Source organism: Miscanthus floridulus, chromosome 9, assembly GCF_019320115.1.
Source record: "Miscanthus floridulus cultivar M001 chromosome 9, ASM1932011v1, whole genome shotgun sequence".
NCBI classification, from domain to species: domain Eukaryota; kingdom Viridiplantae; phylum Streptophyta; class Magnoliopsida; order Poales; family Poaceae; genus Miscanthus; species Miscanthus floridulus.
The window spans coordinates 121,762,441-121,834,529 of record NC_089588.1 but is presented as its reverse complement, the minus strand read 5'-3'; the positions used below and the strand labels follow the sequence as shown (position 1 = coordinate 121,834,529).

The window sequence follows — 72,089 nt, the reverse complement described above, 5'->3', positions numbered from 1 at the left end:
TTCCTACAATCCATGTTGATGACACTATTTATGTCAAGATTATAATGCCTCCAGTGATCCTCTGATAGAATCTCATTATCCCAAGGTAGCTCCGAGTCACACCTGCATCCTTGGGTAGGTTCTAATTCAACCCTCACTAACTTTCTGAGCTTCTTCTCCATAATTCTAACACTAGAGATATCTGAACCGAGAAAATAACTTCCTTCAACCAAAGCTCACTTTCTAACTTGGTAAACATTTCTAAGTCTCCGATTGTAGATGTCCAATATCTCCTTTCTATGTCATCCATGCCAACTTGTCTTGGGTATGTTGAAGGTTGAACTCCCAATAGATGATAGTTCAAATCGAAGACCAATCTCGACGAGCACTTGAGTTCCTTGTAGATAATCCAACAAATTATCAATCTGCGCTTGATGGTGATCTCTCAACCATACAGATAGCTGATGCTTCCGAGTGAAGAACTAGAACGCGTGAAACCTTCGTCTTGCAATTCCTTAACTTGGCTACCCCCTTAAGAAAATATCAACTAGGGGACACCAATGAATAGCTTGCATCTTCTTCTGAGTGAGTTAACTAACATAAAGGCGTTCTAACATCCCAATGAAACTCATGTGCAAAGGTATGAATAAGAAATCTGAAATTCCTCACGAGCCGAAAAACAGTCGCACAGTAAAACAGTTGTACTCGAGTTCTGTTATCCCAATGAAGTTGTAGCTTATACCGTTGGAAAGCTGATGAAATCCTCTACAACTTTCATGTAGAACACTTTTCCAGATTCTGAAGTTAATTTGGTCCAAAACAGTGCACAAGCAAAACTGTTCCAGGTTTTGGACAGCACAGTTGTATCGCATTGAGATTTTCATATCTCCCAAACTAAAATAGCTATCAAGGTGATTCTTACGGTAAAAGAAAGATCCTGAAGTCTACTTTCACCCAGAATTTTCTTATAATTTTTGCTTGTTCAGAGGTTGAGAACATAAGCCGTAGGAAGTAGACTGCTCCAGGGGACAGAGAGCAGGGAACAAGAGAGAACCCAAACTATTTATTCCATTGATCCTTATACCTTAGGCCTAAAACTAAATGAAATTGTGGATATACCCCACAAAATCATTGTGCTCATTACAAAGACCCAACTCAACCAGAACATAAGGACAAACCATCCAAACACGAAATACAAGCTCGTTACTAATCATTCCTTCTAGCTACTTGGTATGCATTCTTAGGGGAAAACTTCTTAACAGGGCTTTGGTAATTTAAATAGAGGTGAGACTAGAAAGTTTTGCAAAAGAACAAGAACAACCACTCAAGGAGATAAGAAAGTATAGCTTGAAGGGAGCTATCAAGGAGAGGAGACAATAGGACAAGGATTGGAAATATTCAATTCAATGCGTCAAGGAGGTGGAAAAATAGTTTTATAGCAAAATAGGTTTTCAGAAATGACCAGTGCTAACTAGACTTGCGTCCTACAGTCAACACTGCTCTGATACCATTTTGTAGCACCAGTTTTAAGAACAAAACCAAATACACACTATATGTGAGCCCAAGAAGTCAAATCTCACATATAGCTACAAATGAAGGTAATATCAAGAGACAATACTTAATACATAACGTACTTAGTATAAAGATATAACCTTAGATACAAGTAGCAGATACTCCACAGGGACAACGGACTGGTTGATCACAAGCCTAACTCCTCCAGACTCTAACAATCTGGTACCCATCCAGGATTTTTATCCAAGTAATGAAAATAAAGCAAGCGTAAGTACATGTCGTACTCACCAAGATAACATGGGGTTATGAAGCTCAAAAGGTTGACACTGGTTTACTGCGATTTGCATTTTTAGTGAGTCATGGTTTTATCATTTAATAGCCTCAGGTTATGCTTAAGCCCCATATAAACCACATAATCAATTAATGAGAGCAATATTAACATCATATTATCGTCATAGGGTGAATACATATTCCGTCAGTTTTCTAGGCCGCTCATAACCGCGAGCACGGCTGTTATAATAGTTTTACACTCTACAGAGGTTGTACATCTTTACCCGTGAGTCATGATTTGCCCTTTCGCCCGAGGTAGCTAGCCTCTTAACCCACTTCCAAGGAAGGTCGGTATGGTTCACTATGAAGTCTTTCAAAGGTTTGTCTAACAAGTTAGGGCCGCTAGGTTTCCTCGGCAAGCAGATGTAGAGCTCCCCTTCCGAGAGGCACAATGATGTGCAGCCTATACACTAACGGACAGAGGCTGCACTATACCCATCTCGGAAGCCCCTCTTGCACCATAAAGGTAACCTCTAACAAGTTAGAAAATGTCCTCCTACTGAACTAAAGCTAGAGCCATGTAGCCCTCACGGTTGTACTATAAGTCCTAGCTTTTGCCAACAGATAAGTCCTTAGGGAGGGCCAAGAGCATCAAGTATAAAAGCAAGGAGCTCCTTCGCCCTATATCCAAGTTGCTAAAAAACAAATTTTAACCATTGTTGCATAAGCCATTAGTCATCATTCAGATCATGTTTAGTTAATTTGAGCACTAGCAAACTACCCATACGCAATTGTTCCTGCGGTGACAAGGTATAAATATAACAAAGTGCTAGTTAAATCCTTAGGGTCACAATTTTAGACACATGCTATACTTCTTCTTAAACTCAGATCCTTCTTCTATTAATTCATAGCCTCCAAAGAACTCCTTCTTGATCACCACGTATCGCTCACCGACTGGACATAATCATATAGCACCACACAAGCATCCGAATAGACATGCATATACAAACAAAACTATGTTAGAATAGTACAGCTATCAATGAAACATAAGTTGAAGAGCTGGAAACACGATTCTACGCATCACTACGATCACACATACGCGAAAAGCACGCTAATCAGAACTAAAACGGAGAAGTTACAAATTAAATAAGATTTTATGTAGAAAACTTAAGATTTGAATGCCAAATAATAGATCAAGATTTTCAAAGGTGATAAACATGATTAACAAGTGTATTAACATGTAGATTACTTCACTACAAATCTAACACAACTCGAATGGATCGAATCGGAGTTAGAACGGAGAAGATATGTTGAAAACAGTGTTGGTGGCAGTTTTGTAAATATTCAGAACTTATTTTTGATTTAAAATAAAAACAAAATCGTATTTTAAATCGAACCAGGGATGGTGGGTTCTAAAACAAAAAAGATCAGGGGGGCTTTTGCAAAAGAGGAGCTGCTGACCGAAATTGACCGGTTGACCTCGGTCATCTCCCGATCTGAACCGTTCATCTCGAGATCGACGGCCGGAAACAGAAGGGAGGGGAAAAGGGTCACCAGCACAGTGCTCCTGGTGGCGAACGCCATGGCTGGGGTGTCGGCTCCTCGCTAGAACGGCGACTCCAGGATCGGTTGCTCCAACGGAGGACATGGGGAGGTAGAGGAGAAGACGGCGAGCTCACCTAGGTGTTTATCACGGACGAAGAAGGCTTGGCAACGTTGTGGGGCTCGGACGACGGCTTCCGCAGAATGAAGCTCGACAGCGTGCTCGGGTCGACGGAGAAGCAACAGGCGGCCATGACGGCTTCGGTCTCCCCACGTCAATACTGAGCTCGTCAGCAAGTTGAGGATGATAGAGAGGTGGCAGGTGGCTACTGCGGCTTCGGCGGCGTCCTTGCTTTCTTGATGAGATCCAAAGTCAAGCAGAAGGCGATGCTAGGGCGGCTCCTGGCAGCGTAGATGCAAAATACAGACGTGGCCAGGGCTTCGGCTCTTATAGGGGCGACTAGGCGTGCGCTCCACGCAGACAATCCCGTGGATTCCAGGATTCGGCGCCGGTGTTTCACTCGGGCAAGAGTCTGGCTGGGTGACGGGAGGTAGGAGAATGGAGGGGAGAGGCTGACCTATGGGGTCCATGAGTCAAAGAGAGGGCGCGGGGCCAGTTTGTCATACACAGAGAGACAGGAGGCGCTCACGCGGGCCTCGGCTCGGTACTGGGCCTCGGCCTTTGTCAAGTCGAGGTTGGCTGCGGAAGAGGGAGAGAGTGGGAGCGGGCCTTGGGGAAGGAGTGGGCCTTCGGGCCAGATAGGGAGAGGGAGGGTTTTCTTTTCTTTTCTTTTTTTTCAAAGCCATTTTCAAATCCTTTTCAAACACGAATTTAAATCCTTTTGAGTTTTGAGTTAAAAACACTCAGAGCTAAAATATAAATGCACCAGCATGTATGCACAATAATATTGCTACCTTAAGATAAATTTTAATTTAATGAAAAATTTAGTTTTCCTATGTTTCATGAGCACAAAAATACATAATTCAATTATTTTAACTCTATTTCAAAAAGAGGCAAATTTTAGGGTGTTACAATTGCCCGTGCTAACGTTACGGTGACGTCTAGAAAAAATAAGTCATAAAACTAAAAAATAAATTAACCAATGAAAGAAACACATATTCGCAAACAAATGACATTGACATTGTGGTATATATAACAAGATCATTGACAGATATTTCATTTCCACCAATAGGTTCAGTTCTCCTATGCATTTGGCATATGGATGTAACTTAATCCTGTGCAGCTACACATTCAGTTGAACATACATGAGATTGAAACACCAATTATGGGACTCCGATTAACCTTTTATATGTGCGTTTAAGGTCAGAGCTTTCGCTTTACTATTGTCACATTTTACTACTACGACAGATTCTCTTTTGGTTACATGTGTCCTCGAAGACTGAACAGTGCAAATAGTCCCATTTTACTTTGCTTCAAGATCAGGAGGTACCAGCAAGAAGAACCTCCCCATGTGAACAACTGAACACCACCATGCGTGCTGCTTGCCAGCTTGCCGCATGAGGTTCCATCTATAACTTGCAATTCCAAGCAGTAAGGATTTGACTCTTAACAACTATCTGCAGTGAGAACAAATTCAATTCTGAGTATGAGACTAAAATGCAAATAATAAATCTGCATCAGTTTATCATAGGTATCAATAAGATACATGCAACTCCCTCCCTCCCAAAATAGAAGTCGTTCTCACTTCCCAAGAAATCAACTTTTATTAACTTTGATTAATTATATATAAAAGAATATTGATATTTATAATACATAATTAGTATCGTTGAATATATTTTCATAATAAACTTATTTGGAGATATAAATGTTGTATGTATTTTCTATAAACTTAGTCAAAGTTGAGAAAGTTTAACCTGCACGTATCTCATAGCGTCCTCTATTTTGGGACAGAGGGGGTACTTTGCTATATCCAATTTAGCAAAAGCCATTACACAGGCGTATTTCAGAAAGATTAGAATGGTAAGATTACTCAAGGCACCTTCTAGCCATGACATAACTACAAAATGCGAGATTAAACGTGTGGTCAAAGTCGTATATTGGCGACAGTCAAAGCAAAATGGATACATGTGTTCTGGATCAAAGGCGGGAGACAAAAAAAAATTATATAATTAAAGAACTTATAGAACCCCTAGTTGACCACACAGTATGCAGAAAAAATACTCCTATTTGTACCGTATATGGGAAAAAAACAAACATACCTCTTGTGAAATTCATCTTCAAATTCCGTGCCCCGATTGATTGCCCACCAGTGCCATCCCCCAAAGGATCTCCAGTCTGAATCTTGAATCCTTTAATCACACGGTGAAATATAAGATTGTCATATAACCGTTCCGGCAATGGGTAGTGAAGTTTTCCACAGTTTTTGGACAGTCTTCTGGATATAGTCTCAAGTGAGTCACCCATAGAAGTATGTAGCACCTGAAATACGATGATGGATTTGTTAATAAATTTCAGCACCTGAAGTGGACGGCACATGAAATGAGCATGTACTGGACTGCCAGGGCAAAACTTCAGGATGCCAAAAAATATCCAATTATGCCAGTGGCGTTTTCATCTAAAGTAACTTACTATACCACCTAGAAAGGCAATAACCATTATCAGAATATAAACTAACATGAGAAAATTTGGTCATGACTTTCAATGAGCAATTTAGTACACGAACATCGCTTGAGCTTATCAGCCAGAATAAGCTCTACTTTTCAGCTATGGAACAATATTTTTCTCTCACAATAAATCAGCTGCAGCTGCTGCCATGAATAGGTCCTGCCAAACAGAGCCTCAGTTAGTACGGGAGCATGTTGATACACTGAATATTGGAGTACAAGAACGAAAGCAAGCTCTAAACATGAGTAAGAGACAGATTACTAAAGCTACTGCAAATAAAGTGCGGGTGTACCCCCTGCTTCTTCTTGAACTCCTCCCAGGTGACGGTGTGCGTCTTGTTAAGGCTGGCCAGGCGCGCCGCATGCCACTCTGGAGGACTAAAAAATCCTGAACTCAAAGAAATGGGGAAAAGAAAAGGGAAGCAAAGGGAGCAGAGAGCGTACGGCCTGTTCGGAGATGATGCAGAGCTCTCCACGGGAGTACTCACCACGGCGGACAAACTCGAGCGCGGCGTGGCCGCACAGGCCACCCGAACCGCCGGGGCCGGAGCACCACCGGGGGCCGAAGCAGGGAGGAGAGAGCGCCGCCGCCGTGAGGGCCGCGCTCGTCTGCTCGGTTGCCGGCCACGGGGAAGACAGAGATGCCATCCGCGGGGAAGACGGAGATGGCATCGCGATACCAGCCGCGACGTCCTCAACTGTGAACATTTTCCCCATCATGAGACGGACGCAGCAAACCCTACTGGTCATCTGCTGCTTGCGTCTAGAACAAGAGAACAAACCTGTAGCCTGCTGAGGCGACGGCGGCGGTGAAGGATTCAGGTCTCCCCGGGATCCGTGCACTCCACCGCTCCCCTATTGCAGCGTGGCATGGCAGAGGCGGTAGGCGCGGCCGGCGTGACGTCCGTGTGGCCAGAGGCGGTTTCGCCGTGTCGCTCTAGTATTGCACGAAGAAGAAAAGTTTTTGGAAGGAAACTTTTTTGTTTTTTTGGGTGAATTTGGGATTCGATCCTGGGTCTCGTGAGGTGCGTCGATGTGTAGGCGGTGTGCAGGCCGTGCGGGGCCGTGCGTTGAAGCCCACAGGCCTGGGAGATGGGAACGATGAGGAGGTTGACACATGCGATATTAACCGTTAGATTTGAGTAAGGAGGGAGAAAGCTTACAAGTAAATCTAGACGGTTCATTTTAAATGTGTTGTTTTTCTGGGTACAATTTTTTATGTGGATGGATGAGGGACTTCTCAGTGGGGGTCGTTTTTTGTGTGGGTTTAGCAATGAAAAGGATGGTGAATTAGTAGAGTAGATACATTCCTTGGTCTTTGAACCAGAGGTGGTTACGCCTGTAGGGGACCATGACGCCTAAGAGGGGGGGGTGAATTAGGCAACTTAACATTCTGACTCTAAACTATGGCCTCTTTTTCTACCCTTAGCAAAACCTATGCAAAAGATAAACTATCTAAATATACAACTACGGTTTTGCTAGTGTGTTGCTATCTCTACTGCAAATGGAGTAATACAAGCAATGTAAATGCGGAAGCTAAAGAGTAAGGTAGAGATATGCAAACTCCCGTCGACGACTCTGGTATTTTTACCGAGGTATCAAGAAGCGTGCAAGCTTCCCGCTAGTCCTCGTTGGAGCCCCTCACAAGGAATCCCTCGGAAGAGCCAAGCTCACGGTCGGGTAACTTCGTGGATAGCTCCGGGCCTTCCCCACGCGCAAGCGGGTCTCCAGTTAAGCCACTCGTGGCAATGCCTCTCCCGGACCACTTCCCGCCGTCTTCACTATCAAGCTTCCAGCCGAAACGCCGCGGGCCTTTTTCCCTTCGGTACACAGTGGCGGCCACACCACAAATGCGGTTGGTGTGATCTCGCAAGACTACAAGCCCCTCCGATGTACAACAATGGTGCATACAAGCACCGAGTCATAAGAGGTATGCAAACCTCACTAGACACTAGGTCTAAACCTATAGCAAGCGCATAAGCGGTGGTCTAATCAACCTAAGCACTTCGCAAAGCACCTACGCTAATCACCTAATGAATCACTAAGCACTATGCATATGGAGATAACTCAAATGGTGTATCAACACCCGAGATATGTTTCCTCAGCTCCACTGCAGTCAAATGGCCGGCTGGGGGTCTATTTATAAGCCCCGTTGAGAAAGTAGCCGTTGGGGATAAAATCCCGCTTTTCTGCTACTGACCGGATGCTACTTTTGTGTTGACCGGACGTGTCCGGTCGTCCCGACCGTTAGAGTGCGATCAACTGATCGGACACTGATGGCGTCCGGTCACATGCCACCAGACGTGTCCGGTCGCAATTTCACCGCTTTGGAACCTCTCTGTACTTGATCGGACGCTGCAGTCCCTGCGTCCGGTCGATTAGCCGCCAGCATCCGGTCAATGCTGAGTGTGTTGCCGGGATGGTGAACAGGGCCACCGGTGCGTCCGGTCACTTTCAGTACTCAGCGTTCGGTCGCTGCTGCAGACACCTACTATTGCCGAGCTCTTGATCAGACGCGTCCGGTCGATTCTGACCATTGTCTGGTCACCTCTGTGAGCATGTTTCTTCGCGATCTTGTGTTCGGCTTGGTTCCTATCTTCATACTTGGACTTTGCTTGATATCTTGGGTCTTCTCTTGTGCTCCTAGGGTCTTGCTTATGGTGTTGATCATCGGATCATCACGTCGCCTTCGTCCAAGTCACGTCTTGCACCCTATTGAACTACAAAACAATCACTTGCAAATTCATTAGTCCAATTTGGTTGTGTTGGTCATCAAACACCAAAATCCAAAATAAATGGGCCTACGGTCCATTTTCCGTACAATCTTCCCCTTTTTGGTGATTGATGACAACACGACCAAAGCAAGCAAATAATAAAAACTTTGGAATTTAAAAACTATCTACCTGCTAGGATGCAATGCAAAGGGCAAGGTTATATGATGCTAAAAGATACCAATTGAAGATACCACTTGTAAAGCTAAACTTATCTTGCCCTTGGAAATGTCCCCATGTGGCATTATGGATTTAAGCCTCGCTTTTGGTCAAATTCTCCCCATTACATAGACTAATCCATAATCCACTATCCCCCTTTCTCGGACCATTACCACTTGTAAATTATTATGATCGGGCTTGCTTTTGGTCCTACAAATTCCCCCCCTTTGGAATCAAATACCGAAAAAGGAAGACATTAGTAGCATAAAGGAGGGTCAAACTTTGTGATTCTTTGTATGTGGAGTGGAATAGGTCACAAAATTTGACTCTCATATTACATAGACTAAGCTCCCCCTAAATATATGCATACATATGATGGAGAATGAAGTTTATGCATAATAGGCAAATTGATGCTCAAAGGAGTTTAATCTATATAATGCAAGGAGAAAGCATATAAATATCAAAGTAAAATCAACATGATGATATCAGATTAGAAATACCACATGTGGAAACCAATTTGACTTATACCACTTGCAATAGGTGGTGGATATTTGAAGTATGAAGCTTAACTCTGGGGACTCCATTTTCCTTGCAATGAGACTACTACACACATGATAAGCTTGAAAGGGTGTTAGTCTCGAAGCATCCAACTTATAGAGTAACCTCCCCCTAAGTTTGTGCACACAAGTATGGAATACTTGTAGGTGATATGCACATTGATTTTAGAATAAAAAATACCACTTGAAAGATGACATCACATGAATGTGAGAATCATTTTCGACAATGATATTCAGGAGAAATTATGTACAATTTAGACTTTGGCACATATTAGATGAACAATTGAAAGACAAGCTATGTGTCGTGCTCCTAAACAATTTAAACCATGTAGGTTTGCTCCAAGGGTTAAGAATGAAACCGAGCAAGCCTACCATATGATTTACCTAGTGTATGCATGAGAAATGATATAAGCATGCAAATGCAAACCTAGGCATGAAAGGAACTAGATCCTAATTTGAGATTGCAAGAATTTAAATCTTAACACCACTTGCAAGAAATACCAATTAAAAGAATTTATATCTAGTTACCTAACATGGGAAGGAGAATTTGGGTCCATAGTATTCACTAACCCACTTGACAATAGACATGATCCAATATGACGCACCCCATGAAATGCACCCAAAACTTTGCCAAGTCTCCAAGTTCCCGAAGTCCATCGGACTTCTCACTTCCCTTTCAGGATCCAAACCTTCTTGGTGCTCTTCATATTTGAAATGATTTCCTTTGGCACCCAAAAGCGTTTGACCCCATTGTTGGCTTGCTTGTTCATCTTGATGGCCACCACCTTGTCATTTTTCTTCTTCTTTAACAAGTATGGTGTGGAGGCCTTCTTGTCCACCTTGTTGGTGTAGGTGTTGGAGAGCTTGCTTGTTTGCTTTTTCTCTTTCTTCTTTGCTCCTCCCCAATTCTTCACCCTGCACTCATAGGACTTGTGGCCTTCCTTGTGGCACATGTAACAAACCATGGTTTGTCCTTCATCAAGCTTCTTCACTCTCTTGATGGTGTTATCTTGATGAAGTTGGGCTTGCTTCGTCTTGCCATTCACTTGAGTCAAGTCCTTGGTGAGGCGAGCCACTTCTTGCTTGAGTTGCTCATTCTCCATTGCAACCTCTTGTGTGCATGTATCTACAATAATTTTCTCAACACAAACTTGGGTGCACAAGGGTGAGTCTAAACATAAATCATTGCAAGAAGTAGAGGCATCCTTTTTAGGCATGTCAAAAATTGAGCCTTTCTTTCTAGATGCCTTGGTGAGGGTTGTATTGACGACTTCAAGATTAGCAACTTTATTAGTTAGCTCATCATAATGTTTGCACATGGTTTCCATTTTAGCAAGCAAACTTTTATAAGCATCTTGTGAGCTAGCTAACTTTTCTTTTAATTTTTCATATTTCTTTACAAGTTGCTCATCATTGATTGTGCATGCATTTGTTGTTGCACTAGCCTCACGTTGCTCAATTTTAGTAGATAGTTCAATATTGAGATTAGCAAATGTCTCATATTATTCAAGCAAGGTTTTATATGCTTCTTGTGAACTATTTAGCTTTTCTTGCAACATTTTTAGCTTCTTTTGTTGGCTAGTGCAAGCCTTAGCATATTTAAGATTTTCTTGCACAAGTACATCGAGAGAAGGCATTTCATCATCACTGTCACTCTCACTAGAGGATGAGCTTTCGTTACCTCGTGCCATAAGGCACACACGAGAAGACCTTGATGACGAGTGCTTGTGACCTCGCCTCTTGTGATGGTTTTCTTCTTCACTTGAAGAATCATCTCATGACCTTATTGATGTGAGGGCTTTGTTCTTGCATGCCTTCTTCTTTGTCTTGGGTGTGGGCTTATTTGGACAAACTTCCACAAAGTGCCCCAACTCGCCACATCCATAGCATCCTTTCTTCCTTTGCTCATTTCTTTGATTGGTGAAAATGAGATCTTGAATTTGGATGGGCACACCCTTGACATTGAGCCTTTTGATCATCTTCTCCACCTTGTTGCTAAGTTTGATTGATTCTTCATCAAGGTCAGAGGTGGAGGAGGAAGATTGATCATCATCACTTGAATCATCATCATCATCATCGTCATCATCCTCATCCTCATCTTCTTCTTCACCTTCACTTGAGGAGCTTGAGCTTAAGCTTGTCTCAACTTTCTTGCCCTTCATCTTCTTTTTCTCACTACATGCGAGAGCTTTGCCTTTGCTTGATGAAGAGGCTTCTTCTTGACCTATCTTGCATGACATTTCAAATGCCACTATCTTGCCAATGACTATGGCCGGGGTCATGGTGCTCAAGTCCTCCATGTTGTGAGATGGTGATGATGCTTGCATATTTCTTTTGTGGTAGCATGGAGATGATCTTCCTCACGATGTATGCATCATCTAGCTTTGTTAATCCTATTGAATGGAGCTCATTGATAATTAGATTCAAACGAGAATACATATCATGAACAAGCTCATCATTATTCATTTCAAAGGAATCATAATTTTGCTTAGCTAGACAATGTTTTTGCTCACGGACATTAGTTGTGCCATCATGTAGCTCTTGGAGTTTTAACCAAATTTCATGTGCCGTATTTAAAGTGAACACTTGGTTAAACACATCCAGGCCAAAAGATTCAAACAAGCAATTTTTAGCTCTAGCATTGAAATGAATTTCTTTTTCTTCACTCTTTGTGGGTTTGTCGGGATTCTTAATGGGTTTCATCCCGTCACGAGTGACTCTCCAAACACCCAAATCAACCACCTCAAGATGACAAGCCATTCTAGCTTTATAGTAGGGGAAGTTAGTGCCGTCAAAGTGTGGAGGCCTAGAGGTATCCATCCCAACCACTCTAAATAGCCTCGGCTCAACGGCGGTTAAGCCAAAGACCCAAATTGAGCCAACCGGCTCTGATACCACTTGTAGGGGACCATGACGCCTAAGAGGGGGGTGAATTAGGCAACTTAAAATTCTGACTCTAAACTATGGCCTCTTTTTCTACCCTTAGCAAAACCTATGCAAAAGATAAACTATCTAAATGTGCAACTACGGTTTTGCTAGTGTGTTGCTATCTCTACCGCAAAAGGAGTAATACAAGCAATGTAAATGCGGAAGCTAAAGAGTAAGGTAGAGATATGCAAACTCCCATCGATGACTCTGGTATTTTTACCGAGGTATCGAGAAGCGCGCAAGCTTCCCCCTAGTGCTCGTTGGAGCCCCTCACAAGGAATCCCTCGCAAGGGCCAAGCTCCTGGTCGGGTAACTCCGTGGATAGCTCTGGGCCTTCCCCACGAGCAAGCGGGTCTCCGGTCAAGCCACTCGTGGCAAAGCCTCTGCCGGACCGCTTCCCGCCGTCTTCACTATCAAGCTTCTGGCCAAAACACCACGGGCCTTGTTCCCTTTGGTACACGGTGGTGGGCACAAACCCGGTTGGTGTGATCTCGCAAGACTACAAGCCCCTCCGATGTACAACAATGGTGCGCGTAAGCACCGAGTGGTAAGAGTTATGCAAACCTCACTAAACACTAGGCCTAAACCTAAAGCAAGCGCTTAAGCGGTGGTCTAATCAACCTAAGCACTTTGCAAAGCACCTACACTAATCACCTAATGAATCACTAAGCACTATGGATGTGGAGATCACTCAAATGGTGAATCAACACCCTAGATATGTTTCCTCAGCTCCACTACAATCAAATGGCCGGTTGGGGGGTCTATTTATAAGCCCCGCTGAGAAAGTAGCCGGTGGGGACAAAATCCTGCTTTCCTGCTACTGACCGGATGCTGCTTTCATCCTGACCGGACGCGTCTAGTCGTCCCGACCGTTAGAGCATGATCAACTGATCGGACGCTGATGGCATCCGGTCACATGCCACCAGATGCGTCCAGTCACAATTTCGCCACTCTGGAACCTCTCTGTACTCGATCGGACGCTATAGTCCCTGTGTCCGGTCGATTAGCTGCCAGCGTCCGGTCAGTGTTGAGTGTGTTGCCGGGATGGTGAACAGTGCTACCAGTGCGTCCGGTCACTTTCAGTACTCAGCGTCCAGTCGCTGCTGCAGACGCCTACTGTTGCCGAGCTCTTAATCGGACGCGTCTGGTCAATTTTGACCAGCGTTCGGTCACCTCTGTGAGCACGTTTCTTTCGCGATCTTGCGTCCGGCTTTGTTCCTATCTTCGTGCTTGGACTTTGCTTGATATCTTGGGTCCTCTCTTGTGGTCCTAGGGTCTTGCTTATGGTGTTGATCATCGGATCATCACGTCGCCTTCGTCCAAGTCACATCTTGCACCCTATTGAACTACAAACAATCACTTGCAAATTCATTAGTCCAATTTGGTTGTGTTGGTCATCAAACACCAAAATCCAAAGTAAATGGGCCTAGGGTCCATTTTCCTTACAACGCCTTATATACTGAGATGGAGGGCGTATATATGAAAACAAGAGTTGAGTTACAGCGAAACTAGGAAGTAAAGAAGACCAAGTAAATTACAATTGAGTCTCTATCCATTGACTAATATGCAATAAGTATTGGCTCTTGGTCGAGGGATAACCAAAGCGATTTCTTTCTGAAAGATCATCCTATTACAATCCTCAGAAAAGAGGTCGTCATTTCTGAACATCCAAATGCCCCAACCCATAAGCCTGGATTGACGCTGATATCTAATGACACACACGTTTATGAAGATATCTAAAACAGATTAATATTCTAGGATTATATAGTGTCCCATATCTTATATGATATTTATCAAGGAAGTAGTAGTTAGAATAAACAAATGATGATACATCACAGATCAAACTAGCCATCTTTTTTATTTGAAAAGGCAACAAAGAAAATGAACAACTACAAACACTCTTGCCATATAAGGTTTTGAAGACCGTAAAAGGTACTTGTTTCTAGCAATAAGATATAGCTCCAATTGAAGGAACATCCGGTAGGCAAAACCCCAAAGAATCCTTTAGTGCCAAAACAGAGATTCGAATAAACCAGTGAAATCCTTAAAAGAAAAAGAAATTGATAAACAAATAAATAAAGTGAATAAGAAAACATGTGTAATTAAAGATGTTAACCGGGTTCTTTTAGGGTGAGATGTTAGTTGGGTGGAGGCGAATACCTGGACTGGGCCTACAAGATGATGGCTTGTATCGTAGGCAGAAGGAAAAAGTCCACATTACCTCCCTCAACTTTTGCGAAAGTCCACTTTTCCTCTCTGAACTTGTAACACCCTAAAATTTGCAACATTTTAAAATAGGTGAACCTGATTTAATTATGCATTTTGTGAGCATTTGAATTTAGAAAAATAATCATTTTTAATAAAGCTAAAAGTCAAATATAAAATCAACCATGAATGTGCATACATGCCACTGCATACTATTTTGAATTGCTTGGTTTGAAGTCGGATTTTGAATTGAGTTGAAGTTGCATTTTGAATTTGTTTTGAAGAAAAATCCGAAAAAGAAAAGAAAAACTTTCTTCTCCTTCTTTTCGGCCCGAAGGCCTGCTGCCGTGGCCCATTCCATTTCTTTCCGTGCGGCCCATTTTCTTTCCAGGTCGCTGCTTTCTTTTCTCCCTGGCGAAGCGCGCGGCCCAGCGCTGCTGCCGCCGGCCCACGCATCGCTCGGCCCAGCCGCTCCCGCTGACCGCGCAAGCGCCTTTCCCCGCCGCTGACCAGCCGGGCCCGCTGGTCAGGCTCTTCTTCCTCGCGTCGTAGCTGTGCCGGACACCATCTCCGTCGATGCCGTCGTGTCCGACCCTGCCATGCCTCGGTGCCGTGATTCTCAAGTCATCCCGCGCCCCCATAAATAGCGGCCGTGCCCCTCCTCTCTCCCCAATCTCATCTAGCGTCCGTTTTCTTCACCAAACAGCCGCACCCGAGCTCCGATCCAGTGCCGCCACCGACCTCTGCTGTCAACTCGCGCCGGACCGCCTCAACTGCCCCTCGCTCTCGGCGCTCGGGTCCGGTGAGTTCGCCGTTCCTTCCTCTCTCCCTCCGTCTTTTTCTTTTGACGTGGAGTGCGCTGCAAGCCATGTACCGTGAGCTCCAGCATGCCGGCCATGGCGCAGCCATGGTCAAGCCGCCGGCGTACTGTGCCGGCTGGGGTTTTTTTTTTTTATTTCCGCTGGATCGATTCTCATCCGTCGGTTTCTAATCTGACGGCTCATAAAAGAAGATACCCCTTTGCTGCCTATCTTTCAAATACGCCCTTATAAATATTCCAGATTCAACCCGTGGTCCTTTGCGCGTTTCACAGGTTACGTTTTTTTCTTTCGAAAGCGTATTTTCGTTCGGTTTTATTGAAATATGTTTTCAGTTATTCATAGTTTTGCCATTCAACTTGTTTTAGCCGTAAAATCTTCGTTTTAACTCCGATTAGATCCGTTCAAGTTGCGTTGGATTCGTAATTACGTAATCTACACGCTTATGCTACTGTAAAGTAGGTTTCTAACTTTTATAATACAAGCTTAGATCTAATCTATTATTTGTCTATAGGAAATCTTGTTTAAACCATAACTTTTTCGTTTTAGATCCGATTTTTGTGATCTTCGCGTCTGTGTGTTCATGGCGAGACGTAGATTCGTTTTCCAAACTTTTCATCTTGATTCTTTGCTGTTGGTGTACTGTTCTAATCTGTAGTCTTGTTTGCTTTGCATGATTGCTCCTGGATGCTTGTATGTTGCTGTGGTTATCGAGTATAGACGGTGAGCAGTTCTCGGAGGATCAAGGGTACGACTTTGACGAGCAGGACCAGCAGGTGTACATTGCTCAAGGCAAGTATAGCATGGGATCATCCTTGTTTCCTATTCACTTTAAATCATTAAATTCATATTGCATGTGTCTTCTTGTCAGGAATTTCCTAGAATTGGACTATTGCCTTGTCACCTATGGGTTATGCATATGGGTAGCTTTGCTAGAGCTCAGTTAAACCATGATCTTGTAACTTGACTAATGGTATATGCAATAAACATAAAATGTGACTTTTTAGCAACATGGAAATAAGGGGCTGGAGTGTTTAGCTACTTTCTAAATGCTTCAGATTCCTCTCCCTAAGGACTTATCTGTAAGTGATCATCCGGGACTTACAGTACCGCTGTGAGAGCTACATGGCTCTGGCTTTAGCTCAGTATAAGGACCTTTTCTAGCTTGTTAGTGGTTACCTTCATTGGCGTAAGAATGGCTTGCCAAATCGGTTATAGAGCGGCCTCTGGCCTTATGTGTATAGGCTGCGTGTCAATGTGCCATCGGGAAGGGGGGCTCTATATCTGTTTGCTGAGTGAATCTAATGGCCTAACTTGTTAGACGAACCTTTGAAAGGCTTCATAGTGACCCCTGCCTGCTCACCTTGGAAGTGTTTTGGGAGTTATAAACCCGGGCATATGGGAATCACGACTCATAGTGAAAGTGTACAACCTCTGCAGAGTGTAAAACTGGTATATCAGCCGTGCTCACGATCACGAGCGGCCTTGGAACATTTATGGAATAGATGATCGCTAAGTAATATCTGTTTATGCTATTCATTACTCATGTTTACATTTGATCATGTGTTCTACTTTGGGGACTGAAACACCTTGATGCTACTCATAAGCTAAAATTGTGACAACTAAAAGCTGACCGCTGTTAAGCCTGTGTCTAGCCTTTTGAGCCTCATGAACCCCGTGTTACACTTGTTGAGTACGACATGTACTTACGCTTGTTTATTTTCACTATTTGGATAAAAATCCCAGATGGGTAACAGATGACCCTGAGAATGATGATTTCCCTGAGGACTACTAGACTTGTGGTCAACCAGTCGACGTCCCTGTGAATTGGAGCTTCCGCGATAGATCTTTTTATTATTTGTGCTATACTTATGTAATAATTCTGTCTTATTCGTGATGTAATAAACATTGGAGATGATACTATTCATAATTTGTCGGCTTATGTGTGTGACTGATCTCTGGGCGCACATAAGGTTATGCACCCCATTTGTCCTTAAAATTGGGTGTGACAGATTAGTATCAGAGCCATGTTGACTGTAGGACTCAAGCCTAGTTAGCAATGGTTGTTTTAGCTTCTTTTGCTTCACTCATTTCATGCTTTCTATCTCACCCTTGTTATTTGCTAAAGTTTTATGCTTCTTTTGCCTTATTCTATTATGAAAATTACTGCTTCTAAGCTAACCTAACTAAATCTAATTCTGTAGATGCCTCATGCCCACAAGACTGCCCGCATGAGCACTGGAGGGTATTACCCGCCACAAGGTTTGTCCGTGGATCCTGAGGAGGAAGAACCTCAGGAGCAGGAATTGGATTCGCCAACACCGCCAACGCCTGAGTCCACACCTGAGACAGCCCAGGATGACCCTCAAGAAGTTGAGATCGTTGACTTGTCCAAAAACGAAGATGAAGACATTGTTGAAGAGGATGAGCCGATCCCGCCATTGGGGTGGACAATAAAGGTGTGGTATAAGCCGGGATGTGAATACTCTGTTTCACATCACCGACTCTTGAGCCTGCTGCAGACATACTACAGTGACTGGGATGCAGCTGTAGAATACGCTTGCGAAGAGCATGCACACCCTCTTAAAGACACCTACTGGAAGGTTAGGATGTGCATCACCATCAAGGATGTGCAGAAAAGTGCGTATCAGCTGGATTCAAACTATGCACACCATGGTCACCGCGCTACCATGGAGGACGGCATAGAAGATGCAGCCGCTGAAGCTTGCATAGGCCTCCGTGGTCGCCGATTCGAGGTCATGAAGGATGATCAATATCGATTCCTTCCTCATCAACACCCAGAATTGGGTTGGGCGATGATGGACCCGTAGGGCATGGATCCAACCACGGAAGCGATGGTACACTTTGGTTACGAGTCTGTGTCAAGGATTCGCCGATTGGAGGATCAATTGAAGGCTCAGCAGAAAGCAATCAAGAGGCACCAGCAAGTGATAGACGAACAAAGGGTGTGCCTCAATTTGCCCAAGATGTATGAGGAGCTTACTCATAAGTATCGCCCCTAGATGTTGGAGTCCCTCTTTATGTAATAGCACGATAGTAGAACGAGTGAGTCGAGTTGGGTCAAGTTTTTAGTGCGGTGTGGACATTGCGTGTTTAGTTGATTTGTTCTTATGTTTATGTATGAGTTGGATCTTTGTAATGTGTGCTGGAACTTTGTGGGCATGTCCGCAAGTTTCATATTTAAGAATATTAAAGTTTGGGTCAATAAATAAATAGTTGGGTTTGTTACATCTCGCTCTTTCGGAGTCTGTTTTCGGAGCAGTCTGCCTTTATCTTAATGCCGAATAAAATATACACGACCAAAAATTATGAAATTGTTGTGGGAATAACTAGACTTAATTACCTTTCCAATGCCTCTGGAATCACCCCCATATCTGATCTGGTTCGTGAGATATCTCTGTTTCAAGTTAAAGTTACTGCACAGTCTGGAATCTGGGAACAGTTTCGGTTGTATCCTGTTTTTGAGTAATCTAACGACAGAATTTGGGAAAGTGGTCTGAATAAAAGTTGTAGAAATTTTCGTAAGCTTTCCAACCATATAAAGTACACTCTATTTGGATTTTGGGAACTCGAGATATGACGGTTTTACAGAGCTGCTGTTGTCGAGACTCGTCCAGAAAATTTTCAGAATGTATTCTAACTTGGGGATTTCTGAATTTTGAATATTTGATAAGCAGATGTCTGGAAGAGGAAGAGGCCGAGGTCGTGGAGGTGTTCCCCCACATCCACCACCACCATCACCGACTATTGAACAACTCTTGGCAATACAGACGCAACTCATGCAAACGTTGGTGCAGAATCAGCAGAATCAACAGGGTGGTGGAGCTCCACGTGATAAGCATGGTGAATTCTTGAAGGGCCGTCCCCCGGTGTTCTCTCGTGCCACTGATCCACTGGAAGCAGATGATTGGCTTCGTGCAGTAGAGAGGCAGCTCAACATAGCTCAATGTGATAATCAGCAGAAGGTGTTGTACGCTTCAGGACAACTTCAGGGAGAAGCTCAGGACTGGTGGGAGTCATTCGAGTATGGATGTCCTGCCAACGCTCCTCCTGTTACCTGGCAGGAGTTCAAGGAGAATTTCATATCTTATCACATACCAGAGGGACTGATAGAGCTCAAACAAGAGGAATTTAGAGCTTTGAAGCAGGGATCCATGTCTATCGCTGAGTACCGTGACAAGTTTGCTCAGTTGTCACGTTATGCTCCTAATGAAGTGGCTGATGATGCTGATAAGCAACGCCGCTTTCTCAAAGGTCTGTATGATGGTCTGCAGCTCCAGCTTATGTCAAACACCTACCCCAACTTTCAGACGCTAGTGAATCGCGCTATAGTTATTGACAACAAGCGCAAGGAGATGGAGGCCAAGAAGAGGAGGCTTCAGGGACAAGCCTCTGGGAGTAATACTCGTCCATGTGCCAATTCTCAACAAGGCTTCCAGCAGAGGTTTCAGGGACCACCCAGTCAATGGAATCGTGGTCAGTATCCTCAGAACAACCAGAACCAGCAGCAGAATGCCAATCAACGTCCTCAGCAACAGAGTGGTCAGCAGACACCACGACAGGGAGCGCCCAACAACACTCATATGAAGACTAGTGCCCCTAGCACCCCTAGTAAGTGTTTCCGTTGTGGCAAAGAAGGTCACCTCTCTTACAATTGCCCTGAGAAGCCCAATCAGCAAACCCCTCAAAGGCAGAACAACTATCAGAAGCCAGCACCCAACACGGGAAAGGTGAATCATGTGTCTACCGAGACGGCGCTTGCTGAACCGGAAGTCATGCTCGGTACATTCAATGTCAACTCAACCCCCGCTTCTGTTCTTTTCGATTTTGGAGCTTTGCATTCATTCATATCACAAGCATTTGTTAGAAACCATAGCATACCATTATGTGCCATGCAAAATCCCATGTTAGTAAACTCATCGGGTGGAAGTATGCAAGCTGCATATCGTTGTCTTCCGACTAGTCTATCCTTAAGTGGGGTAGAGTTTAAAGTGAGCCCCATTGTGTTGAGAGCATCTGGTATAGATGTGATTTTGGGTATGGACTGGATGAAGCAACAACAAGCAGTAATCCAGTGTAAAGAAAAGGTAGTTGTTGTGACCGCACCTAGTGGAGAAAGAATCAGTGTTGATGTTGTAATACAAGCACAGCCAACCGCCACAGTGAACCAGCTGGATGATAGCGGCAACAAGGAGGACCCAGTGGTGGATGAATTTCCAGATGTTTTCCCTGATGATTTGCCAGGTATGCCGCCTGACCGTGATATTGAGTTTATTATTGAATTATTACCTGGAACTGTACCTATAGCTAAGCGTCCATATAGAATGGGGGTTAAAGAATTAGAAGAACTTAAGAAACAAATTACGGAGTTACAGGAGAAAGGTTTTATTCGTCCTAGTTCGTCACCTTGGGGAGCACCAGTTATATTTGTTGACAAGAAGGATGGTACTCAGAGGATGTGTGTTGATTATCGATCACTCAATGAGGTTACTATCAAGAACAAGTATCCATTGCCTAGAATTGATGATTTGTTTGATCAGTTGAGAGGTGCCTGTGTTTTCTCTAAGATTGATCTTCGTTCTGGCTACCATCAATTAAGGATTCGTGCAACAGATGTACCCAAGACAGCTGTTACTATGAGGTATGGTTTATATGAGTACACTGTTATGTCATTTGGTTTGACCAATGCACCTACCTACTTTATGTACATGATGAACAAGGTGTTCATGGAGTTTTTGGATAAGTTTGTGGTGGTGTTCATCGATGATATATTGATATTCTCCAAAACAGAAGAAGAGCACGCTGAACATCTGAGGTTGGTGCTGCAGAAGCTCAGAGAACACAAGTTGTATGCCAAGCGAAGCAAGTGTGAATTTTGGTTGAAGGAAGTTTCTTTTCTGGGTCATGTTGTCTCCAACGGTGGAATTGCAGTAGATCCCGGTAAGGTGAAGGATGTGCTGAATTGGAAGCCACCAACAGATGTGGGACAGATACGTAGTTTCTTGGGGTTAGCCGGATACTACAGAAGGTTCATTGAAGGTTTCTCTAAGCTTGCTAAGCCAATGACAGCCTTATTGGAGAAAATGCTAAGTTCGTGTGGTCCGAGAAGTGCCAGGCTAACTTCGAAGAGTTGAAGAAGAGGTTGACTACAGCTCCAGTGTTAACTTTGCCAGACCTGAATAAAAGCTTTTCGATCTATTGTGATGCATCTCGTCAGGGACTTGGATGTGTTCTTATGCAAGAAGGCAGAGTAGTGGCTTATGCATCTCGGCAGTTGAGAAAGCATGAGTTAAATTATCCTACTCATGATTTGGAGTTAGCAGCAGTGGTTCATGCTTTGAAGATATGGAGGCATTATCTCGTTGGACATAAGAGTGACATCTATACTGATCACAAAAGTCTGAAGTACATTTTTCACTCAGACAGATCTGAATATGAGACAGCGTCGATGGTTAGAGTTGATCAAAGATTATGATTTGGAGATACACTATCATCCTGGGAAGGCGAACGTTGTTGCCGATGCTCTTAGTAGGAAGAGTTATGTCAATGAGGTGCAGGTGACATCGATGTCAAGTGAGTTGTGTGCTGAATTTGAGCGACTGAATTTAGGCTTTGTTACCAATGCAGTGGAGTTGGTGTTGGAGCCTAAGTTGGAGCAAGAAATACGTAAGGGACAGTTACAGGATGCGAAGTTGAAGGAGATAGCAGAAAACATAGTGATTGGTAAGGCACCAGGTTTTAGTATGGATGACAATGGAACTCTGTGGTTTGGGAAAAGGTTGTGTGTGCCTGAGGATAAGGCTGTACGAGAGGCAATTATTCGTGAGGCCCATGAGTCTGCTTATTCTATTCATCCTGGAAGTACCAAGATGTATTTGGATTTAAAAGAGAAGTATTGGTGGTATGGACTCAAAAGAGATGTTGCTAAATATGTTGCTTTGTGTGATACCTGTCAGAGAGTCAAGGCTGAACATCAAAGACCTGCAGGATTGTTACAACCAATGAAGATACCTGAGTGGAAGTTGGAAGAAGTTGGTATGGATTTTATAGTTGGGTTACCACGTACTCAGAGAGGTTATGATTCAATCTGGGTAATAGTAGATCGGTTAACTAAGGTTGCCCACTTCTTACCGGTTAAGACCACCTATACTGGACCCCAATTGGCTGCGCTATATATGGAGAGAATAGTTTGTCTACATGGGGTTCCCAAGAAAATTGTGTCTGATCGAGGTACCCAATTTACATCTCATTTTTGGCAGCAAGTACATAGTTCATTGGGAACCAAGTTGAATTTTAGTATAGCATATCATCCTCAGACAGATGGGCAAACTGAGAGAATTAATCAGATATTAGAGGATATGTTAAGGGCTTGTGCGTTGCAGTATGGAACAAGTTGGGACAAGAGTTTGCCTTATGCAGAGTTCTCGTACAACAACAGTTATCAGAAAAGTCTCAATATGGCACCTTTCGAAGCTTTGTATGGACGAAAGTGTAGGACCCTGTTGTTTTGGAATCAAACGGGAGAAACTCAAGTGTTTGGACCAGATGTTTTGAGAGACGCAGAAGAGCAAGTAAGGATGATCAGGGATAACTTGAGAGTGGCCCAGTCTCGACAAAAGAGCTATGCCGACACTAGAAGAAGAGAATTGGTTTTTGAAGTAGGTGATTATGTGTACTTAAAGGTGTCACCTATGAGAAGTGTGAGAAGGTTTAACATGAAGGGAAAGTTAGCACCAAGGTATATTGGACCTTTCAAGGTTTTAGAGAGACGTGGAGAGGTAGCTTATCAGTTAGAATTGCCTGAGAGTTTGTCGGGTGTACACGATGTGTTCCATGTATCTCAGTTAAAGAAGTGTTTGCGTGTACCTGAGGAATAGATACCGTTAGAAGAGCTTACAGTTAAGGAAGATCTCACTTATGAGGAGTTTACAGTAAAGATTTTAGAGACAGCAGAAAGAGTTACAAGGAGCCAAGTTATAAAGATGTGCAAGGTTCAGTGGAATCGGTATACCGTGGATGAGGCTACTTGGGAAAGAGAAGATAATCTAAGGAACACATACCCACAGTTATTTGTGTAAGCATCGTCCGAATCTCGGGGACGAGATTCATTTTAAGGGGGGTAGAATTGTAACACCCTAAAATTTGCAACATTTTAAAATAGGTGAACATGATTTAATTATGCATTTTGTGAGCATTTGAATTTAGAAAAATAATCATTTTTAATAAAGCTAAAAGTCAAATATAAAATCAACCATGAATGTGCATACATGCCACTGCATACTATTTTGAATTGCTTGGTTTGAAGTCGGATTTTGAATTGAGTTGAAGTTGCATTTTGAATTTGTTTTGAAGAAAAATCCAAAAAAGAAAAGTAAAACTTTCTTCTCCTTTTTGGCCCGAAGGCCTGCTGCCACGGCCCATTCCATTTCTTTCCGCGCGGCCCATTTTCTTTCCAGGTCGCTGCTTTCTTTTCTCCCTGGCGAAGCGCGCAGCCCAGCGCTGCTGCCGCCGGCCCACGCATCGCTCGGCCCAGCTGCTCCCGCTGACCGCGCAAGCGCCTTTCCCCGCCGCTGACCAGCCGGGCCCGCTGGTCAGGCTCTTCTTCCTCGCGTCGTAGCAGTGCCGGACACCATCTCCATCGATGCCGTCGTGTCCGACCCTGCCACGCCTCGGTGCCGTGATTCTCAAGTCATCCCGCGCCCCCATAAATAGCAGCCGTGCCCCTCCTCTCTCCCCAATCTCATCTAGCGTTCGTTTTCTTCGCCAAACAGCCGCAGCCGAGCTCCGATCCAGTGCCGCCGCCGACCTCCGCTGTCAACTCGCGCCGGACCGCCTCAACTGCCCCTCGCTCTCGACGCTCGGGTCCGGTGAGTTCGCCGTTCCTTCCTCTCTCCCTCCGTCTTTTTCTTTCGACGTGGAGTGCGCTGCAAGCCATGTACCGCGAGCTCTAGCATGCCGGCCATGGTGCAGCCGTGGTCAAGCCGCCGGCATACTGTGCCGGCTGGGGTTTTTTTTATTTATTTCCGCTGGATCGATTCTCATCCGTCGGTTTCTAATCCAACGGCTCATAAAAGAAGATACCCCTTCGCTGCCTATCTTTCAAATACGCCCTTATAAATATTCCAGATTCAACCCGCGGTCCTTTGCGCGTTTCACAGGTTACGTTTTTTTTCTTTCGAAAGCGTATTTTCGTTCGGTTTTATTGAAATACGTTTTCAGTTATTCACAGTTTTGCCATTCAACTTGTTTTAGCCGTAAAATCTTCGTTTTAACTCCGATTAGATCCGTTCAAGTTGCGTTGGATTCGTAATTACGTAATCTACACGCTTATGCTACTGTAAAGTAGGTTTCTAACTTTTATAATACGAGCTTAGATCTAATCTATTATTTGTCTATAGGAAATCTTGTTTAAACCATAACTTTTTCGTTTTAGATCCGATTTTTGTGATCTTCGCGTCTGTGTGTTCATGTCGAGACGTAGATTCGTTTTCCAAACTTTTCATCTTGATTCTTTGCTGTTGGTGTACTGTTCTAATCTGTAGTCTTGTTTGCTTTGCATGATTGCTCCTGGATGCTTGTACGTTGCTATGGTTATCGAGTATAGACGGTGAGCAGTTCTCGGAGTATCAAGGGTACGACTTTGACGAGCAGGACCAGCAGGTGTACATTGCTCAAGGCAAGTATAGCATGGGATCATCCTTGTTTCCTATTCACTTTAAATCATTAAATTCATATTGCATGTGTCTTTTGTCAGGAATTTCCTAGAATTGGACTATTGCCTTGTCACCTATGGGTTATGCATATGGGTAGCTTTGCTAGAGCTCAGTTAAACCATGATCTTGTAACTTGACTAATGGTATATGCAATAAACATAAAATGTGACTTTTTAGCAACATGGAAACAGGGGGCTGGAGTGTTTAGCTACTTTCTAAATGCTTCAGATTCCTCTCCCTAAGGACTTATCTGTAAGTGATCATCCGGGACTTACAGTACAGCTGTGAGAGCTACATGGCTCTGGCTTTAGCTTAGTATAAGGACATTTTCTAGCTTGTTAGTGGTTACCTTCATTGGCGTAAGAATGGCTTGCCGAATCGGGTATAGAGCGGCCTCTGGCCTTATGTGTATAGGCTGCGTGTCAATGTGCCATCGGGAAGGGGGGCTCTATATCTGTTTGTCGAGTGAATCTAATGGCCCTAACTTATTAGACGAACCTTTGAAAGGCTTCATAGTGACCCCTGTCTGCTCACCTTGGAAGTGTTTTGGGAGTTATAAACCCGGGCATATGGGAATCACGACTCATAGTGAAAGTGTACAACCTCTGCAGAGTGTAAAACTGGTATATCAGCCGTGCTCACAGTCACGAGCGGCCTTGGAACATTTATGGAATAGATGATCACTAAGTAATATCTGTTTATGCTATTCATTACTCATGTTTACATTTGATCATGTGTTCTACTTTGGGGACTGAAACACCTTGATGCTACTCATAAGCTAAAATTGTGACAACTAAAAGCTGACCGCTGTTAAGCCTGTGTCTAGCCTTTTGAGCCTCATGAACCCCTTGTTACACTTGTTGAGTACGACATGTACTTACGCTTGTTTATTTTCACTATTTGGATAAAAATCCCAGATGGGTAACAGATGACCCTGAGAATGATAATTTCCCTGAGGACTACTAGACTTGTGGTCAACCAGTCGACGTCCCTGTGAATTGGAGCTTCCGCGATAGATCTTTTTATTATTTGTGCTATACTTATGTAATAATTCTGTCTTATTCGTGATGTAATAAACATTGGAGATGATACTATTCATAATTTGTCGGCTTATGTGTGTGACTGATCTCTGGGCGCACATAAGGTTATGCACCCCATTTTGTCCTTAAAATTGGGTGTGACAGAAATCTAAAACCGGGTAAACTACCTCCCTGAACTTTTAAAACCGTTCATTTCACCTCCCTGGCCGGTTACAAGCGGTTTTCAAAGACGGTTTTGTCTTTTTCTTTTTTATTTATTTCGGCTAAATCTTTGAAAAATCATAGTAAATCACAAAAAAAATCATAAAATTTAAAATCCAATTTTGTTGGACTCCACGTGAGTAGATCTACACAGTGAACATATAATATGGTATGATTTAGTACAAAGTTTTTACTGTAGATTTAGATCTATGCTTTTCTGTAATTAATTCATAGCTGCAGTTTCTATGGTAAAATTTTTATGGTGGGCTAATTATTTTGGATCATGTCATATGCTCGTGGCAGCCTAGCCCGTTGTGCAGAAGGTGCCTGGGCCAGTCCCCTTGCATGATTACAAGTTGGCCAATTAAGCCCGCTGACTAATAATAATAATAATAATAATAATAGAACTGTGGATGTCATGCACATACTATCGTCGGAAACTGGATGTCATGCACATACTATCGTTGCATGATTACAAGTTGGCCAATAAATCCAAAGGTTTTGGCAACTGCAAACCTTTGGATTTACTAGCACAAGCAAGAACCAGCAAATCCTGCAGATTCATCATGATGGGATATACTTGTAGTACAATGTACGTATGGGCCCCCACCCAAGAAGCACTCAGCAGAGTTCAGTCTCTCAATTTGCATTGCATGCCCCTGTTCAGTTATGTTGCGTGCAAAACTTTCCTTCCTTCCTGAGTTGGTCATTTGACTTTGGGCCACGGTGATGTCCTCCTCTGAAACTCACAGACAGTGATTGATGAAGCATATAAGACATTGTGCAAAGCAAGCAATACAATTGCTTTGGCCGGTTTAATTTGTCAACCAACCCAAAATGTGAAGGAAATCTTTGGAGTCGGTATCAGTCAGTTATCTAATTAATTACTACTATATATCTCTGATTGACCACTCATGGTCATGGGGAACGCTAGCTGCAGGAGGAGTCAAATGTCCCTGTCCATTTTTCTATCTATTCTATGTACGCGTGCTGATATCTTTGTTAGACTTCTCTGAACTTAGATTACACAAGACACATTGCAAAGTCAAAGAAGAGTAGGTGGATGATGACATATGGCATTTCTCACTTCAAAAATAAAAATTAGAGTTTCACTTTCACTTCAGCCCCCTTTTTTTGTCAAAAAAAAAAAGAGATTTGATTGCTTGTGTTACCAGTACGTTCAGGTACTGTACTCATCAGAGGCTAAACTGAAAATATATATATTTTTTTATCTCAATCTCAATGCCAGGTTAGTGAAGATAGGGGCTCTCGATGTGCCTAAGGTTGTCCATGGCCGCCTAAGGATGGCGTCTGATCACCTGCATGTGGCTCCATGCTGGAGTTGTTCATCTGCTCATCAACATGCTCTGCCTCGTAATCATCGGCATACGCCTCAAGCAAGAATTCGGGTTTGGTAAGTGATCGTACATACTATCCCTTTGGATTCTTCATTCCAACTTTGCTGAAAGCCTGAAACTAACACATCGGATGCATGCCTTTCAGTCACACTTGAAACTCCCTTATGGCCTTATCCATGATGCTGATAGATTGATTAGTTGCTTTAGTACAAAATCTGGAAGAGTTTCGTTTCTGTTCTGCAAAGGAAAAAAAAGAGAACAGATTTTCATCTCATCCGAGTACTTATGCCTATATATATGATGCAATGCAATATGCAGTGAGGATCAGTCTGGTCTACCTCATCTCTGGATTCGGCGGGAGCCTGATGTCTGCTCTCTTCATACAGTCCAATGTCTCCGTCGGCGCCTCGGGTGCTCTGTTCGGCCTCATTGGATCCATGCTCTCTGAACTCATAACAAACTGGTCACTCTACGCAAACAAGGTACACATGTACATGCATTATATTTCCCTGCTATCCTATCCTTCAACCTTCATCAGCAGATTAATCTTCGTCCTCTGTTCCAAAAGATTTGTGCAATTACATTCATAAATAAACAGTGCAGTCATTATGCTACGATTCTTGGTTCAGGTGGCGGCGCTGCTAACGCTGGTGCTGGTGATCGTGGTGAACCTAGCGCTGGGGCTCCTCCGCCGGGTGGACAACTTCGCCCACATCGGCGGCCTCATCTCGGGCTTCGTCTTCTTCATCCGCCCGCAGTTCGCCTGGCTCACCCAGCAGGGACAGGTATCAGCAGTTGCCGCGCAGCCTGGCGGGCTCCTCCGGTACCGGTTCCGGTGAAGCGCAAGCACAAGACGTACCAGTACGTGCTGTGGCTGGCCGCCGCCGTGCTGCTCGTCGTCGGGTTCACGGTGGCCACCGTGCTGCTGTTCAGAGGGTACAATGCGAACGAGCACTGCCCGTGGTGCCACTACCTCAGCTGCGTGCCGACCAAGAGGTGGAGGTGCGACGCGTCGCCGACCACGTGCACGGGTATGCAGCAGGAGAACACGCTGACCGTTGTCTGCGCCGGCGGCAAGAACCAGACGTACGTCGTCGCGTCGTCCGCGGACGCCACGCAGGACAGGATCAACGACCTCTGCAACCAGCTCTGCACCTAGCTAGTCAACTGGATGCCTCTCGTTCCCTATTCTTTTGTACACGAAGGAAGGAATAGATAGATCATAGATGCTCCATTTTTACTCAGTGTCAGAGTCAGAGTGAGATGATGAACAACGTACACTTCCAAAACAGATTGTTGAGATTATTTTACTGCCGTAGAGCATCATCTACAGTCGCACGGAAGTAGTCTAGCCACGTAATCCAACCAAAGGGATGGATCCGTTTATGGTACGTAAAAAGCAACGTGGGTCCCTGTTATGGCAAGTAGCGCATGAACATGTTAGAATAGATTGTTTGGTTTGTTAGGAAAGTGATATGTGGTTTGGTTTGTTAGGAAAGATATATGTTAGATTGATTCGGTTAGGATATTTTCATAGGGGTCAAGTCAGTCATCTCAATAAAAGAGAACCATGTATCAGTTATAGTCAAGCAAGAAGCAATAATTAAGTTGCTGGCTTCCCTTAGGAGCCAGCTGTCCCTGCCCTCTCTCCCTCGCATGAACAGTACCCCCCGCGGGTACTGTAGCCCCGTCGCCGCCTCTCCCTCTCAATCCTAGCAGCCACATAACAATCTGGTATTAGAGATCTCTGGTTCGATCATGTCCACTCGCTGCCACCAGCGTCTTCCTCGCCGCTGCTGCCACATATCAGCGCGCCGGCATTGGGCGCGCTGGCGTCCTCAGGGGCGATCGCGCCCTCTGCCCCGGCGCCGTCGTCTCCCGCCGCCCTCGTCCTCACCCCAGAGCAGATGACGGCTGCAATCCTAGAATTACGGCAGGCCGTGGTGGGCATCAGGGCCTTCCTCGCCGCGACCACGGCGCCGGTCATCTCGTACCAGTATGGGATGCCCTACGATGGGACTGCGACGACCTCGTTCCCAGCCGTGCCACCGCCGTCCCAGGGCATTCCCATCCGGCAGATCAAGTTCCCGCCGTCGCCGTCACTGCTTCCGGCTTGGATCGCTGGTTTGTCGAAACCCATCTACACGGCGCCCGGTACCTAGCCGCACCTACCGCCGCTCCCGGCCACTGGGGCTGTCTTGGCGCCTGGCGGCGCCCCGGCTCCGGGTGTCTTCTACGGCGGGGTGGATGCCCCCCTATTCCACGGCGGCAGCCTGATGCCGACGCTCTCCGCCGCGTCGCCCTCGATGGACAGCACGGGCGCGCCGCCCTCGGCCGCCGCACAGGCCCCGTTGGAGTTCGCCACATCCAGCACACCCCTGCTCGGCTGCACCCATAGCGGGGGTGCCTGCTCGTAGAGGGCACCATCGACTCCACGTGCCGGCGCTCCATGGATTCGATCCGGGCAGATTCGATTCCACGCATATCAGATAGAGCAGCCAAGTTTGGCACCTTGAGGAGGAAGCAGGTCTGCCATGGCGATCTTCTCTGGACCGCAAGGTCTTCCGCTCCAGCAATCGCCACAGCTCGAGGACGAGCTGTCTTGGAGGGGCGGAGTAGTGTTATGGCAAGTAGAGCCGGCCTAGGGGCCCATGTGGTACTATAGCGACGTGGTACTGTAGCGCGTGAACATATTAGATTAGATTGTTTGGTTTGTTAGGAAAGAGATATGTGGTTTGGTTTGTTAGAAAAGATATATGTTAGATTGATTCGGTTAGGATATTTCCTTAGAGGTCAAGTCAGTCATCTCTATAAAAAAGAACCATGTATCAGTTATAGATGCCTTATCTTGAGAGGCAGCCGTCCCTGCCCTCCCTCCCTCACGTGAACAGTACCCGTGGGTACTGTAGCTCCATCGCCGCCCCTCGCTCTCGAACCTAGCAGCCACGTAACAGTCCCACATGAAAAATAAAATAAAAAACAGATCACGCACTGAAGCCCTCCCAGCAGCTCCTTTTCTGCCTCTTTCGTGACCGTGAGGCTGCCGCGCATCCCCGGCCGAGCGGAGATTCCCCGCGCCGCCGCCTCCAACAGCGCCACCTCGGCCACAGAGCTCCGCGCCGCCCCAGCCCGGCCTCGCCCATGGGCCATGGCTGCCACCGCCACATCCACGGCCATCACCACCTCGGCCACCGAGCTCCATGGCACCGCCGGGCGCCAGCACCTCCACGGCCTACTTCGTGGCCTCCACACCAAGCCGGTGATCGGAGATCTGCCTCGTTGCGCCGCGCCCCGGAGGTCGGAGATCTGCCTCCGCCTTCGAAGAGGAGCAACCAGCAGGTGCAAATCCATTTTTTAATGCACCAGGAGTCGACTCCAAGTCTTGCATCGGTTCTTCCCTTTCTTTCCTCAATGCATTGCCTCCTGCCCTGCAGTGGTTGATTCGACTCATTCTTGTGATGCATCGGTTTCAATTCTCAACGGGAACAGATAAAGGTTCTTTGAGTGGGCATGAAGGAAGGAACAGATGCATTGCTTTTGCTTTTTGCTTTCTTTCTGTATGTACATAAGGGAAAGCATACTGGAGCTTTCCAACTGTCAGGGTGAGATGGAGAAACATACAGCTCGAAATGAAAACAGGATGCGAGCTATTATTATTTATGCAGCACCACCGTTTCAGTCTTCACTCTTCAGGGGTGCCTTCCTTGTACAACTGATGTCGACCAAATCCCCACCTGGTATATTTATTTGATTTCCATGAGACAGAAAGAGAGATAGAAAGACAAAGAATTTATTCGATTTTCAGCCTCAGCCTTCATGAGAGGGAAATATAAAGACATGCTGAGACAGGGAAAGAATTCATTCGTTTTCCAGCCGTAATGGTACCGTATTAGTTAGTAATATGCGTTATTTTATTAGATAGAATGCAGCAACCAAAGATGCCCTGCTGTGCTGACGGGCAAAGCTAGGAAGTCGATGCCCCAGCCCCACTCTGTTTCCCTCCAAGGCCACCATCACTCTGTTTTCCTCCAAAGCCACCATTCTCTTCTGTCTTCTCCACGCCGCCACGCCATTGTGTTCCCATCCCCTGCGCGCGCTCTCCTCTCTCTGAGCGCGCGTTCTCGATCCAGAGCTCTGCTGAGTGCTCCAATGGCTGAACTAGCGGCCAGCCTGGTGGTTGGGCCGCTGGTGTCCCTGCTGAAGGACAAGGTGTCCAGCTACCTCCTGGACCAGTACAACGTGATGGAGGGCATGGAGAAGCAGTGCAAGATCCTCGAGCGCAACCTGCCTGCCATCCTCGACGTCATTGCCGATGCCGAGAAGCAGGCGTCTCGCCGACGAGGAGTAAAGGCATGGCTTGAGGCGCTCAAGAAGGTGGCATATGAGGCGAACGACGTCTTCGACGAGTTCGAGTATGAGGCACTCTGCCGTCGAGCCAAGAAGGATGGGCACATCACCAAGCTCGGCATGGCTGGAGTAAAACTCTTCCTTACTCACAACCGGGTTGCGTTCCGTTGCAGGATGGGAAACAAGCTTAGTGGCATTGTTGAGGCCATCAAGGACCTTGTGGAGGAAATGAACGTTTTTGGATTCGACAAGTTTCAGCTCGAGGCACCAGCATGGAACAGGTGGCGTGAGATGGATTCCGTTATCGTTGATCCTGAAAACATTGTTAGTAGATCTAGAGAAAAGGAGAGGAAGAAAATTATTGAGATATTGCTCAGCCATCAAGCTAGCAGTGGTGATCTCTTAGTTCTTCCCATCGTTGGAATGGGAGGATTGGGCAAGACCACCCTCGCTCAACTCATCTACAACGACCCTCAGGTCAAGGAGCATTTCCAGCTACTAAATTGGGTATGTGTCTCAGATGATTTCGATGTCCGTAATCTTGCCATCAAGATATGTGATTGTGATCCTTCGAAGACAACCCTTGAGACGGCACTCAACAAGCTTCAGGAACATCTTAGGGGAAAGAGGTATTATTGCTAGAGCTTATTATTGCTAACTCAACTCTCACCTTCTATCATGCTTTTATGTTTTATTTATTCTTGCTGAACACTCAGTACGTCATGTCATGTATTGTGTACCCCTATGTAATATTTAGATAACATAAGTTTGTGCGTGGGTTGTAAAATAAAGTAGACAGGTCTAATTATCTCAGTCATGTTTTTTTTTTTTGCATAGTCACATGTAAGAAATATTTACTACTGTGTTATACCATTATGCAATCCCATAAAAGTACAGCATGGTTCCAAAATGGAAGCTTGAATTATTGACCAAGAACATTATATAGCCACCCCACCCCACGCACATCCAAACATGGCATTAGCTCTAACTAATCTTTTTCTAGAGGTCTGCAGTCTATATAACAACTTCCATTGCAACATAGGCTCTATGCTTGATTTAGGGTCATGCACAAAGAAAGGTACTAACAGAAAAAATGTTCCTAATAGGTATCTTCTTGTATTGGATGACGTATGGAATAAGGATATTGATAAATGGAGAAAGTTGAAGGCATGTCTTAATCAAGGCGGTGTCGGTAGTGCCATATTGACGACGACTCGTGATAAAGAAATAGCTGAATTCATGGGTACAGTAGCTAACAACTCATCATGGAAAAATAAATACCATGATGTGGCAATTTTGGACATAGAATTCATACATGAAATTATTGAAACAAGAGCTTTCGGTTTGCGGAAGACTAAGCCAGAGGAGCTAGTTAAGTTGGTTGGCCCGATTGCAGAGAGATGTGTTGGATCTCCATTGGCAGCCAAAGCATTGGGGTATGTATTGTGTAACAAGACCACTAAGGAAGAATGGGAGGACATATTACATCGAAGCAGGATATGCGATGATGAGACCGGGGTTTTACCTATACTCAAGCTCAGCTATAATGACTTGCCAACTGACATGAAGCAATGCTTTGCCTTTTGTGCTATGTATCCAAAGGATTATCAAATTGATGTTGAAGAGCTTATCCAACTATGGATGGCCAATGGTTATATCTCAGATCAAAACAAGGTACCTGCTGAAACCACTGGTAAACGGATTGTCAATGAGATGGTTTCAAGGTCATTCTTCCAGTATGAGGAGCAAAGAAGGATTGGGTATAGTTCTACAACTTTTGTGAGGATCCATGACCTCATGCACGATGTTGCATTGTCTGCTTCAGAAAAGGAGTGTGTTTGTATAACTGAGGAATTCTGTCGAAGTGGTGACTTGCTTCCTGGTGCTGCCCGCCATATACTTTTTCAAACAAGCCTGGACAAAAAGAGATTAAATTTTTTATTTGATACTACGAAGGAAAAGTTTGCACCTATACAAACAATGATGTCTGATACATTTTGTCACCGTGAAGATCTGCTGCATCATTTATCTAAATATAGTTCTCTCCGAGCACTTTCTATGGCAGGACCAGGGGCTCATTTGTCAATAAAGCACTTGTGCCACCTTAGGTACCTTGATCTCTCATATAATTATGGCATCGAAGCACTTCCAGATGATATAAGTATCCTATATAGTCTCCAGACACTAAAACTTTCTAACTGCAGCAGTCTCAAAAGACTTCCTGAGCAAATGAAGCACATGAGTAGCCTTCGTCACCTCTACACAGATGGGTGCACGAAGCTGAAGTGCATGCCTCCAGAGCTTGGACGAATCACCTCGCTTCGAACGATTACATGGTTTGTAGTGGGAAGTGGCTTGAATTGTAGCAGTCTTGGAGAGCTAAAGGATTTAAATATTGGTGGTTCATTAATGCTAAAGCAGCTCGAAAATGTGACAGTGAGAAGAAATTCAAAAGCAGCCAACCTTGAGAATAAGAAGGATCTGAGACAACTATCACTAGAGTGGACAAATGGTAAGGAGAATGAACAACAATGTCATGAGGTGCTACAGAGTCTCGAAGCTCATGATGGACTGCTGGCTCTTAAAATATATTCCTACCAAGGCACCTGTTTCCCATCGTGGATGGGTATGTTGAAAAACATGGTTGAGCTTCGGTTATCTAATTGTAGTAAAGCGGATCAGCTTCCTGAATTGGAACAGCTAGCAGAACTACAAGTCCTTCATTTGGAAGGATTGGGAAAATTGCAATTCCTGTGTAGCAGCTGTACATCCTCCACATTTGGAAAGCTTAAGGATCTTAAGCTAGTTAATCTTCAGGTTTTTGATAGATTTTGGGAGGCAACACATGGAGGCACCGTAGCATTTCCTCAGCTTGAGATATTGCACATTGAAGGCTGTAAAAATTTGGCAGCTTTGCCAGAAGCATCGGTGCTCAGAGAACAGCATGGTGGTGGAGATTATACAGTGGCCCGGTCCGCCTTTCCAGAATTGAAGAATATCAAATTGAAAGATTTAAATAGCTTTGAGAGATGGGAGTCTGCCCTTGAAATTGAAGAAGAACATGCACTGTTCCCTTTGCTTGAGATTGTTGGTATCGAGAAATGCCCAAAGTTAACAACTCTGCCTAGGGCACCAAAGGTCAAAGAACTAGTTTTGAGGGAAGCAAATCAACAGATTTCTCTAGGAGGAATCAGAAATATGACGTCACTGTCCAGCTTGTTATTGCAGGGCATCAAGCTGGATGGCATGGAGGAATGGGACCATCCGTCGTCTGTGGTAGATATGAAACTATACAGCTGCAGTTTATTCTTCCAACCACGTGCACTAGCACTGTGGGTTTGCTATGTGCAGCTGCCGGATCTGACAATTGATAGATGCGATGAGCTTGTGTACTGGCCGGAGAAAGTATTCCAAAGCTTGATTTCCTTGCGGAGGCTACGGATTCAGAACTGCGATAATCTAATTGGATACGCAGCGGCAAATGCTCCTGACCAGGAAACATCAGGAAGGAGCCGACTTTTGCCCCATCTTGAGTCTCTGCAAATATATGACTGTGGAAGTCTGGTAGAGGTCTTCAACTCCCCTGCTCTCAAGACGATGGAAGTTAGATACTGTTGTAAGCTTGAGTCCCTATACGGCAGGCAACAATTGAATCCACACCTGTTGAGGAGAAGCTGTCACCATTGGCGGACCCGGATAAGCTCCTTCCATCATCTTTAGAATCTCTAACAATATGGAGCTGTGACGGGTTGTTAGAGGTTGTCAATCTTCCCTCGTCCCTCAGGGAAATATGTATTTATGGTTGCTCCAAACTACGGTTCATATCAGGCCAGCTGGATGCACTCAAAGAGCTGCTAATTTACAAGTGCCCGGAGTTGCGGTCACTAGAATCATTATGCACCATAGATCTCTCAGCACTGGAAGTCCTCGATCTGTGGGGTTGCAAAAGCCTGGCATCCTTGCCCAGTGGGCCAGAACCACTAGAATACTCATCTCTTCGTCGGCTTACAATTAGTGAGTGCCCAGGTATAAAATCACTCCCTTCGGCTCTGCAGCAGCGACTGGACAGTGGCCTCATGGAAGCTACACATCTAGATTCTCGTCTTGAAGGTACGCACCAATCTTTCCCGTATATGGTGCATGCATAAATCCTGTGTTTGCATGCCAGCCCTGTCCATTTTTTGTTTGGTGGACACGCCGTCATATATAAATGTTTGCCCTATCATTTCAAATCTCAGCGCTTACTATGTCTATGTGCTAATTTTGACCGAAGCAGCAGATATATGTATTTTTGAAATCTTATTGGATTTCGACGATTCTTTGACATCTATATATCACTCTTGTGTTTGTTAGATTTAGAGTTCTTAGGTATGTTCATCGGATCGGGATACTTAGCACAGTAATAGAGCATTCGGTTTTCACAGAGAGATTGAGAGATGGGTGATAGGTGGCAAACTGTCAAATGCCGTAGTTGTAGAAGCTCCGGCCGGGGTTTCGTTGACGGACGCCATCTGCGCGCCGGCAGCGACGGTCGGTGGAGAGGGAGTCGGCGCTGTGGCGTCCTCGGCGGCGGCGTGAGCGTCGGGTGGCGTTGCCGGCGTCGGTGGTACTTCCCGTCACTGGCAGCGCCCCTACTTTCGATCGGGTCTAGGGTTTAGGATGTCGGTGGGGTGACTGGCGGCGCGGTGAACCTCGTGTCGCGAGCCCCAGCCCCCACCTTCCTTTATAGCGCTGTGCGACGGGGGCCCACCAACCATGTAGTATTGGGCGCCCCCGATCAGGGCGCGAGGACAAGGCCCAGTTAGGCCGTTGGGCCTAACTGGTGGGAGATCAATACTAACATTCTCCCCCTTGATCTCTCATCTATTCTTCGTTCTTTAATTTCATGCTCAAAACTTTCAATTCATAATTTTCTTGCTTCCATCATATTTCATCACAGATTAGTGCATAGAACTGTCCCATCGTCACAGCAATTAGTGCCGTTAGACTAACAGCCATAATACAATTCTCCGTTTTGAAATGTAAACTTTCTTTGGGCCCTTCGTATGTTCGGGTATCATAGGCTTTCCCTTAAACCCATGCCGGCTACGTGTTCTCTGAACACGTTAGGTGGTAAGCCCTTTGTGAGCGGATCCGCGAGCATTTTCTCTGTACTTATATGCTCAAGATTTATTATATGATCCCGAACTTTATCTTTCACAACATAGTACTTTATGTCAATGTGTTTGGCAGCACCACTTGACCTATTGTTGTGAGCGTACTGTACCGCTGGATTGTTATCACAATACAATCGTAGTGGTTCATTTATATCATCAATCACTTTCAATCCGGGTATGAATTTCTTCAGCCAGTTCACCTGCCCCGTTGCCTCATAGCATGCTACAAACTCGGCATACATTGTCGAGGATGTAGTTACGGTTTGTTTGGAGCTTTTCCACGATATAGCCTCTCCTGCGAGAGTAAATACATATCCTGACATGGATTTTCTTTCGTCTCCCGCATAATCAGAATCTGAATACCCCTCTATCTGCAGGGAATCAGATCTTCTATACGTAAGCATGAGGCCTTTCGTACCCTGCAAATAACGCAGGACTTTCTTCACTAATTTCCAATGTTCAATTCCTGGATTCTTTTGATATCTGCCAAGTAACCCGGTAACAAAAGCTAAGTCAGGGCGTGTACACACTTGAGCATATTGTAAACTTCCAACAGCTGAAGCATACGGTACCGCTTTCATTCGGTCAATTTCATATTGGTTCTTGGGACACTGATGTTCCCCAAATCTATCGCCCTTGACTATAGGAGCAGGTGAAGGACTGCACGCATGCATACTAAATTTCTTTAGGACCTTTTCTATGTATGCCTTTTGCGATAATCCTAGAACCCCTTTTCTCCTGTCTCGGTGAATCTCTATTCCTAAAACGAACGAGGCCTCACCGAGATCTTTCATATCAAAGTTCGAGGACAAGAATTTCTTCGTTTCCATTAGTAGATTGATATCACTGCTAGCAAGCAAGATATCATCCACATACAAAATTAGGAATATGTATTTTCCATTCCTGAACTTTGCATAAACGCAATTGTCCTCAATATTTTCTTCAAACCCAAAAACTTTTATCGTTCTATCAAACTTCAAATGCCACTGTCTCGAAGCTTGCTTCAATCCGTAGATTGATTTCTTTAGGCGGCATCCCATATTTTCCTTTCCTTTTACGACAAAACCTTTCGGTTGTGCCATATAAACATTTTCTTCCAAATCCCCATTTAGGAAAGCCGTCTTTACATCCATTTGATGTAACTCCAAGTCATAGTGGGCTACAAGTGCCATTATAATTCTGAAGGAATCTTTACATGAGACTGGAGAAAACGTCTTATTGTAATCAATCCCTTCTCTTTGCGTGAAGCCTTTCGCCACGAGTCGCGCTTTAAATCTTTCTATATTCCCTTGGGAGTCATATTTCGTTTTGTAGACCCATTTACAGCCTACTGTTTTGGCTCCTTTAGGAATATTTTCTAAGTCCCAAACTTTATTAGTACTCATTGATTTCAATTCATCTTCCATGGCCTTAAGCCACTTTGATGAGTGGTCGCTTCTCATGGCTTCTTCAAATGAGGTGGGATCGTCCCCCATCTGACATTCTTCAGTTTCATAAACTTCATAGTCATCAGTAATAGCTGATCTTCTTATTCTTTGAGACCTTCTAGGTGCCTCCGGCACTTGTTCCACATTGCGCTGTTGTAGTTCTTCCTCATGTGCAACATTTGGTTCTATAGTTTCCTCAAGGATAGGTTCCTCAAGGACAGGTTCCTCATGTTCATTCATTGTCACCACGGGAGAACTTGCAACAGGTGTTGGCACTACAGTGTCCTGCACTGTCGGTGCAACAGCAGCAGGTAGCGTGAAGAATGGTTCTTCAACCATCGGAGTGGGTACATGTACCCGCTTCTCCTGTAGGCTGATTTCTCGTGCTACCACGCTCCCCCTGATCATGTTATCCTCCAAGAACACAACGTGTCTTGTTTCTACAATCTTCGTATGTCTGTCAGGACAATAGAAGCGATATCCTTTCGATCTTTCTGGATAGCCAATAAAATGGCAGCTGACTGTCTTGGAGTCTAACTTTCCTATGTTCGGGTTAAACACTTTTGCCTCAGCTGGACAGCCCCACACACGCAAATGGTTAAGTGAGGGTTCCCTTCCTGTCCATAATTCATACGGTGTTTTAGGCACCGATTTACTTGGTACTCGATTAAGTATGTGAATGGCGGTTTTCAGTGCCTCCATCCATAAACTAATCGGTAATGTGGAGTAACTCATCATGCTTCTTACCATATCCATTAAGGTACGGTTACGTCTTTCAGCCACTCCATTCTGCTGAGGTTCCCCCGGTGTGGAGTACTGAGCAACTATGCCATTTTCCTGTAGGAATCTTGCAAAAGGTCCAGGAATTTGGCCATATGGGGTATATCGCCCATAGTACTCTCCACCTCGGTCTGATCGTACTATCTTGATTTTCTTGTTGTGCTGATTTTCAACTTCAGCTTTAAATATTTTGAATTTATCCAATGCTTCCGATCTTTCTTTAATTGGATAAATATTGCCATAACGAGAGTGATCGTCTGTGAATGTTATAAACGAGTCATAACCATCCACACTTTTCACAGGAAAAAGACCACATATGTCTGTGTGGATTATTTCTAAAATTCCAGTGCTTCGTTTGGTATCTTTCTTAATTTTCTTGACATACTTTCCTTTAATGCAATCAATACATTGTTCTAAATCTGAAAATTCTAAGTGCGGGAGAATTGATTCCTTAACCAATCGTTCCATTCTCCCCCTCGAAATATGGCCCAAGCGACAATGCCATAATTTCGAAGAGACAGTATCAATTCTCTTCTTCTTCTTAGTTACATCCGCAGATGGGGAATCATTCACATTCTCATCACATACATTGTTCGCATTCTCAGCAAGAGATAATAAATAAAGCTTGTCTTGTCGGAAGGCAAGACCAACACATTTATTATTAACCAGTATCTTACACTTGCCATCACCAAAATGGCAATCAATTCCATCATCATCAAGTTTCGAAACACTTATCAAATTTCTACGCAAAGAGGGAACATAAAGTACTTCTTTAAGTCTAAGTACAAAACCATTATTCAATTCTAAAGAAAAATCTCCAATGGCTTCAACATTGGCTTGCAGTCCATTTGCAACTTTAATCGTTCTTTCTCCTCTTTGCAAGGTTCTCGTCCCACTTAACCCCTGTAAAGAATTTGCAACATGAGTAGTTGCTCCTGAATCAACCCACCAAGTGGATTTATCATAACATAAATACAGAGATTCATCTACAAATGTAATAAATTCATCACCTTTCTTTAGTAGAGATTTCAGGAAGTCTGGACAATCCCTCTTGTAGTGTCCCTTCTTGAAGCAGTGCTTGCACTGATCTTTTTCTGCTCCACCATACTGCTGATTCTCAGAATCCTGGGGTTTCTTTCCCTGTGAACTGGAGGAAGAGGACTTATCCCACTTAGGTTTTCCTTGTGGTTTAGGATTCTTGCCATTAAAGTTCTTTCTTTTGTTGTCCTTCACAAAATGAGCAGATTCACTTTGTGAGGACTTTATCCTCTCCTCTTCTTGAGCACACATTGAGATGAGTCTTTCTATGCCCCATCTTTCAGGCTGCATATTATAGTTCACAATGAAGGTGTCATATTCTTTCGGCAAAGAAGCAAAAATCAAATGAATTAGGAAATCCTCCTCCTTCAAATTCATTTCTTTTAGCTTAGATGCCGTAGTGTTCATCTTCAAAATGTGCTCTCTTATGCTACCACCAGTGAATTTCTCATTCACAAGTTTCTTAATCAGTGAACTTGCTGTGGCCTTGGTAGACCCAGTAAACTGACTCTTGATTTTCTCAAGATATTCTTTAGCAGTAGCACATTCAGGGATTGAGCCTCTTATCTGTTCTTCTATGGTGGCTTTGGCTACCAACAGGCACTTGCGGTTGGAGAGAGTCCATTGCCTATGTTCAAGGTCATATTTCATTCTTATTTCAGCATGATCACGCTTTCGAGAAGCGAAATCAGCGTTAGATTCATTGTCACCTCTCACCGGGTCCTCTGGCTCAGTAGGACACGGTGAGGTGATGGCAAAATCGACCTCTCCCAACGCAAGTTCCAATTCATATTTCTCCCGCCACACACGGTGATTGGTTCCGTTGAGTGTCGGGATGTTGGCAATGTTCACAATGCATTTGCCTCCTGAAATCACACCAGAGTAAGTAAGAAACATTTATACATAAAATTCATGCTTTTAACTCAACGTTGGTCAAATTAAAACTTATAATTCATCCATGCAAAATATTTTACATCACCGTTGGGCAGAAGTAAAATTAATGCACAATTTCTCATGGATCAAAAATTATAATATTTGTTATTAACAACGTTGGTCAGAAAATAACAATATCATAATTGCATCAAAATTATCAGAAATTCATTTCTCTTAAAAATTAAATTATCCCGTTGGTTCAAATTTAATCAAAGAGAACAATAATTATCATGCACAGCGGAAACATTAATAATCTTTTCATGTTATTATTTTCCAGAAGCACTAAAAAATTCATTGTTTTCTGGGCAAAATATCGTTGGATAAAATTTGCACAGAAAATTGTGTCAAAAACATTCAAATTCATCAAAATATGTATTTAAAATTATTTCTGGAAAATAATAAGAAAATTTTTCTTGTTCTTCTTTTCATTTTTCAGCCCAGCGCGGCCCAAGACGCGCTGAACCGGCTCGGCCCGGCTTGCCTCGCGCGCACAGGCCGCACCCAGGCCGCAACCTGGGCCTGGGCCGGCAAAGCGCCGCGCGCGCCTCCTCCCGCCTGGGCCGGCGAGTTGGCCCAGCGTATCGCGGCCGTTCGTGTCGATCCGACGGCCGAGCGGCTGTTTCGCGCTGATCAAAACGCCGCCGCGGCCGACGCCCTAGAAACCCTAGGCATTCGGCTCTTCCCCTCTCTCTCTCCTCGCTGCTTGCCTCTTCTCAGCCGCAGCGGAGACGGTCACCGCCGAGCAGCCGCGAGCGAGGAAAACCGGAGCGAGCTTTGGCGCCGTCGCTGGCCCCCTCGTCGGCGCGCGTGCTTCCCAACGGGTGAGCACGCCGCCGTCGAGCGGCCTAGCCGCGGCGCTTTCTTGGCCGAGCCCGGGCGCATCGGCTCGGTTTCTTCTCCCGCGCCGGCGAAAAAGCCGGTGCGCTTCTTCTTCTTCCGCGCCGGTGGTAGTTTATCCCCGACGAACGGCGTGTTCTTTCTTTTCTCGTTCTTCCCCATCCCCTTTCTTCCCCATTCCGACGCACGGGAATTAGGGTTAGGGTTTGGGAATGGGGTTTTTTACTGTGTTCTTTTGGCTTGTTCATCCGAATGGGATTAGGGTTAGGGTTTCAGTGTGCCGCCTCTTGTTCTTTTCCCCTTCCCCTTTCGGATTTGATTTCTTTCTTCTTTCTTTTCTTCTCACTCGTTCACCCGAAAAGGGGATCTAGGGTTAGGGTTCGGTTGAACCCGATTTCCCCGATCCGTGTTTACCTTTTGTGTGATTCGAGATCTAGATGGTAGGGTTCCTTTTCTTTCTTCTCGGATTGAACCGATTAGTGATGGGATTCTTTCTAGGGTTAGGTCTTAGAGTTCGGTTTTTCTGTTTTCTTTCCCGATCCGCATCATATTGGTTTGATTTCTTGTCGAACCTTGGCTCCGATGCCATTGTTAGATTTAGAGTTCTTAGGTATGTTCATCGGATCGGGATACTTAGCACAGTAATAGAGCATTCGGTTTTCACAGAGAGATTGAGAGATGGGTGATAGGTGGCAAACCGTCAAATGCCGTAGTTGTAGAAGCTCCGGTCGGGGTTTCGTTGACGGACGCCATCTGCGCGCCGGCAGCGACAGTCGGTGGAGAGGGAGTCGGCGCTGTGGCGTCCTCGGCGGCGGCGTGAGCGTCGGGTGGCGTTGCCGGCGTCGGTGGTACTTCCCGTCGCTGGTAGCGCCCCTACTTTCGATCGGGTCTAGGGTTTAGGATGTCGGTGGGGTGACTGGCGGCGCGGTGAACCTCGTGTCGCGAGCCCCGGCCCCCACCTTCCTTTATAGCGCTGTGCGACGGGGGCCCACCAACCATGTAGGGTTGGGCGCCCCCGATCAGGGCGCGAGGACAAGGCCCAGTTCGGCCGTTGGGCCTAACTGGTGGGAGATCAATACTAACAGTGTTCTCCTTGGCTGCATGGGCATCTCTACCTCTCTGCTGCTCGCTTTATCCTTCGAGCATTTTTTTCCCAGAGTTTTCATATACGCATGGATTCTCTGTTCTCACTTCCCACACCATGAGTTGAATTGTGTGTTTAGAATTGGACCAAATGTATACATGCTGTTGACAACAGAAAAGCAGAGTCTGACCGGATTATTAGCATATTATATATATATATACACACACACTCCTATTTGAAGTTTTATTGGGCGAGCTTTGATGATTTATTTATATATATAATTAATTAACAGGTCGCTTTCCACGGCTGCTTGGGCGTCTCTGCTCCTCGCTCTTAGGCCACTGACTGACATCCAGTGGAGGAGGAGCAACAGCAGCAACTTCGTCACCGGCGATCCAGCAGCAGGACACGCACACGCTGAAGCTGAACCTTCCTCATCTGCAAGGCCAAAAGCAAGAACGAGAAGCGACGCAGGACAAGAATATGTTGTGTATCATATCATACATGCATAGATTATTCGTTGGCTATTCTTTGTGTGTGTCAAGGAATTATTACTATTACTATTACTATTATATCGATAGATGTCGTCTTTTTTACTATCAGAGTGAGAGTGAGAGTGAGAGTGAGATCGAGAGAACATAGAGTTCCAAAACAGGAGAGATTTATTTATGTAGCGTCATTGCCTTATTGGCAATATATCAGGTGCAAACCAACCAACCTATGCAAACTTAGAAACTACCGATCAGGACCACTAGATGCTGATCCAATGGATGGGGTGAGGGGGCTTAAGCACAAAAAAAAAGGCCGTCGGGTGGGGGGTTTAAGCGCAAAAAAATCCCACATCTCACCTCATCCATTGGATCAGCATCTAGTGGTCCTGATCGATAGTTTTCAAGTTTGCACAGGTTGGTTGGTTTGCACCTGATACGTTGCCTTATTTATAATCAGATTTATTGGTGCCTTATTATTGCTTATATAAATAATCTGCATGAAAACAGCATTTCCGATTCTATTGTTTTGATGCACTTGTTGCAAAATCTAAAATATATCATAGGATAACTTCTGGCAGAACACGTGGAGTAAGCCTAGTAGTACCTTTACCTCTTCCTGCTACTGGAAACCGGATTTTTCTTCTCGGTGATTCGTTTCCTGTGTTGGATATATTTTAACTTTGGGAAATGCTTGTTTTCGATCGCTCTGGCATTGAAGCTTCGGCACGCACACCTGGATGGCCGTCCGATTCTCCCAAACGACCGTTCGATTTGCTCCCGGCTGCCGCACAGACGCTCTCTTCTCCCTCGCCTGTGCCCGCGCGCGCCGCACCATCTCACAGGAGAAGAAGCGCCGCACCAACTCTCTAGAGAAGAAGCGCCGCCGCCGGAGGCCGCGCTGCCCACACACGCACCACGCCACGCGCCCATCCGTGCCTTCTCCAACTCCGGCGGCGCCTAGGGTTCTGGCGAGCTGCGCCGCCCCTTCTTCTCCAACTCCGGTGGGTATGGCTAGCAGGCGGTTTTAGGGGAGCTGGCGGCGGCAGCGGCGGCCGAGCCAAGTCAGGGCGGGGGCGCCATGGCCGGACTTCCGTGGAGCTCGCCGGAGTTTGCCATAGCCGCATGCGGGAGGGCGGGGGAGGGGGAGGGGAACAAGGCGGTCGCCGCGGGCACGCTAGGGCTTCGTCGGAGCTCCCCAGCCGAGGCCGCAGCTGCTGAGCTCGGGCGAAGCCCTAGCGTGCCACGGCTGTGGGAGGCGGGCCGCGCAGCGGTGGGAGGTGGGGGAGGCGGAGGCGTCGTCACCGAATCTGGAGTCAGAACCCTCACGCGGCCGGCGGCAGGGAAGGAGGCACTGGGGAGGGAGAAGAAGGTGGGGGGGGGGGGCGGCGGGGGGGGGGGGGGGGGAAAGAAGAAGAATAGGCGTGCGGGTGCAGCCGTGCGGGCGGTTCAGTCTCCGCGTGTGCACGCTTCGTTTAGTGAAGTCCTTTAACTTTATATGTTGGTGCTTTCTTCTAATTTGAATTACTCTATTCTAGTTATTCCCAGGACTGTTGTATTACTTTGGTTTATGTAAATAAATACTATCATGCGCCGGCGCAGACACCCTCCTCGCCACAGCCGATTTGGCGACATCTTATCTTCACACAAATCAACTTGTGACTATGAACTTTTATAACAAAATGAAACTTCAAGTAAAGCAAATTAAATAGTATTCACTAATGGGCTCTTACTTCACGAGAGCACCCTACCACTGTATTATTTGTTACGTATCTGTGTGTTGAAAATTTCAGTGTCTAAACGGTACGATTTCGAATGAAACTAGCTTGAACTACAAAGCTTCCGATGTCGTTAAGCACTGTAACTTTGATATAAGGCCGGTGTCCATCCAAGCTCGTTCTGAAAAAAAATCAAAAATTTGAATTAATCTAAGAATTCAAAATAACGAATACTTGGGACCCTGTCTAAACTATTTTGAATAAAAAGGTCATAAACTACAAAGCAACGTAGATCTCTTGAGTTGTACAACTTTGATGCATGTAAAATTCGTCTTCATCCAACTTCATTTGAACATATTATGATTATTTGTTTTGCATCTATTTTTGGAGACAGATCACATTACCAATCACCTCTAGAAATTTAATTTAGGTCCCGTTGTTTCATGCTCCATAAAATAGTCGGCAATTTGCAAAGCTGCTAGTTCAGGTCAGGCCACAGCGTCAGGTGAGTCGAGCTGCTAAGTGCTCCGCCATAGTCCGCCAGTGGCCGGCCCCGGCGTCCACCAGCCCAGCTCGCTGGCGCCACTCCGGTGCCGGCCTCCCGCCTCCTCCGCTACCGCCTAACCGTCTCCACTAACCTCCGCTCGCCATATATGGAGCCTGGTTCGCCCTCCCATCGCTCCAGGTCCGCCTCGCCGTCGCAGCTTCCGCCGCTCGCTGCTGCTGCACAGGAGGAGTTTGCCGTCCTCCTAATGCTTCTATTCCATATGATATATGAAAGCAAGAGTTGAGTTACAAAGCGGAACCAGAAAGCAAAGAAAACCAAATAATTAAATTACAACTGAGTCTCTATTTCATTGACTAATATGCAATAAAGTATTTGCTCTTTGGTCGATGGATAACCAAAGCGAATTCTTTCTGAAAGATCATCCTAGTACAATCCTCGGAAAACAGGTCGTCATTTCTGAACATCCAAATGCTCTCCAACCCATAAGCCGGGATTGACGCTGATATCTAAAGACGCACATGGGAAGATATCTTAAAAAGACTAATATTCTAGGATCATATAGTGTCTCATATCTGTTATGATATTTATCGAGGATGGAAGTAGTAGTTAGAATAAATTGTTCTCCGAGGATATCTAAAGACGCACATGGGAAGCTAACCAACTACATATATAAATTGTTCTTTATGTATCTAGTTCTAAAAAAGAAAAAACTGTTCTTTATGTACAGCGTACCTTATTGTTTTTTTTAAATATAATGTACAGCGTAACTTATTTCTCCTTGCAGGTCCCTATACAGGTCATCTACTATATGGACATCGATTTGCAGAGTAAGCTCGAGTTGGCAGGTGGCCCTTTCCATTTTTTTATTCACTTTTATTAATTAACTCATTTCCTTGAGTATGGTTTCTTGTAAATAAATAAATGTATATACACACTACCTGGGCAATCACGCGTTGCAGCAGCTGTATATTTTTGGAATACAATAGAGGAGTATAACAAGGAAGCAGTTAATCACGGGATTGAAGAAGCAGTAAACCCACCGGAGTACGTTGTCAAGGCCTCAAACTCTCAAGGAAGGAAGGAAGGAAGGAAAGCTGCTTCTCCTTTGTGGCTCGTGCAGCCTGTCTAGCTCACCTGCCCAGCTCTGCTTCCTCTGCTACACGCCTTCCTTCCTTCCTTCCTTCCTAGAGGCTACAGGCTACAGATCCATCGGAGTGATTCGTCTCCTTCCTCCTCACGCTCTCCCGGCCGCCCCTTTTCTCTTTTCCAACGCCGGCCGGCCGGCCAATTCCCATCCCATCGATCAATCATCTTGTTCTTGTCTTCTCTAACAAATAATCATCAATCCCACACGACAAACACATCCACCATACATCAATCATATCCGCAGAACTCACAACAAACGCATCCATCCACCAACGCCGGTCGGCCTGCCTGCCTGCCGGTGCCGCCGGCCCATCCATCCAACACCCATGAAGCGCGCGGGCGGCGGCGATGAGGAGGCCGTGCAGGTGCTGGTGGAGCGGCCGTCCTCCTTCTCCCACGACGACCACCAGCAGCAGCAGCAGGGCGCCTCCTCCTCCTTGCCTACCAGTAACACCAGCGCCGCCGCCGCCAGGCCCCCCGCGCACTACTACCGCCACCGCCACCAACAGCAGCAGGTGATCAGGGCGCGGCCCTACTACCGGCGCTGGTCGCCGTGGCTCGTCTCGGCCGCCACCGTGGCCTGCGTCGCCATCTTCCTCGTCACCATGTACGTCAACGACTGCCCCAGCCACAACTCCAACTGCCCCGCCGGGTTCCTCGGCCGCTTCGCCTTCCAGCCGCTCCGCGAGAACCCGCTCCTCGGTCCCTCCTCCGCCACGTACGTACAGTCCATCACCATTCCTTCCTTCTTTCCTTCCAATGGGGAAAAATGGTTGCTTTGCTTGCACCATTAATATTCACCTCTTCTAGAAATGTCAAAGATGACAACTTTACTCTACTACTACAATGCCGCCCCTGTAAACTAAAATATAGATGTATCTGTAAATTTAAAAAAATACTTTTCCTTGGTGCTGGCCGGCTGCAACTACCATGCCGCCCGCCCCTGTTAATTAATTTTCCAAAAGGAGTTTTGGCAACTGCAAACCATTTGATTTACTAGCAGAAGCATCAACCAGCAAATCCTACAGATTCATCGTGATGATATATACTTGTAGACTTGTAGTACAATGTACATGTTGAGTTGTGATCCAAATTCAGTTATGTACAAGATAAATGCTAACTTTTGACGAAGCGAAGTGAGGCTCGTCGCCAGGAGGCTTGGGCCGAAGCGAAGCGAAGCGAAAATCTCATCTCCCTCAGCATACTTGATGCCGAGGGGTATAAACACTCCGGTTCAGGTGGAGTGTGTAAGGTATCAAAAGGCTCTCTCATTCATATGATAGGTGATATGAATTCTGCAAAGTTATATGTTCTTAGAGGAAGTATTTTACATGGTTCCGCCACTGCTGCTACTGTTTCTAATAATGAACCACTAATCTCTAGCATATGCGTCTTGAGCATATGAGTGAACTTGGTATGGCAGAATTGATCAAGAGAGACCTACTGGATGGCTGCATTGTGGGTAAGATGAAGTTCTGTGAGCACTGTGTTTTTGGTAAGCACAAGAGGGTAAAATTCAATGCATCTATTCATACCACCAAAGATACACTTGATTATATACATGCTGATTTGTGGGGGCCGTCTCGTAAGCCCTCTTATGGTGGTGCTCGCTACATGCTTACCATTATTGATGATTACTTTAGAAAAGTGTGGCCTTACTTTCTAAAAAATAAAGATGATACTTTTGTTGCTTTTAAAGAGTGGAAAGTTATGATAGAAAGGCAAACTGAAAAGAAGGTAAAATTGCTTCGTACTGACAATGGCGGTGAATTCTGTTCGGATGCTTTTAATGATTACTACAGGGAAGAAGGCATTGTCAGGCACTACACCATCCCTTATACTCTTCAGCAAAATGGTGTGGCTGAGCGCATGAATCGAACCATCATCTCGAGGGCTCGTTGCATGCTGTTTAATGCTCGTATGAACAGGCGTTTTTTGGCTGAGGCTGCTAACACCGCCTATTACTTGATCAACCGGTCACCTTCTATCCTACTTAATAAGAAAACTCCCATTGAGGCTAACTTCTGACGGACCGAAGCGAAGCGGAGTCTGAAGCTAGCCCATCATATTTCCCTACTGCACCCAGGGATGCCGGGGGGGGGGGGGGGGGCTCCGCCCCCCACGGTACGGATCATCGCCTATTAGGGTTTTCCATCTCTATATATACTTCTTGTAAGCCGTCGTCTTGGGATAAGAAAAGTTGTAAATCCCCGACGTTTGTAACCTTACCTGATATAGTGAAGATTTGCTGGCTGGTGCCCGTGGTTTTTCCCTTCTTCCTTGGAAGGGTTTTCCACGTTAAAAATCTCGTGTCCCCTGTGTTTGATCTGCTGTTCTTCGTCGTTTATATTGCCTATCGTTTCTAACCGTACATGTACGTATGGGCCCACACCCAAGAAGCACTCAGCAGAGTTAGTTCAGTCTGTCAAATTGCATTGCATGCCCCTGTTCGGTTGTGTTGTGTGCAAAGCCTTCCTTACTGAGTTGGTCATTTGACTTTGGGCCACGGTGATGTCCTCCTCTCAAACTGACAGACAGTTACTGATGAAGCATAAGACATTGCGCAAAGCAAGCAATGCAATTGCTCTGGCTGGCTTGATTTGTCAACCAACCCAAAATGTGAAATGTATGGCGTGTCTAGCTCCCTCTCTCTCTGACCACAAAATCTTTGGAGTCGGTATCAGTTCAATTGTCTAACTAATTACTACTACAGTTTAGTCTTTGATTGACAACGTGCTCATGGGCTGCCTGATTTGGTCCATTCTACGCACCCTGCCACTCCCTCCCTCGTGCCATGCGGCTGGGAGTTGGTGAACGCTACCTAACTGCAGGAGGATTCAAATGTGCCTGTCCATTTTTCTATTCTATGTACGCGTGCTGATATCTTTGTTAGACTTCTTTGAACTTAGATTATACTAGACATATTGCAAAGTCAAAGAAGAGTAGGTGGATGATGACATATGGCATTTCTCATCTCACTTCTCCAAATAAAAATTACAGTTTCACTTTCACTTCATCCCCCTTTTTTCTTGGAAAAAATATTTCATTGCTTGTGTTATACCACCTGTATGTTGAGGTACAGTACTCACCAGAGGCTAAACTGAAAACAGTGTGTGTGTCTATATATATATATATATATATATATATATATATATATATATATATATATATATATATATATATATATATATATATATATATATCCCTATATAGGGAGAGGCTATTCAGTAGCCGGCTACAAAATAAGTTATTCTGTAGCCACCTCCATTTACTATAATTTTATATACTAATTTACCATAATATAAATACATATTTACGATAGTTGGGTTACTATAACACATGGGGATATTTACCATAACGTTATATTAAACCACTTAGTAATGAGTTACTATAATCTCGTAAAATAACATAGTAATTATCGTAACTCAAAGTGGCTACAGAATAAGTTATTCTGTAGCCAGCTACAGGATAGTAGTTCTATATATATATATATATATATATATATATATATATATATATATATATATATATAGGGAGAGGCTATTCAGTAGCCAGCTATAAAATAAGTTATTTTGTAGCCACCTCCATTTACTATAATTTTATATACTAATTTACTATAATGTCAATACATATTTACGATAGTTGAGTTACTATAACACATGGGGATATTTACCATAACGTTATATTAAACCACTTAGTAAGGAGTTACTATAATTTCGTAAATTAACATAGTAATTATCATAACTCAAAGTGGCTACAGAATAAGTTATTCTGTAGCCAGCTACAGGATAGTAGTTCTATATATATATATATATATATATATATATATATATATATATATATATATATATATATATATATATATATATATATATATATATATAAAATCTCAATCTCAATGCCAGGTTAGTGAAGATGGGGGCTCTCGACGTGCCTAAGGTCGTCCATGGCCGCCAAGGATGGCGTCTGATCACCTGCATGTGGCTCCACGCCGGAGTTGTTCATCTGCTCATCAACATGCTCTGCCTCGTCATCATCGGCATACGCCTCGAGCAAGAATTCGGGTTTGGTAAGTGATCACACCATACATACTGTCTTTGGATTAATTACTCCATTCTTCATCCCAGCTTTGCTGAAACTAATTAACACATCAGATGCGTGCCATTCAGTCACACTTGGAACTCCCTTATCCATCGTCCATCCATGATGCTGATAAATTGATAACTTTTAGAAGAAAATCAGGAAGAGTTTCGTGTCTGTTCTGCAAAGGAGAAAAAAAAAGTAAACAGATTTTCATTTCGTCCGAGTACTTACGCCTATGATGCAAATGCAATGTGCAGTGAGGATCGGTCTGGTCTACCTCATCTCTGGATTCGGCGGGAGCCTGATGTCTGCTCCTTCATACAGTCCAATGTCTCCGTCGGCGCCTCGGGTGCTCTGTTCGGCCTCATTGGATCCATGCTCTCTGAACTCATAACAAACTGGTCACTCTACGCAAACAAGGTACACATGTACATGCATTATATTTCCCTGCTATCCTATCCTTCAACCTTCATCAGCAGATTAATCTTCGTCCTCTGTTCCAAAAGATTTGTGCAATTACATTCATAAATAAACAGTGCAGTCATTGTGCTACGATTCTTGGTTCAGGTGGCGGCGCTGCTAACGCTGCTGCTGGTGATCGTGGTGAACCTGGCGCTGGGGCTCCTCCCCCGGGTGGACAACTTCGCCCACATCGGCGGCCTCATCTCGGGCTTCCTCCTCGGCTTCGTCTTCTTCATCCGCCTGCAGTTCGCCTGGCTCACCGAGCAGGGACGGGTATCAGCAGTTGCCGCGCAGCCTGGCGGGCAACCAACGGCGGCTGCAGCTCCTCCGGTACCGGTTCCGGTGAAGCGCAAGCACAAGACGTACCAGTACGTTCTGTGACTGGCCGCCGCCGTGCTGCTCGTCGTCGGGTTCACGGTGGCCACCGTGCTGCTGTTCAGAGGGTACAATGCGAACGAGCACTGCCCGTGGTGCCACTACCTCAGCTGCGTGCCGACCAAGAGGTGGAGGTGCGACGCGTCGCCGACCACGTGCACGGGGACGCTGCAGGAGAACACGCTCACCGTCGTCTGCGCCGGCGGCAGGAACCAGACGTACATCGTCGCGTCGGCCGCGGACGCGTCGCAGGACAGGATCAACGACCTCTGCAACCAGCTCTGCACCTAGCTAGTCAACTGGATGCCTCTCGTTCCCTATTCTTTTGTACACAAAGGAAGGAATAGATAGATCATAGATGCTCCATTTTTACTCACTGTCAGAGTCAGAGTGAGATGATGAACAACGTACACTTCCAAAACAGATTGTTGAGATTATTTTATTGCCGTTGAGATTTTTTTTTTGTTAGAGCATCATCTATAGTCGCACGGAAGTAGATTAGCCACGTAATCCAACCAAAGGGATGGATCCGTTTATGGTACGTAAAAAGCAATGTGGGTCCCACATGAAAAATAAAAAAACCAGGTCACGCACTGAAGCTGCCGCGCATCCCCGGCCGAGTGGAGATTCCCCGCGCCGCCGCCTCCAACGGCGCCACCTCGGCCACAGAGCTCCGCGCCGCCCCAGCCCCGGCCACGCCCATGGGCCATGGCTGCCACCGCCACATCCACGGCCATCACCACCTCGGCCACCGAGCTCCATGGCACCGCCGGCAACTCCACGGCCTACTTCGTGGCCACCACACCAAGCCGGTGATCGGAGATCTGCCTCGTTGGGCCGCGCCCCGGAGGTCGGAGATCTGCCTCCGCCTTCGAAGAGCAGCAACCAGCAGGTGCAAATCCATTTTTTAATGCACCAGGAGTCGACTCCAAGTCTTGCATCGGTTCTTCCCTTTCTTTCCTCAATGCATCGCCTCCTGTCCTGCAGTGGTTGATTCGACTCATTCTTGTGATGCATCGGTTTCAATTCTCAACGGGAAGAGATAAAGGTTCTTTGAGTGGGCATGAAGGAAGGAACATTGCTTTTGCTTTTTGCTTTGTTTCTGTATGTACATAAGGGAAGCATACTGGAGCTTTTATTATTTATGCAGCACCACCGTTTCAGTCTTCACTCTTCAGGGGTGCCTTCCTTGTACAACTGATGTCGACCAAATCCCCAGCTGGTATACTTATTTGATTTCCATGAGACAGAAAGAGAGATAGAAAGACAAAGAATTTATTCGATTTTCGGCCTCAGCCTTCATGAGAGGGAAATATAAAGACATACTGAGACAGGGAAAGAATTCATTCGATTTCCAGCCGTAATGGTACCGTATTAGTTAGTGCTGACGGGCAAAGCTAGGAAGTCGATGCCCCAGTCCCACTCTGTTTCCCTCGAAAGCCACCATCACTCTGTTTTCCTCCAAAGCCACCATTCTCTTCTGTCTTCTCCACGCCGCCACGCCATTGTGTTCCCATCCCCTGCGCGCGCTCTCCTCTCCCTCTGAGCGCGCGTTCTCGATCCAGAGCTCTGCTGAGTGCTCCAATGGCTGAACTAGCGGCCAGCCTGGTGGTTGGGCCGCTGGTGTCCCTGCTGAAGGACAATGTGTCCAGCTCTCTCCTGGACCGGTACAACGTGATGGAGGGCATGGAGAAGCAGCGCAAGATCCTTGAGCGCAACCTGCCTGCCATCCTCGACGTCATTGCCAATGCCGAGAAGCAGGCGTCTCGCCGACGAGGAGTAAAGCCATGGCTTGAGGCGCTCAAGACGGTGGTGTACGAGGCGAACGACGTCCTTGATGAGTTCGAGTACGAGGCCCTCCGCCGTCGAGCCAAGAAGAATGGGCACATCACCAAGCTCGGCATGGCTGGAGTAAAACTCTTCCCTACTCACAACCGTGTCGCATTCTGTTGCAGGATGGGAAACAAGCTTAGCGGCATTGTTGAGGCCATCAAGGTCCTTGTGGAGGAAATGAAAGATTTTGGATTCGACAAGCTTCAGCCCGAGGCACCAGCATGGAAGGAGTGGCGTCAGACAGATTCCATTATCGCCGACCCTGAAAATATTGTTAGCAGATCTAGAGATAAGGAGAGGGAGAAAATTATTGAGGTATTGCTCAGCCATCAAGCTAGCAGTGGTGATCTCTTAGTTCTTCCCATCGTTGGAATGGGAGGATTGGGCAAGACCACCCTCGCTCAACTCATCTACAACGACCCTCAGGTCAAGGAGCATTTCCAGCTACTAAAGTGGGTGTGTGTCTCAGATGATTTCAATGTCTGTAATCTTGCCAACAAGATATGTAATGAGTCAGAGACAATCCTCGAGGAGGCACTCAACAAGCTTAAGGAACATCTTAGAGGAAAGAGGTATTCTTGCTAGAGCTTATTGCTAACTCAATTCTTTCGCTTTCTATCATGCTTTTATGTTTTATTTATTCTTGCTGAACACTCAGTACGTCATGTCATGTATTGTGTACCCCCATGTAATATTTAGATAACATAGTAAGTTTGTGCGTGGGTTGTAAATATTTACTACTGTGTTCTATAACTATGCAATCCCATAAAAGTACAGCATGGTTCCAAAATGGAAGCTTGAATTATTGACCAAGAACATTATATGGCCACCCCACCCCACGCACATCCAAACATGGCATTAGCTCTAACTAATTTTTTTCTAGAGGTCTGCAGTCTATATAACAACTTCCATTGCAACATAGGCTCTATGCTTGATCTAGAGCCATGCACAAAGAAAGGTACTAACAAAAAAAATGTTCCTAATAGGTATCTTCTTGTATTGGATGATGTATGGAATAAGGATGTTGACAAATGGGGAAAGTTGAACGCATGTCTTAATCAAGCGGTGTCGGTAGTGCCATACTGACGACGACTCGTGATAAAGAAATAGCTGAATTCATGGGTACAGTAGCTAAAAGCTCATCATGGAAAAATAAATACCATGATGTGGCAATTTTGGACAGAAAATTCATACATGAAATTATTGAAACAAGAGCTTTAGGTTTGCAGAAGACTAAGCCAGAGGAGCTAGTTAAGTTGGTTGGCCCGATTGCAGAGAGATGTGTTGGATCTCCATTGGCAGCCAAAGTATCGGGGTCTGTATTGTGTAACAAGACCACTAAGGAAGAATGGGAGGAAATATTACATCGAAGCAGGATATGCGATGATGAGACCGGGATTTTACCTATACTCAAGCTCAGCTATAATGACTTGCAAACTGACATGAAGCAATGCTTTGCCTTTTGTGCTATGTATCCAAAGGATTATCAAATTGATGTTGAAGAGCTTATCCAACTATGGATGGCCAATGGTTATATCTCAGATCAAAACAATGTACCTGCTAAAACCATGGGTAAACGGATTGTCAATGAGATGGTTTCAAGGTCATTCTTCCAGTATGAGGAGCAAAGAAGTATTGGGTATAGTTCTACAACTTTTGTGAAGATCCATGACCTCATGCATGATGTTGCACTATCTGCTTCAGAGAAGGAGTGTGTTTGTATAACTTCCTGGTGCTGCCCGCCATGTACTTTTTGAAACAAACCTGGACAAAAAGAGATTAAATTTTTTATTTGGTACTACGAAGGAGAAGTTTCCACCTATACAAACAACGATGTTTGATAGATCTGGTTATTACGATCAAGATGTGCCACATTCATCAAAATATAGTTCTGTCAGGGACATAATACCGGGGTACCCCAGAAGGTGGAACCAATAACCACCGAGCGTTAAAAACTTCTGGACGGATAAGGGCGCCATGACATCTCTTGCTCGAATGACAGGAATTTGGTTCTGCCTCGCCCGACGCCTTTGGGGCGAGCTCGGTCTCGCCCGAGGGCTGAGGGATAGACTCCGCCTCGCCCGACACCTTTGAGATAGCTCTGCCTCACCCGAGGGCTCAGGGCTAGTCTCCGTCTCGCCCGACGCCTTTGGGGCGGGCTCGGTTTCGCCCGAGGGCTGAGGGATAGACTCCGCCTCGCCCGACCCCGGAGGGGCGGGCTCGGTCTCGACCAAGAGATAAGGACTGGCCTCCGCTCCACCCGACAGCCAGGAACGAGCCTCGCCCTACTCGATATCTAAAGACTGATTTCATCTTACCTGACAACTTCTCCCCGTTCCCTCATGGTGATGGGTATAGGGCAAGACAAGACGTTCGGGTCAACCATGGCTCCAAGGACCATACCCTGCGCCCTGGCAGGAAAAGTACTGCCAGGGAATGACGGGACAGGTGCTTTAGACCCTTCCGGGCGCCGCAGAGCCCGAAAGGTATTTCAGGTGCGTGACCCTCGTCCTGTAGGGTTGTAGGCGCCGCCTTCAGCTCTGGGACACAAAACCCGACGAAGATATACGACAACCGCTACGCTCCAGAAAAGGATTTGCTATCTCCACGAACAACGGATATTCTGTCACCACGCTATGGACCCAAGGGAGCTGTGCCCGCTTCTCGACCCCTCAGGTCCACCAAGTCAAAAGACCTTGACCACGGCGCTCCGACGAAGTCTCATAGGAACCAGAAGGCGTGCGGAGCAAGGCTGAGGGAGACTCATAAGTCAAAACCACTGTATTGCAGCCCATACCTTGCGCAGGGCAGCATTCTGTAACCAACCTGACATTCTACAGAGGCATCGACAGTATTGTAGACGCTTATCTTCCTTCACACTCATCAGAATGAAGAACCAGGCCGGGTAGACGTGAGCCACAAGACTAGGTAGAATACGCATCCTAAAGCCCTCACCCTTGTAAAGCCAGCCCCTTCATCTATAAAAGGGGATGCGTTTCCTCCACCAAAGGGACCGATCTTCGACGACAGAGTACACAACACTCACACAGTCAAGCTGCGATCAAGCTCTTGGCCTCCTTTCAACCCTTCCATCAGAGACTTGGGACCAGTCCCTCTCTCGATTATTTGTACCCCCTACTACGAACCGTTCACGGTGCTAATAACACGAGCAGCAACAAACTGGATGTAGGGACATTCGGCCCGAACCAGTATAAATCTTGTGTCCTTTAGCGCACCATCCGAGCCTAACGCGCATTACTATAAATTTACTTGCCGGTGCTTGTACGAAAAACCAACAGTTGGCACGCCAGGTAGGGGGCTTGTGCGTTCCAGATCAGGCTTCGGATGGCCACCCACGCAATCAGCTGGGCCCTGGGCGCACACGTGCGTTTCGGCGACCTAGATTTTATCGTCACACTAGAAGGAGAACTGGCGCTGACCCACATGGCCGCACAGTCTCTCCCTTCCATCAACCTCAGCCGTCTGAGGCTTGAGGGCCCACGGGGCGACTCCCTTGGACCCTAGTTATCCAGGGAGCCCTCGCGCAGCATCACCCTTTTTCCGAAAGGCCCCGTACGAAGCGCCCCGACAGCGTTTTCATTCGGTCTCCGCAACGTCGCGGCGACCGCTGGCCACCTTCTAGCTCTACGCATGGTTCAGCTGCCTACGGATAGCGAGTTCATGGGGGTAATCGAACACGATCCAGAGACACTCTATGGGCTCCTCGCAGAGGAACCAGAGTCGTCCTCCAGCTCTGACTCCAGCAAGGGGAGCCATCACCCTTCCCGGGAATGCTTCATGACGCAAACCCCCGAGGGGCACGTCCAAAGCGTCTCCGGAGAGGAGACAACCCCAACAGGCAACCTCGACGCTAGGATCGAGGTGGAGACGGTGGCTCCATCTCACGTAAGGATGGAGCAACTAAGAGCACGAAAGCTGGAGATCGATGACACCGGACAACAGCTTGTCCGGGAGTACCGAAACATCGAGGAGGAGATCAAGCGTCGCGGAGATGGTGGGCACGCATGCGCCTCAGCCCGTGATGTGCATCGGAGGATCCTCACTGATGATGGGACTCTCCCTCACTTCGCTCGGGCAAGCCAGAACATCACCGCCGCAATGGCCTTGCTTCACGGCCTCCCAAAGGCCGCGATGTCTGAGGATCGCCGGGCCCACAGGGAGATTCGCACGTTGCTTGAGCGTGCGGCGGCGCAGCAGGCGGAAAGTTTGTTGTCTCGACAACGCGAACCCGACACCAGCCGGTGCACGCCCTCAGTGCGTCCCACCAGGGACACGTCCGTTCACCAAACACCGCCAGGCGGCAGGCAGCCCTCCGTCGTCCCAGTGCATCAATGCCTCGGCCATGGCCACGACGTACGCAGCATCATCGATGCTCAAAAACGCGCCCACGGTGACGATGGAGAAGCAGCACGCTACGGCTACCATCCCCGGCGTGGCGGACGCTACGACAGCAATGAGGACCGAAGCCCGAGCCCTAGCCTGCCAGGTCCTCAGGCCTTCGGTCGACACATCCTCAACGCTGCGTTCCCCCTAAGGTATTGACCGCCTACCAACATCCCTAAATATTCTAGCGAAACAAATCCCAGGCTTTGGCTCGAAGACTATCGGCTTGCATGTCAGGCCGGTGGAGCGAGTGATGATGATTTCATTATTCGCAATCTCCCGCTGTTCTTGGCCGATTCGGCGCGAGCATGGCTGGAGCACTTACCGTCCAACGCCATTCAAAGTTGGGCGGATCTGACGGAGATCTTCGTGGGCAACTTCCAGGGCATGTACAAACGCCCTGGAAACCCATGGGACCTCAAGAACTGCCGCCAGAAGGCCGATGAAACCCTCCGCGGGTACATCCGGCGCTTCTCTTGGTAGTGCAACGAGCTCCCTAATGTCGCCGACACCGACATGATAGGAGCCTTCCTATCCGGGACAACCTACGAATCCCTGGTCCACAAGCTAGGACGCAGGGGCCCACGGACTACCAAGGAACTCCTGGACATCGCCACCAGTCATGCCTCTGGAGAGGAGGCGGTCGGAGCCATCTTCGATCGCTCCGACGGAAAGACGAGGCGGGACGAGGACGCCAGCGAAGGCGCCTCCAATCGTCCCGCCAAAAGGAAAAGTAAGAAGCAACGGCGCGACAACTCGCTCGTGGTCGCCGCCGACCGCAAAGGTGGCCGGAAGCCCATGGAGGGCACTCTGAACCACTTCGAGAAAATGCTCGAGGGGCCATGCCCAAACCACGCCTTCCCGGCCAAGCATCTATACAAGGATTGCGGCCTCATGCGCAAATACTTGTCCGGGGGCCTTAACAAAGGGGAGCAGGGGAAGGAACATGTTCCCGCCATAGACGACGCAGAGGAGAAGGACGACGCCTTCCCAACGCCGACCAGCACCCTCATGATCTTCGGAGGATCAACGGCCTACGACTCCAAGGTCACGCGCCGCGAGGTCTATACAGCCGGACCGACCACGCCTACCTTCCTCTGGTGGTTGGAATCCACCATAACCTTCGACCGGACCGACCATCCGGATGTCGTCCCACACCCAGGAAGGTACCCACTTGTCGTCGATCCGATCGTCGGCCCAAAGCGGCTCACGAAAGTACTGATGGATGGAGGCAGCGGCCTCAACATCATGTACGCCAAGACGCTCGATGAGATGGGCATCGACCGAACAAACCTCCGTCCCATCCGAGCACCTTTCCATGGCGTCGTGCCTGGTAGGCAAGCCGTGCCACTGGGGCAGATCGATCTGCCCGTCACTTTCGGGGATCGGTCCAATTACCGGACTGAGACCCTCACCTTCGACGTAGTGGGGTTCCCGGGGACTTTCCACGCCATCCTGGGACGACCATGCTACGCAAAGTTCATGGCCGTCCCCAATTATACATACCTTAAGCTGAAGATGCTGGGCCCCGCGGGGTCATCACCATCGGCACCTCCTTCCAGCGCGCTTACGAGTGCGAAGTCGAATGCTGCGGACATGCATCCACAGTCATCGCCTCCAAAGAGCTCGCCACCCTTAGGGAGGAGGTCGTTGAAGGGGCAACTGATGCGAAGAGGTCGTCCGGGTCGTTCGAATCGGTGGAAGGACCCAAGGAGGTCCTCTTGGACCCCAGCAACTCCGAGGGCAAAAAAGTCCGTATCGGGACCGCGCTCTCCTCCGAATAGGAAAGCGCGCTCGTCGACTTCCTCCGCATAACAAAGACATCTTTGCATGGAAACCCTTGGATATGCCAGGCATCCCAAGGGAGGTCACCGAGCATACCTTAAAAATTCACCCGGGCTCCAAGCTGGTGAAGCAACGCCTGCGCCGCTTCAACGAGGAGAAACGCAGGGCCATCGGCGAGGAGATAGCCAAACTGCTGGCCGCAGGATTCATTAAGGAAGTATACCACCTAGAGTGGTTAGCAAATCCCATTCTTGTGCGAAAAAAGAGCGAGAAATGGAGAATGTGTGTCGATTACACCGGCCTCAACAAAGCGTGTCCAAAGGATCCGTTTCCTTTGCCACGAATAGACCAAATAGTCGATTCCACCTCAGGGTGTGAAACCCTCTGCTTCCTTGACGCATACTCCGGCTACCACCAAATCGTGATGAAAGAGTCCGACCAGCTCGCGACATCTTTTATCACCCCCTTCGGATCATTTTGCTACATTTCAATGCCGTTTGGTCTGAAGAATGTTGGGGCAACTTACCAGCGATGTATGTTCAATTGTTTCGGAGACCTCATCAGGCGAACCGTTGAGGCCTATGTCGATGACATCGTAGTCAAGTCCAAACGAGCTGACCACCTTGTCGCCGACCTTGAACAAACCTTTGCGAAACTCTGGGCAAACGGCATCAAACTCAATCCCGAAAAATGCGTTTTTGGGGTCCCGAGGGGCATGCTGCTCGGCTTCATCGTCTCCGAGCATGGCATCGAAGCCAACCCAGAGAAGATATCAGCCATCACAAGGATGGGCCTGATCCAAAGCATAAAGGGGGTTCAGCGGATCACAGGGTGCCTGGCCGCCCTCAGCCGATTCATTTCGCACCTCGGTGAATGAGGACTCCCCCTTTATTGACTCCTAAAGAAATCTGACTGCTTCGAGTGGACATTCGAGGCTCAGGAGGTGCTTGACATGGTTAAGTGATTTTTAACTAAACCTCCGGTCCTAGTTCCTCCATGCAACGGAGAATCCCTCCTACTGTATATATCGGCCACCACCCAAGTGGTCAGCTCCGCCTTAGTGGTAGAGCGAGAGGAAGAGGGGCACGCCTTCAAGGTGCAGTGCCCTGTATATTTCATTAGCGAGGTATTATCTGACTCCAAAGCCCGCTACTCCCAAATCCAAAAACTCCTCTACACCATCCTCATCACCAAGAGGAAGCTACGCCACTACTTCGAATCACACCCTGTAACAATAGTGACATCGTTCCCCCTCGATGAGGTCATCCATAGCCATGACGCTACGAGAAGAACCGCAAAGTGGGTGCTCGAGCTGATGGATCAGGGCATTTCTTATGCCTCCCGAACAGCGATCAAATCTCAGGTACTGGCTGACTTCATCGCGGAGTGGACCGAGGTCTAGATGCCACCAGCAGTCGTCGATCAAGAGTACTGGACAATGTACTTCGATGGATCGCTAATGAAGAAGGGCGCCGGCGCAGGACTAGTTTTTGTATCCCCCCTCGAGGTCCACATGAGGTACATGGTTCAGCTCCATTTCCCCTCATCAAACAATACTGCAGAATACGAAGCACTCATCAACGGCCTACGAATTGCCATTGAGCTGGGCATTTGATGCCTCGATGTTAGGGGCGACTCTCAGCTGGTCGTCAACTAGGTCATGAAGGAGTCATGCTGCCATGACGCCAAGATGGAGGCATACTATCAAGAAGTCCGACGGCTGGAGGACAGATTCGACGGCCTCAAACTCAATCACATCCCAAGGCGCCTCAACGAAGCAGCCGACACGCTCGTGAAAGCAGCGTCCGACCGAGAGCCAGTCCCGACAGGCGTCTTTGCCAGCGATCAACACAAACCCTCGGTATGCTACACAGGGTCAGAACAAGCCGACGATGGCCCATCTAGTCTGACCCCAGGGGCCGATCCGCCAACTGCTCCACCCGACCCTGAGCTTATGGAGCTTGAAGAGGACCCAGCAGTGGAGTTTGACCCTCCCGATGACTGGAGAACGCTTTACCTCTACTACCTCCTCCATGACATACTACCAGCAGACAAGATGGAAGCCTGACGGCTCACGCGACACGCCAAGTCCTTCGTTCTTGTAGAGGGCGAACTCTACAAACGGAGTCACATCGGTATTCTACAACTCTGTATCCCTGGCGAACAGGGGAAGCTCCTGCTGGGCGACATCCATGGTGGAATCTACGGTCATCATGCCGCACCAAGAACCTTGGTTGGAAATGCATTCCGACAAGGCTTTTACTGGCCCACCGCAGTAGCCGATGCTGAGCAAATTGTACGCACCTACGAAGGGTGTCAGTACTATGCTCGGCAAACACACCTCCCGGCCCAGGCACTCCAGATGATCCCCATCATGTGGACCTTCGTGGTCTGGGGGCTCGACCTGGTTGGGCCACTCAAAAAGGCACCCGGGGGCTTCACCCACCTGCTTGTCACCATAGACAAGTTTACAAAATGGATTGAAGCTCGACCAATATCCACGATCAAATCCGAGCAAGCTGTGCTATTCTTCCTCGACATCATCCATTGCTTTGAAGTACCGAACTCCATCATCACAGACAATGGCACGTAGTTCACCGGTAGGAAATTCGTTCGATTCTGTGATGAACAACACATCCGGATCGATTAGGCAGCCGTCGCACACCCCCGGACGAACAGGCAGGTCGAGCACGCAAACGGCATGCTCCTTCAAGGCCTCAAACCTAGAATTTTCAACCGGTTGAACAAGTTCAGTGCGCGCTAGCTCGCTGAGCTCCTGGCCGTGCTCTGGAGCCTAAGGACAACTCCTAGCCGGACCACCGGCTACACACCTTTCTTCATGGTCTACGGTTCCAAGGCCGTTCTCCCAACGGACCTCGACTATGGAGCACCAAGAATCAGAGCATACGATGAACAGAGGGCCGAGGCATCTTACCAAGACACCATGGACCAGCTAGATGAAGCCTACGACATCGCCCTCCTCCGTTCAGCTAAGTACCAGTAGGCGTTGCGACGGTACCACAGCCGACGGGTACGGGGTCGATCCTTCAACGTCGGGGACCTCGTCCTCTGCCTTGTGCAGAGCAACAAGGATCGCCACAAACTCTCCCCGCCCTGGGAAGGGCCCTACGTTGTCGTGGAAGTACTTCACCCGGGCGCCTACAGGTTGAAAACCATCAACGGCGAGGTCCTCACCAACGCCTAGAACATTGAGTAGCTATGTCGTTTTTACCCTTAAAATAACCATATACTCTTCCTTATCAGTTTTTGTCATTACGAAACCTCGATCCTTAGTGACTTTCGACCCCTGCAAATCGCGAGGGGTCACACCTCACTCGGGGGCTGAAATGAGTAATACAAATATTACGCTTGCAAAAACCTCCTGTGTTATATATTTGCAAACATTCTCTAATTTTTCCATTCTTCTCATAAACAAGTCCTAAGGGCTAAGATTTTGGGAACAAATTCTGAATACAACTGGTAGGACTGCGGGAGACCCACGCCCTAGCGGCTGCAACCTCTTTGCTCACTAGCTCAATTAGAATTAGTTCGCCCACATTCCTAGTTTCTTACGACTTAGACCATGAGAAGGGCCGGAGGGCACTAAAACCGTTTCTACAAAAAAGGGAAAGATAAAAAGATTGCTTGCCATAAGCAAAAGATGAAAATTTGTTCATTTTTTGCACAAATTTGCCACTTACAAAGTGATTTCATTACAAAAAGGACTAATATACTTATAAATTTAGAGGACTGTTTACTCGGGGGCTTCCCCATAAACTTATTCAATTACAGTCTCTTCTTAGCTTTACTAAAGTACTGATGCGGTCGCAGCGCCACACTCTCCATCGGCGACGCCCAGGGCATGTACATGGGCCAGCTCGTCTACTGCGGCCGCCGCACCACGCTCTCCATCGGCGATGCCCGGGGCGTATACACGGGCCAGCTCGTCTACTGCGGCCACCGCGCCACACTCTCCATCGACAACATCCCGCCGCTTCATGGGATCCTCAAAGGCGCCGTCATCTGCAATGCCTCTGCTAGGGCGTCCACGGACTATGCCATCGTCGTCAGCCGCAACCCCAACAGCGACGCCTCCGCCAGGGCATCCGGGGACTATGCCATCGTCACCAGCCTCAACCCCAACAGTGATGCCACCGCCAGGGCATCCGGGGACTACGCCATCGTCGCCAGTCACAACCCTGACAACGGTGTCAGAGCAAGAAACGCCTCTCGCCAAGGGAGGAACACAGCAAACGACGGCAAAGTCGACAACGTACGGCGCCTGCCAGCGCTCCTTCTCCTTCGGCAGCAGCGACTCCTCAGCAAGGGCGTCATGCACAATCTCATCTACGTTGGATGACCTCCGGCTCGACATCACGCTCTAGATTCATGAGCGGATTTGTGAGTTTTCTATCTCTCTGGCATTACTCTTCCTCACTCAGGAACCGCCGCAACGCACGGACGCATTCGGCGGAAAGGGAGAAGGAGAGGTAGCGGCTCAGAGGCAGAAGAAGAGGTGGGAAAGGTGAAAGGTTGGACGAAAAACCCTCTCCCTTCCCCTCCTTAAATACGGAATCAATGCTGATAGACACCTGAGGGGACGCACCGGAACTGACGGGACGCGCCCCGGTCGACGAGGTGTCCCCCCTAGTCAAACTGGACACTGCCCAGGTAACCACTGACCCGCTCTGGATGCGGCAATTAAGGCGCCCACATGGGCAGACGACCCTTCGCCTCCCCATGCAGGACCACGCAACGATCCGACAACAGGACCTCTATAAAGGGGAGCCCAACGGCTCTCCTGGGTCGACCATGTGGCCTAGGAGAGATGACGAACGAACGTCCAAAGAAAAGCATCTCTGCCTTCTTACTTTACGCGTTAAAAATTTATTACCGAACTTCCGACCCTATCAAACGGCGGGGACACGAACATCACTCAGGGGCTACCGAGGATGTCTACCAGTCTAGACATCCTCTTCACCCGACCCCTCCGTACGCTTGAAACCAGGGGCACGGAATATGGGCATAGAACTTTGAGTAAAACTGGACGAACTAGTAGACCCTACGCCCCGACAGCTACGGTGTTTCTGTTCACTAGAATAATCATACTGAACGCCCCCCGCGTCTCCAGCTTCGACATCTGCCTTCTCAAGAAGGGTTCGGAGGGGTCTGCCAATAGAATCTCCCCCAAAGGAGAAGTTGTCAGGTTGCCCAAGTCAATCGAACGGCTCGGACCGCCACCGAGATACAAAAAACAAAGAATAGCGATTCTTATGCAGGTTACTCCAACCTCATCGCAAACATCAGGGCCCGAACCCCGCACGAACACATTTGGTAGGAACTTTTCCGTCACTCATGCCACCAAGGTAACGTTACTGACCCCGCCTTTATTTTGATTAAATTATACATTCAAGCATTACATATGCAAAACATTACATCCCAACGCTTCGTGTCGCAAAACGGCCGTCGCCTCATTCGATATAGGTGGCAACAGGCCGAGGTTCGAAGGCCGGCCCGCGAAGGGCTCGAGGCCGCCTCATGCCGAACAGAGCTAGGGAGAAATAACTAAGACGAGCCCCAGCGGCCCTGCCCAACCTCGCTCAGAAGCGGACAGGGACGTCTCAACCTTTTCTCGTTCGATTCTAACCCCAAGCCAAACCCACAGAATCTCCATCGAGGAGAGGCCATCGGGCCGCCTGAGCCTATCGAACGGCTCGGGCATCTACCGGGAGGTGGGTTAAGAAGTTGTGGAGTGCCACCAGAGGGCTCTGCCGACCCCATTAGCAAATGATGGACCTGGATTCCACACGAACGTACCCATTAGCGAGCTCGTTGAGCGCGATACTCGAGCCGTTGAGGCAAGTGTCATTTACTCAGCCCCTCCGATTGCAAAAATCGAGGACGGGGTAACACACAAATTACGGCTGACCCCTATCAGACCCTGACAAGGCCCGGGGGCTCGAGCCAATCAATACAGGGACACAGGTTTGAAGGCCCTACCTTGCTGAGCCCATAGAGTCCCCAGTTAGGGATTTCTATTGGAAGATAGGGCAGGGAATATTGCAATGCCATCCAAGGACTTCGCCGACCCTATCACCAAAACCATGGAATGGGATTCCATCTGAACGTTCCGGTCTCCAGTAACCCCCGACCCCAGCAAATGCAGGGGGTCGAACCTTACTTGGGGGCTGGTTAAGGTACGGCTACCTCCCTTCCTTCTTTCGAAACAATCTCCTCGCATCAAGACCAGCGGCAAGTTTCGGGGTTACAGATTGGTAAGATCGCAAAAAATCAAACAAAACAAAATTACGAAGCAAAATCACGAAACTGCGTCCAGACTCGAAAATACCGACACTTGTTCACATATTACATATAAGTTGTTCTCAAAATTATTCGACTAACTACTTCCGCGAAGGGAGAACCATTTCTTTCAGATTATCCGCCAGTTTTTTCGCAAGGGGAGCAACCATCTTCTCAATTGCCTCCAGCTCCTCATCCTCATAGGTAGACGGGAAACCTTCGCTCATCACCTTCTGATTGATCTCCTTCTCATAATGAGCATGGGCGATGGTGAAGGCCTGGGTGATCCTGGCATGAAAAGCACTCTCCTCAAGCTGGCCCACCCGAGCTGTGATACCTGCGGCACGAGCCGCGAGCGGGCTGGTCTCCACCGGCTCCACCACCTTCAGGGCATCAAGGACTGTTGATGCAAAAGTGGATCTGCAAACACAAAGGGCTAATACCCGAATCGATATCCTAGGCGTGCCAGTCGATTTGACCTGTTAATCGACAAGGATGAAGATACGAGCACTTTGGTCCTAACAACAGCGATACGCCCGGAAGTCACGGCCAAGAGGTACTCACGCGGAACTCGAGAATCGCCGAAGGTCGCACTAAAGCGATGCAGCTCGCCGAATCAATGAGAACTCGTAAAGAGAAAATAATGCAAATTGACGAAGTCGCCGAAAAGTAAATAGATGTAAATAAGAGTAAAAATTGGTTTTGATATTGATTGATATATCTTTACATTGCCCTTCACTCCATATTTATACCCTGATCTAAAGAGATACAACCAAACACGACTAGGACACCAAGCCTATATCTAAGGAAACACGTGACTCTTACATGAATCATACCCTAACAAATATAAAAAAGGAAATCAACTCCTATCTATTTCCCTGTCCGCCTCAATTACGATGGAAATCTCACCGTCCTTCTTCCCATCGGCATACCCCCTGTTTCATCGGCAATAGTCTTCAAGTCTTCCCTCATCAACATACTCCTTATTTTGATCGGCAGTAGCCCTCAAGTCTTCCCTCATCGGCATTGACAATGACACCTTCAACCTCATCGGCAACGCCCGAGTCTAAATCAACATCTCCATCGACCACCACCATCTATCGGCAACCATCTTTACAAGCTGGCTTTCATCAGCTATCAAAGTATACAGTAATTTTCCTCTTGCCGATTAGTCCACTCCAATCATTTTGACACGTGCAAAAAACGGTGTCAACACATGCCCCCCAATTTCGGAGTATAAAACCATTAATGCTCCGAAATTTACTCCAGATTACTGTAACTCATTCTCCAAGCCAAAACCTGATCTGTTATCAAATCCAATCTAATCCTGATTCACGCACTTCAGTAAATATCGCACAATCGCCAACCACTCTTGCCTTGATTATGGTTAAGATACCGAAACAATAACCCATCGGCAAGATCTTAACATAATAATGCTGTCATTTTCAGAATTAAAATATCCTGTACCGATATTTCTTCCAAATCATGATTACTTACCATCAACCCATCTGTACAATCCCCTGATTATTGTGCGAACAGTTACCATATCCATCTGAACCACTTCGACCTACATGCGCACGGCATAGAGATAAGTCCAAAATACCCCTACTCCAAGCGGCTTATAAATAGACTCCTCCAGAACACTCGTCTTCTACCCTCAGACTCCAATTGTTGACATTTTCTCTTTCCGGCGGCGACTCCGATGAACCACTGCACGACCTCAACCAACAAGAACCCTTCTCCAGCGGTACCTCAAGTCTCCGGCTCGTGCCCTCATCTTCCTCAAGATAATGGCAATTAACTTCGACGTCCCCGCGGTTCGCTTCACTTCCACTACCTTTTACTTTGATTCCCCTAGTTTTTGCAAGTCTATACAGTTGGTGATTTTTCCTTTCTTTTGCTCTCCGGATCCTTTAAACTTTAGGAACTGCGCAACAAACTAATTATTCCAACCGATCAGCCGCATGTCCAATGCCTGGGACCAATGGGCAACCCAGATCCAACCGATCTGATTAATGCAGAAGTTAATAGAATCCCCTTTAGAGCCCAAAATTTCTCTCTGAATTTATGGAAAGACACATTCCGATCTTGGCCCAAAACCACCAAAGGGTGGAAAGATTGGTACTTGAGGGTTAATAGATCGATGCAAGTATACTGGGCAGAACGGAAATTAGACCAATGCATTAGGTTATCTATTGCCGATATGCAGAAAAATGAATCGATGATGATTGCAGCTGCTTACTTCTGGTCAGACACAACAAACACTTTTATGTTTGGACATGGCCCAGCTACTCCTACACTTGCCGATGTCCACATGCTTACTGGCTTGGATATCTCAACCGCCGATGAAGGCTCCATTTATGGTAGAAAATCTGAATATAGGGTGAATACCCGCAACATCGGCGGTTGGACGGGATACATTCAAGAATACCAGAAGACTGGGACACCTAACCAGAGGGAACATGCCACATTCTTGAATATGTGGTTAGAAAAATTTATCTTTTGTGGTCGATCAGTAGGGCCAACCAACGCCTTCCTCCCCGCAGCTGAACTTTTGGCTAATGGTGTAAGGTTTCCTCTTGGCCGATACCTTCTGAGCTCCACTTATCATCTTCTTCATCAAGTGTCTCAGAAACTTCTGCTTGGCGAACCCATCGGCAACCTAGAAGGCCCGTGGTGGTTTATCAACATGTGGCTGAATGCCCATATGCACAAACGTTTGCAATGGGACTTTTTTGCCCAACAATTCCCACGAGAAATTGCTGAAGACCATGTGCTTGGGGATGATGAATCGGCAACACGCTCACCCCACAACTTTGGTGAAGCCATAATTGTCCTTCCTAGAACAGAGGCCAATGAAGACCAGATCGGCAGATTCTTCCAAAACTTCTACAATGGTCTTTCTCGTGATCATAGGGCCTGGGTACCTTATATTGACGAGGAAAACAGATTTCCCCTACTTTTCAACTTTGCTGATGACACCCTGAATCAAGATAAGGAACTCATGATGGCCATCATTACTCCCAGGGCAATTCCAGTAAATACATTTGGTAGCGGGAAAAACACCAACATTTCGTATGAATTTTACAACCCATCGGCAGTATCCCGTCAATTGGCTTTTGGGCAACTGCCAATCAAACTTTGCTTTGCCGATGTGATCAAACCCAGGGAAACAATCACCTGTGGAACAGATTGGAACAAGGTAGTACAACTCTCCCCCGATGCCGATACCACAGATGTCGATATATCCACCTGGACGCCAATATCCTTCATCACCGAGTCATACAAGCAATGGTGGCGAGAGTGGAAGGAACAACTGTTTGCAACTTTTGCTCACACATATCGGCACATGATCGACCCTGAATATGCCATCCCTGACAACGCAGTAAGTTTCTTTTAACTCCTTTTGGCTTTTTCCCTACATATGTCAGTAACTGACTTTCTTATGACAGGTTAACAACCCAGCACCATCGGTGAGCAAAAGTGGGAAACCCTTCAATCTTCAGCCTGTTTCCCCGATATCACCGATCGGCTACAACGCCCCCACCTTAACTGCTTTGACCCACCAGAAGATCCGCACCAAGACCATCACCTCTAAATCCAAATTGGCTACAGCTAGGGCCACTCCATCGGCTGCTGCTACAACCTTGGTCAAGGCATTCAAGGTAACAATCCTTGTTTATTTCTACTTATACCGATTACAAACTATATTAACATTAATCATCAGGGGGTAAGAGCTGCTACTGGATCGTCATCGGCAATTCCTCCGATATCAAGCACCACTTCTTTTGACAAACCTTCAGAGGTATTCTCTTGACTTCTCATTTTATCAGTTAAGTATCATACCTTACACTTGTTTTGCAGCAACAATTGGGTACATCGGCAAGCGTACCAGACGTCCAAGCTTCACAACCAACAAGTGCCGATGCCCCCCAGCCAATTGTTGCCGATGCTCAAGCAAAGCGCAAAGCTTTAACAGATGCCGAGGCACAGCCAAAACGCCAAAGGTCCACGCCAATCCCTACATCTGCCCCAATGCCATCGGTCAGCATGCCTCAAGAGCCAACCACTGATGAAGTCATAGAGGACATCCCATTGGTAAGCTCAGCCGACCCCTCACACGGCACACTCCAGGTTGTTTCTTCCAGTCAAACACAGGAAATTGCCTTGAAACAGGTAAACCGATGAACCTAGCTGATTTACAATACTCATACTTATCCTTAACTGACCTCCTTTCCTTTTTCTCAGGAACAAGACTCCCCAAACAGCCTATTCTCCTTTGCTATTGACATCTCTGACGATGAGGGAGAGGAAACAAGTTCTTCCCTTGCATTGGGAACAATATCGACAGAAACTAAGTCCAGGTTGGAAGCTCTCCTGAACCTACTACAGTAGGATACCGCCCAACTGGTAGATGACTCGGACCCCGCAAAGGCAATTTTCAAAACAATCCGTGGCCAGGTCCCTGCCGATGTTGAAGAAGTACTCTTCCCAGCAACCCATTTAGAAAGTCGCCAACTACAATATCAACGGGCTGCTGAACGTATTGCCGATAGAGCAGCTCAGGCTCAACTCAAAGAAGAGATGCTACAACTGAAACACGTTGCCGATGAAAAGCACAAGGGCATCGGCAATTTGCAGACTTCGGGTGCTGAACTTAAGCAGAAAATCTTGGATTTATCAGCAAGGAAGACGGCTCTATTGGCTGAATTGAAGGAAATCGATGCAGCCTTAACTCATGCTCAACAAGAAGAAAGCCAGCTACCCAATGCCATCAAAACCCTTCAGCAAGAAAGAGATATGCAAGCTCGCAAAGCTTTGGCCATGAAGAAAAAACTCAAGCCTGTGGAGGGTACTGCCGATGACGATGTCAAAGAAATGGAGGAAGCCGAGCAGATTCGCCTGTGTGCGATATTAGCTATCCAATCCTTTTTGAACTTGTAATCTTGTTTATTGTATCAGCACTTTATGAGACATTGACATCGTTGCATAATTCTAGCCGATAGGACTGTTATCGGCACTTATACTTTTATGCATCTATCCAGATACTAGGGTAATATTTCTTTAAATATTTTCCATTTAATGCTCTAGGAAACACAACCCCTTCGAGGGTTTCTAGAATATATGTGTTACCAGGAACAGACTGATTTATCCGATATGGACCTTCCCAGTTAGGAGACCACTTTCCAAACTTTGAACTTTTAGTCCCAATCGGTAAAACCAATTTCTAGACTAGATCTCCATCGGCAAACTCCTTTATCTTCACCTTCTTGTCATACCATTTGGCTACTCTTTTTTTATTTTCTTCGATGCTAACTAAAGCCCTTAACCGATGACCCGCCACATCTTCCAACTCATCCTTCATAAGAGTATTATAATCATCGGCTGTCAGCTGATCTTGAGAACGTATTCGCCTAGAGCCAACTTTAATTTCCCAAGGCAATACTGCATCGTGTCCATATACTAACTGATAAGGCGTTACTTTGGTTGCACCATGACATGACATCCGATATGACCACAAGGCTTCATTTAATACTGTATGCCACCTCCTAGGATTTTCTTCAATTTTGCGCTTAATGAGTTTGATGATCCCTTTGTTAGAAGCCTCAGCTTGACCATTAGCTTGAGCATAATATAGAGAAGAATTTAAAACTTTAATTCCCATACCTATAGCAAACTCATCAAA

The 72,089-nt window shown here is 46.6% G+C and overlaps 3 protein-coding genes and 1 pseudogene across 4 annotated transcripts; all 4 read left to right on the top strand.

Moving 5' to 3' along the window:
• Nucleotides 1-30,678: 30,678 nt before the first annotated feature.
• Nucleotides 30,679-35,698, top strand: LOC136483928 (putative disease resistance protein RGA4). Its single transcript, XM_066481096.1, has 4 exons — nucleotides 30,679-31,038; nucleotides 31,134-32,675; nucleotides 33,153-35,605; nucleotides 35,688-35,698. Exons 2-4 carry the CDS (start codon nucleotides 31,675-31,677, stop codon nucleotides 35,696-35,698), a joined length of 3,465 nt encoding a protein of 1,154 aa, XP_066337193.1. The 5' UTR covers nucleotides 30,679-31,038; nucleotides 31,134-31,674.
• Nucleotides 35,699-46,941: 11,243 nt separating this feature from the next.
• Nucleotides 46,942-52,372, top strand: LOC136482818 (RHOMBOID-like protein 2; annotated as a pseudogene).
• A 302-nt stretch (nucleotides 52,373-52,674) lies between these two features.
• LOC136482816 (putative disease resistance protein RGA3) lies at nucleotides 52,675-55,291 on the top strand. 2 transcript variants are annotated; one of them, XM_066480009.1, is made up of 3 exons: nucleotides 52,675-52,973; nucleotides 53,069-54,486; nucleotides 54,901-55,291. In XM_066480009.1, exons 2-3 carry the CDS (start codon nucleotides 53,666-53,668, stop codon nucleotides 54,998-55,000), a joined length of 921 nt encoding a protein of 306 aa, XP_066336106.1. In that variant the 5' UTR covers nucleotides 52,675-52,973; nucleotides 53,069-53,665; the 3' UTR covers nucleotides 55,001-55,291. The 2 variants fall into 2 exon arrangements, with proteins under 2 accessions (XP_066336106.1, XP_066336107.1); XM_066480010.1 differs by having other exon boundaries at nucleotides 52,675-54,486.
• Nucleotides 55,292-68,717: 13,426 nt separating this feature from the next.
• Nucleotides 68,718-70,065, top strand: LOC136482815 (uncharacterized; the record flags this gene model as incomplete). The annotated part of the gene is made up of 2 exons (XM_066480008.1): nucleotides 68,718-69,788; nucleotides 69,856-70,065. Coding segments are annotated over exons 1-2 (1,281 nt in total), but the record flags the coding sequence as incomplete, so codon positions are not given.
• Between the last annotated feature and the right edge of the window lie 2,024 nt (nucleotides 70,066-72,089).

Excerpts from the sequence above, each read along its gene's own strand:
- LOC136482816 (XM_066480009.1), top strand. The coding sequence starts at position 53,666 with ATGGCTGAACTAGCGGCCAGCCTGGTGGTTGGGCCGCTGGTGTCCCTG. Across the intron at positions 54,487-54,900 it reads GAACATCTTAGAGGAAAGAG|GTATCTTCTTGTATTGGATG; the intron begins GTATTCTTGCTA and ends TGTTCCTAATAG.
- LOC136483928 (XM_066481096.1), top strand. The coding sequence starts at position 31,675 with ATGCCCCAGCCCCACTCTGTTTCCCTCCAAGGCCACCATCACTCTGTT. Across the intron at positions 32,676-33,152 it reads GAACATCTTAGGGGAAAGAG|GTATCTTCTTGTATTGGATG; the intron begins GTATTATTGCTA and ends TGTTCCTAATAG.